Source organism: Aegilops tauschii, chromosome 6 (genome assembly GCF_002575655.3).
Source record: "Aegilops tauschii subsp. strangulata cultivar AL8/78 chromosome 6, Aet v6.0, whole genome shotgun sequence".
NCBI classification, from domain to species: domain Eukaryota; kingdom Viridiplantae; phylum Streptophyta; class Magnoliopsida; order Poales; family Poaceae; genus Aegilops; species Aegilops tauschii.
Window position 1 is genome coordinate 481,171,752 of NC_053040.3, and position 72,089 is coordinate 481,243,840.

The window sequence follows — 72,089 nt, forward strand, 5'->3', positions numbered from 1 at the left end:
CGTTCCATAACCTTTGGTCGTAGATTCGAATCACAGACTCGACACTATTTTTGCTAGAAAAAATCATTTAATTTATGTTGTTTCGTAGAATGTTTTAAAAAATCCAGGGTATTTTTCATTAAAAAAAACAAGCCACATTCCCTTGTCCCCGCCGTCCAGCCGCTGACCGCGCGTCCCATGCCATGTTGGCGTGCCAGTAGGGTAACGCAGCAGAAAATCAAAAAAAGAAAAATCTGACCTACGCACCAGCGTAGGACCAGATTGTATATGGGCGTGTTTGGTTGCTCGCATGAGGCCCAACCAGGCCCGTGCAGGAAGGGAACGGGCTGTTTGGTTGCCGGGTTTTCCTGTTGGGCCTGCATAACACGAAACTTAAAGCACCTCTGGGCCTGGCTCACTGGAAACCTAGGAATCGGCAGTTTCTCGTGAGTCAGGCCGAGGCCAGGCCGGTGGGCCCTTGCATGACCCTTCAGGAGGGATGCGAGGTGATTAGGTGAGTTATTCTTCAACCTCCAGTAAGCTCCTATCTAATCTCCTCCCTCTGATCTACACAACGGTGCTTCGGTTCGAGGTAAGCTCTACATAAAAAAGATGCACCTCGATGCTACGGTTCCATTCAGGCGATCAGTTCGTAGTTTCGTTGGCCGTAAGTTCTTAATCTCGTCTTCCCGTTTGGAGCTATTCTGGACGAATTTTGTCAAATTCGTCGCGCACGATCGATCATTTGAAATTTCCTTTGACCAGCAGCCTAATCTCGTAGTTTCTCACAACATTCGTGTTGTAAGTTTTTGGTTTCGACGATCGTAGCTTCATCTCTCTTTGAGCAGCAGTCTATTGCACTGACGCCGCCATGTCGAGCTCCTCTGTCCTCTGCTCAGAGCCCTCCTATTCGTCCCTCTCAACGCCGAAGCCCTTCCCCTTGATCTCCTTGCCCACGTCCTACTACACTAGAGTCGTTTCCGGCGTCGCTCATCTCGGCCTACTCTCTGTCGTCCTCCTATGGAATGACGCTGCAATGGCGCGCACACTGCTTCTTGTGTCCTCTGCCTCCGTGCACACTGCAGTTCGCCGCGCCGCCGACGGGGTCGATCATCTTGGCCTCCTCTCTCTCGCCCTACTACACTCGAGTCATTTCCGGTGTCGATCATCTCGGCCTTCTCTCTCTCGTCCACTGCACTGACGATACCATGGCGCGGGCACTGCATTCTCCTCCTCTGTCGACTGTCTTTGCACGAGCACCGCAACTAATTCACCGACGGTGTCGCTCGCCATGCCGCCGACGGTGTCGCTCGCCGTGCCGCCGACGGGGTCGCTCGTACCCGACTCCATGCTTGTCATGTCGGACACGGCGCCACGGCCACTATCCACCGTAGTCGCCATTGTCCGGCGCACACTGCACTTCTTCTGCCATTCCCTCTGCTAGCTCTTAACCCTGTCTGCTAAGTGAAGTGCTAGCTCTTAATCATACCTCATGCGTGCAACCAAACACCGAGTTCATGTGTCGCTTAAGCCAATGCAGGCAACCAAACAAAGTGCACTTGCGTATTACCTAATGCAGGGACCCTAGATGCAGGCAACCAAACAACTTGCAGATGACGCATTTGGGGTTGTTTTTACTCAACCAGGCTGGGTTGAGAAGTATATGCGATGCGACTACTGTTTAAAACTTGAACCAAACACGCCCTATAAGGTTTGATCTGATCATTACCAACTCGTAGCGCAATGAAAGTAGAATTGGCCTAGATCGTTAGTGCAGATCCCCACAGTTAGGATTTTAGTGTTAGGAATAAGCCACGGTTAGCGTGGTCAGCGTGCGTGTGTGCGCGCTGGTCGCGTCGAGCGGCCGTCAGTGGCCGCGTCAGGTCCGTGGTGCGTGCCTGCGTGTGTGGCGTGGGGTATGTGTGTGCGCACACTCGATGCGCGGGTATATGAGCAGTCTGTTGGTGAGCGTAGCAGGGGTGGCGTGACGATCGGATGCAGGCCGGCTGGGTAGGATGCGTGAGTGCGCGTCATGGGCGTGCGCCGGGCCTTGCGAATTGTGCGTGTGGGACAGCGGAGCGCGGCGTCGTGTGAGCTCCTACGCGTATAACACTCCCTCCTGTGTATTCGTTCCCTCAGAGTGTGCAGTTCATGTTGCGGGAAAAAAATGTCGTTCGGCAGCGGGCGTTTGGTCGCCGAAAAACTCTCTATGTCGCAGGCTAAGGCATAGCCTAGTGGTGGGGAGGGGTTGATGCCTTCCCACCCACCCAGGTTCAAGGCATGGTACTTGCAATTTGGGTTTGTTGCACCAATTATACTTAGGGGGTTCCCTTAAAGTCTTTCTATCAAATAAAACTCTCTATGTCCATCGTTACATTTAATATTATAATAGTAATGTATATTTTTCTTTTGAGCAAACAAGGTGAAAATATTCAATTTAGTAAGATTTTTCATATTCATAACCATGAAAGGATCCGATTCTACCAAAATAATAAGTTCAGGATCAACAAAGAATTCATAGTCCTTATCATAAACAAAAATAGGAGAAGTTGCAAACCTAGGATCATGTTTCATCATTTTATTCATAGATTTTTCTTTAAGTATAGCAATAAAACCTCCCATGCCTTTATTAGTATCATAAGCCATAAACTCTCTAGTAAAGTCCTCATCAAAAGTATAACCTTCGGGAACATCTTCTAATATTTTACTTCTAACAGGAGTACTTGGTGTAGCAGTTGATTCATAATTTTCAGATTCTTTAGCTTTAGCAATATGAGCATCTAGCAATTCACCAAGCGGCACAGTTTTCAAGCAGAGTAGAAGCATTACCGTCAGTATCATCACGGCAGAAGCAATGGCTATTATTTGTGACATATCAGATTGTCACAAGTTGACTCAAAACAATAAGTGAATCAAGCGTAGAGCTAGTTGAAAGTTCCTTACCACCCCTCTTCTTAGAGGGCATGATCTTGGTCTTAGAGTCTCTGAGATTATTCATAGTGACTATAAATTGCAGCAGATAATTACTCCAAGTGAACTTAATAAATAGAGCAATGCTCTCCGGCAACGGTGCCAGAAAATAGTCTTGATGACCCACAAGTATAGGGGATCACAATAGTCTTCGAGAGTAGTATTTCATTTATTGATTCAACACAAGGGGAGACAAACAATATTTACAAGTCTTAGTAATTGAGTTGTCAATTCAACCACACTTGAGAATCACTTCCTTGCAGCAATTTATTAGTAGCACGGTAATATGAATGCAGTAGTAACTTGAGCAAAGGCAGTAGTATTGGAGTATAGGCATGGATTAGCGATGCATATTTAGATGAGATTCAATATGTAAATGCCACAACCTAGAGCGATACACAATAACTTTAAGTCATTAATCATATGTAATCATGTATACCATATGTAGTCATACATACTTGCGGTAAGAACTTGCATCACATGTTTTGTCCTACCCTCCCATGGAAGCAGGGTTCGAATGGAAACTAAGAGTAATTAAGGCGCTTCATTTAATAGAGAACCAAAACAAAGCATTAACACATGCTAAATACATGAACTCCTCAAGTTAAAGCCCCCCCCCCCTCGGTCGATATCTCAATTCATGCTCACCTTGGGGGTCTAAGGTTTGAAATGATAACAGGTGCATACAACTTGTAGGTAAGGGCATCTCCAACGGCAACCCGCAAAAATCCTCCCGCATCCATCCGCCGACAGGGGGGCCAGTCCGCGGACATAGATGCGGGAGGTCGACATCCAACGCTAGCCGCATACATTTCAAACTTTTTTTTTCAACAAACCACATGAAATTCATGCAAACGCGGCCGGATTTCATACAAACATGACGGATTTCATACAAACCGGTTGAGAACGATTACATTTTGGACATATTTCAACTAAAAAACTAAAACTATGTGCATGTACGGTCGCACGGAGCTCCACTCCCATGACACGGATAGACTACACTAGTCTATGGCCAGCCACGGCTTGTCTCCCCCATGTCCGACAACCCGGAATAACCAGACTGCCGGGAGCCCCGAAGGCATGTTCTTCCCCTGTATCTTCCCTATGTCCGGCTGCGTCGCTCATCGGAGTGGCAAAGAGGGTGCTTCAGCCGGAGTGGGAGGGTGCTTCCGTGGAGATTAGGCGGGTGCCCAGGATGGTCTGAGATAAAGAAGAATCGTCCAGGTATCCGGCGGTGGCCTTCCTGGGACCCAAGCGGCGGGGCCTCTCGTGTTCTATTTCTCCTCGATGATGGCGGCGGGTGCGGATGTGCTGGCCCCATCTCGTCCATGTCTGCGCAGCCAACTTCTTTCTCTGCGTGCATGGTGCAGCTACGCGCGCGTCGACGATGGATGGCGTGGTCGCAGGCACTGGATGCGGCGATTACATAAGAAATATCATCCATCTTCATCTACCTCCAGTATGCTTACAAGGAGATCACTTACTCATGATTATGAGCATCATAAAATTATTGATGGAGAAGGATTGGTGATGACGACAACGATGAATCCCCCTCTGTGAAGCCACAAACGAACTCTAGATTAGGTCCCTCAACAAAGAACAGGAGGTGGCGACGGCTCCGTATCAAAAATTAACAATACCCAGCTACTTACGACTGCTCATAGCAATTTGAAACCCTGCAATCTAGAATTAATTCTACCTTTCCATGCAAGCGCAACCGAATGTTGCAGTGGTATCCCAGCCCACCATAATTAAGTTCTAGACTTGACATTGGTGCTCGCATTTTTCTGAAATTATTTCAGGTCTTCCAGTGATGTGTGCTCAGTGAGAGGAGACGTTCCCGTCGACTATTGAGGTGTCTATGACGACTTCGCCAATTTCAAGATGATGTGGTGTCTATGACGACTTCGCCAATCTCGAAATGATGTGCTAGCTCAGTCTCTCGAAGGTGCTCATAGAAGTTAGATGTGCGTAGATGCGTTTATAAGAATGAGTGTATGTGTATATGTATAAGTCTGCCTCAGCATTATGTTAAAAAGAATTGTTGTGTACGATGACGACACCAAAGGGCGATTCGTGACTTTAATTTGGTGTGTCCTGTCGGTGGAATTTGGATTTGCCTTCTAACGTGCATCGTCTCCAACCTTTCACCGTTTCACCAGAGGGTGACATGAATGGCATATAGGCCGGTGCGGTATCTGTCTGGTCCCATATGCATGACATGAATCACGACTCAAGGAGATGATTATTCTTCAGTTGATATTGATAGTGGTCCTATCAATATCTTCTCATCCTTTTGTATCTGTATAAAAATCTTTTTTATATAACCGTGCGCTTCATTAAAAGCATGTACAATGGTGGCATGTGGATACAGATGCTCTATGAGAAAAAATAGTTTGAAGCAACTACATTGATTTTTTCTGTCCAACGCAATTTACTACTAGTGGGCCTTGTCAACAAATAGAAAATAAAAACTTTAATACATATGCATCTCTACTCTTCACTTCAATCTTTTCAGTTTTTCACATCGAACCACATTTTTTCTCTCAAAGCACCTGCTTCTTGTAGACGATCTCGCTTCCCTATCCGAACCTAATTTCCCTAACATGCAATCCTACATGGCACACGGGGCATCACCATGAGGCTATGCATTGGCCATGCCCTAACATAAAATGTTCATGAATAACTCTAAACTTACAAAAACTACCAGACACATCGCGAAACAACAACCATCGTGAGCATTATGCAAAAACCCTCCCCCCCAAACGGATCTTTGCACACACCATAACAAACGACCATCTCCAATTATCAGTGCAGCCGAGACGGTCGCCTAAAGAAGGGAAGAACGCCAAAAGCTTTGTGAACCGTAGACCAGCCAGCCGCTAATGGCAAGTGGCAAGGCACATATCATTGTGGCATATCTGTCTGTGATTTGTCCCCGCCGTGTGTTCCTACCTTAAGATTCAGTACTCCCCGTCGTCTTCGGCGAGGGTAACCATCAGATCTGCCGCCCATGGTCCACAAACCATGCCCCAGGGCTGCCATCTTGACCCACACACGCGGATGCCACCGCCCAAGACATGCGCCCGTCCATCATATCCTGAGTATAGGATTATTATAGCAACTCCAACGCGCTGACCCAAATGAACGGCGCCTTTGTCCGTCTTTTGTCCATTTGGGTTGGCCGCCTGTTGGGTGTCCGCCTTCTTTAAGATTTGGGTCGGCAGTACGCCCAACGGCCGCGACCCATTTCATGTCCGCACACAAATTTTAAAAAAGGAACGTGGCCATAGATCATGCCAGCGGCCATGTCGTCGCCTGAAGTTCGTGCCGGCACCATGTCAGCGCCGGCATACAATGTCAGCTTCAGAAAAAACACCACACAGTTCAGCTGGCGCACTTGCCAGCAGCCGGCACACATGCCAACACATAAAAAGGGGCGGGAGTTCGACCACGCCATCGCGGTCGTGGTCATGCCAGCACGCTTTCCAGCATATAAAAAGGATGGCGCTCGCCGCCATAGGTCACTAGGCGTCGAACTTGCATCTTCTCGAACCACGGCCTCTTCCTTGTCGACATGGTGTTGAGATCCACCTTCATGATCTTCACCCTCGTCATAATGCTAGCGAGAGCCACTTTTTTCGCCTTGGTCTTGGCATTGGCGGCCTCGATCTTTAGCATCTTGGCTTGTTTCACCGCCTCCATCTCAAGCATCCCCGTTTGCTTCTCCACCTCCATCTCAAGCCTACTCCTTTGGATCTCCATGAAGGCGTTCATTTGTTCTTCCTTGTCTTGTCGGCACTTCTCCCTTGAGTCCTTCTTGGTCATCATGTCCTCCACGGTTGCGATCAAGGTGTTCGATGCCGCATCCCGCTTGTCCTCCTTCTTGGAGTTGGTCTTCCCCCACGGTCGTGACTTTTCGCCGACTCCTGTTGCGCGGCGGCGATGGCGGCCGCCGCGATGTCTTCCTCCCTAGCGTCCGCCGCGTGCCTCCGGCCCTTTCTCTTCGCCGACTCCCTTGCCCGCCCCTCGGGCGTCAGCTTCTTCTTCGGCTTGGGCGCAGCGGCGGTCTTGCGGGGGGCGCGAGGCTTGCCTTTGCCGGAGGGGGCGGTCGTGATGCCGGACGAGGCGAGGGAGACAAGGCCGGCGGCAGCATCGAGGTTGTCGTCCATGGCGAGCGGCGGGAGCGCGGGGGGCGGGAGGGTTTGGGGGAAAGTGGAGGGAAATGGTGAAGGCTACCACCGACTGGCGGGCCAGGGGAGTAGTTGGCGCGCGTAGCACGTGTCCGCGCCGACGCAAATGAGGCTTGAAAATGGGCCGGGAATGGGTCGGCAGGCGGACGAAAAGTGGGCGCGCGTCCGTTTGGGTCGGCGCGTTGGGCCGACTTTTCAGTGCGCCGCGACCCAAACGAACGCGCGCGGACAAAATGGGCGTCGCGTTGGAGTTGCTCTTAATGCCCAAATCGGATTGTTCTTACTACTGATTTATAAATAGCTGAACAATAGCAAAATTGTATGTTAATTGCAGTGCGAGGCTGCCTCCACTTTGTTTCTTTTACTTGTATATATAAAATATAAATCCAGGTCTACCCGAACGCGGGCTCCAATATGAAGCAAGCGTTCATGAAAGTGACGACACCAAAAGGGCAATTCATGAGTCTTTGGGTTCCCTGGCAATTGGTGCTACTTGGATATCCTTCTACGTACGTGTGTGTCTCCAATTTTCTAGCTAAGCTATGAATGGAGGACGTTTGCGTATAGGCAGATGCGGCGCTGGTCCCATGGCGAGCGTGAATCACGACTCACTCAACGAAATGCTTATAAGTGAGAAAACGCACAAAAATCCTCCGGTGTTCTACTAGATTCGATGAATGGCTTTTTGCGTAGAGGCAGACGCGGTGCTGGTCCCGTGGCGGGTGTGAATCACGGCTCAACGAGATTGGCTGAAGCTATGCATGCCCACACAAAATACTCGACTGAGAAAGACAATGCACCACAATTTTATTTTTATTTATTTTGTTGACGAAAAGCAACGGCAAATGCACCACAATTGCGAGATTGAATCATGTCGTCCATATGTTAGGCTTACTTTTGGCAATCGTCTTTCCTGAATGGTATTTTAAATTTATTTTTGGCAGACAAACATTCCCTTCTCATGTTAATTAAGCTCAAGGTACATAATACGGGCATGCTTAACATCCCCTAAGAACAGAAGCAACCCTGACTAAAAGTAAACCTACAATACTTGTGTTTTTATAATCCCCACCCTCGCGTCGCCCTCCTCTGGCAACACGAGGGAAAACCCTAGTCGCACCGCCAGGACCTCCTCCTACCCCCTTCCCCGCCGCGCCGCCACCAGAAGGTTGACTTATTGGCCTTCCATGCAACAAACATCTCAGGTACACAATATGCTAATGGAGACTTCGCGATGTTGCTGAATCCATATTGAGGGTGTTTGCCGGCCTCTCAACTATAGGAATCCCCAAAGGGGTGTATACATAGTTGGCGGTCATACTAGCTTATCGTTTGGTTCTCCTCCTGGTTATAACAAATCTCAAGGGGTTAAATATACCGTCACTTATTTACAAAAGCCGAAGGAAAGTAATAACTGTTAGAAAATAAATATCAGACAAGGAACCGTCAACTATAAATGCCATTGAGTTTCTGTGAGCTAGCTGACGACCAAGACATGGCTGGCGGTTCATCGTCAGCTAATTGCCGTGGTCATAGGTATCATTCTACAGTATTATCGGTTATTACTGTAATGGCCGACCAAGCATAGCCAACGGGAGATTGTCGACGATGTACCATCTGTCATAAGTAAATCTAATGGTGAACTTAAATATCCGACGGTAATTTGACCCTTGGTTATAATGTGAAATCTAGTAGTGCTGGCTCCAGCAAGGTGCTAGCTCGGCCTCCCCATGGCCGACCCTCATTGCTGCCTATCCTCACGCGTGTCTCCACCTTTGGCCTCATGCAAAGCAGAAATTTACTGACGCTAGAAAAAATTTCAGGTACCAGAGATTTAGCAAAACCGACTCAAATTAGCTTATCTTTTTCAAATAAGAGTCGAAACATAATCAGTAAATATTGGTTGAGAAACACGAGAACATTATTGGAAAGAGAAGAGATGGAGCAAACATTGCCCACCGCCCACTGCAGCTGAGGAGGAAATCAACCCGGGCATAGAGACCACGGACAGGAACATGCGACTTCTCCACCTTTTCCAGCCGTGAGACAAATCCCACCTTGCAGTTGTGACACAAATAATCGAGGACAAATAGTTCATACTTCTAAGGTTGCACAGCTGCCGGATATAATTTCCACCGCGATATATCATGCTTTTTTTTTCTCGAATATGCACAAGCATGTGTATCATCACATTAAAGAAGGAGCAGCAAAGTAGCCAGATACAAGGCATTTTGACCATTACAATGCTAATCATAAGAATTAGACGCCACACACACCACACACACAGTGGCGAGTTCACCAGGCAGGCTTCGATAGGCTTGAGCCTACCCTCTAAATTCGCGGAATTTTTTTTTACTACTAGGCTTCAAAATATTTCTTAGGCCCAGCCCAGAAAAAACGGTCCAGCAGGCAGCCCATCTAAGAATCGGTGACTAACCCAGCCTCCCGCACGAAGCACATCAGGCGCACGAGCAGCGGCCACCCAATAACCTAGCCGCCGGCCGCCAAACGCCACCTCCTAGTCCGGCGCCGCCTCCCCGCCTCCTCGCCGTTGCTGCGTCCTCGCCGAGCGCCGCCTCCCCGCCGGACGCCGTCATCAGCCGAGCGCCCGAGCCTGCACGAGGGACGGGGCCACGGGGGGAGCCGGGCTGCGCCTGCCGGGGAGCTCGTCGCCCACGACGCCTAGGGCTCTCTGCAGGTCGCCGGATCCGCCGACTCCCCACTGGACGCCGGACGCCTCTCTGCAGGGCTCTCTGTATGTCGCCGGACGCCGGACACCAGTCCAGAGCAGTTCGAAATAGGTTGTCTGTTGTCTCTGTCTGACTCTGTTTGATTCTTCTTAGTTTAGTTGATAGCAGTTGCTAGTTTAGTTAATTCTAGTCAGTACGTAGTTTGGTTCTAGTCAGTACTGGTTCTAGTAACAATTAATTCATGAACTAATTTATGTCCTTGTTTATTTTTTTATAGAAATGAAGAGAAAGAGGACTCTGCATAGTTGGTTTGCAAGTAGTTCAAATACACTTCCTATTATTCCTGAATCCAATGTTGCCCCAATTAATGTTATTGTTCAGCCTACCCTCATAGAGAACATAATCCCCGATGATCCAACAAATGAGAGCACTAATCCCTCGGTTGATGAGAGAACTAATCCCTCGGTTGATGAGAGCACCAATCCCACTTCAAATGAGAGAACCAATCCCCCAACCGATGAGAGCACAAACCAACCAGCACCACCAACACAATGTGCAGATTTTTGGATGATAATGGAGAGCTTCAGGAGAGATTTCTTGCTATTAAGCACATCACAGATTGCACATCTGCCGGAATTAAAGAAGCATTGTTTCATGTCTTAAAGTACCATGGCTTGTCTATTAATAGGCTACGTGGACAGGGTTATGATGGGGCTTCAAACATGAGAGGAGAATTCAATGGTTTGCAAAAGCTAATTCGTGATGAGAGTCCATATGCTTTCTATGTTCACTGTTTTGCCCATCAGTTGCAACTTCGTCGGTCGAGCGAATATTTTCAGCAATAAGGTCATCAAAACCGATTTGCGCAATAAGATATCAGATGATTGGCTCAATGATTTAATGGTATGCTACTGTGAGAAAAGGATATTCAAAAGTATTCCAGATGATCAAATTATGATACGATTTCAGAAAAAGAAAAATCGCAAAGGACATTTGCCTCCTGAGTATGATGTTATTTCTTAGAGGTATATCTCTGTTTTAGTACTAGTGTCGATAGTTAGTTGAGGGTACTTTACCATATCACTAACATTTGTGCCAATTTGGACAGATGGCTTGCAGTTTGTCACTTGCATTTTGGTGTGGAGGAGTTCTACAACTACAATATTGTTAGTAAGAAGCAACACCAGTATCTTGTCTTTGCCTTATTTTGGTTGATTCTCTAGTACTTGATGTATTGGTGTGCAGATTGTATGAAACTTTGCTGTTGGTCAATCATGCTACTAGTATTTGTCTTGAGAATCATGTCCATTTGAGCACTGTTTGGCACATATTGTCTCTATAAATTGGTAAAACCATTTTTCTTTCAAAATTCCAGAAAAAAATCAGTAAATACTACATGCTTCCAGTAGTAGGCTGGGAAATTTTGAGCTTATTTGGCCAAGAGGATTAGGAGATAATGGCCATTTTAGTCAGCTGATTCAAAATTTGGTTCAAAATTTGATATTTTCTAAAAAATCCAGAAAAATTCTAGTATATAGTACGTGTTTCCAGTATTAATCTGGGAAAGTTTCAGTTTATTTGTACAAAAGGACTAGGAGATAAGCAGCTTTTTCTTCAAAAGAGCATTCGATTTTTCTCGGCTTAAACTTTGAGCCCACCCTCCGTTTTTTCTCTAGATTCGCCACTGCACACACACACACCCTACCTACTATGATACATGCTACCTAGTCCAACCTCATGCCAATGGTGATGAGGCAAGCTACAACACAACCAAGCCGCGTCACAACCAACGTCGAGACCTCTACAACAAGGCCAAAACTCAAAGCCAACACAAAGCAACGTACCGCCACCCATTTGCGTCAAGGAGTCGGCAAGTGAACGGTAGGGCATGAGCGGACCTAGGGAGAGTGTCATCGAGAGAGCGTCCCGATGGCGTACATGCGCCCAGGAGGCCCATGCCCAGAGTAACGGCCGACCATGACTCAAGCCGCACCATCGGGACTCCTCGAGCAACAAGACGGTGCCTTCAAGAACGGAATGACGCTATGACGCCGCCACCGCCTTGTAGTCCAGAGGCCGGACCAAAGGTTTCCACTGAGCTCGAGGAAGGGAGTCAGATCAGGGCCAAAACAACGCTTCCAGAGAGGGAACGACGCCCACGGGCGTCACATTTGTCAGCCTCTTCGCGACATGGATCGTGGAACCCAGCGCCCACCGGAGTCGCTCGAGCAGGTCAACCACCGCAACAGGAAGAGTAGCAGTTCGCATCACAGTAGCCTCCATCACCAAGCCGGTCAGGCCCACCCAGATCGGATCGAGCCCACACCACCTCCACCTCGCCGGAGGACGACAACAACATACCAGGCAGGCCGGGGCAGAGCCGAAGCTATCCACGCTGGACCTGGTGGCACCACGCGCTACTGTCCACGCCGACCCACCTCTACCTTTGCCACAACCTCCTCCAACCACCCTGCTACATTGCCAACAGGACTCGGGACAGGCCGCTCGGAACAAGGCAAGGCGCCACCAACGCGCAACCGGAGCAGGGCAAGCCACGCGCCGCACCACAGCCAGGGGCGACGCGCCTGGACCTGACAGCAGCCCAAATCAAGCCGACTCCACGCGGCAGCCACCCAGCGCCGGCCCAGCCGTCGAGAAGGGCGCCTCCCCGTGAGCCGCACGAGCCACGCAGCGTCGGACCGTCGCACCGCCGGAACCACCAGCCGCCACAAGATCCGCCCTAAGCCACCGGGAGAACCAAAAGAAAAGGGAACACCCGGCCGCCACCCTCCCAGGGCATGCACGGCTTCGCCGCTGCCCCCTCCGGTAGCAGTGGGACGGGGGAGGGGTGATTGATTGATTTTAGTGTCGTGTTGATACAAGGACGTGTAGAAACATTGTGGTAGGAGAGATGAGAGAGAACATGCTTGAGGGTAAAAGGATAATCCTGTGGAGAAGAAACAGCGACAAGATAATAGCCACGAGAAAACAAACAGGTCAATAAACCTTTTATTTTTCGAGCAGGCTTGAGTGAAGGGAGTTTTCCAAGTGAGTTAATCTCGGCCGTTATAAACCTTGGTCCCATAAGATAGACGGCTCATATTTTCTAATTAACTCTTATTTTGTAATTGACGTAGGAATTTTTTAAAAGTCTCTAATTAGTATAGGTACTCGTCGTCAACCTGTGCAGTTTGCACTACCTAGTGCATTTAATGCCTATTTGGCATGTATATTAAAATATACAAATACGGGAAGATATCACATGATACCATGTTTAAAAACTTAAATTTTGATGTTTAAAAAAATTCTGAAAAAAAAACATGATACCAACGGTGACCACTCGACGGCACAACTGATATATCTCACCTTTTTTGGGATAACAACATTCCACTTTACTCAACTTGAATGTTACTGGGTATCATTACAAGATCGTGTGGAACGCCAAACCAAATATGCTGGCCTATTGCTAGAGATAAAGTTGTTCTAGCTAAACTATGAGCTTCAAAATCGAAAATCCACATCTGAGCCTGGGCTCAGATGCTCCCGCTTAGAAAAAAAATTCGAAACAAATACTAGAAAATTTCAAAAAAAATCAATTTTTTTATGTGGTAGATAATTAGATGCGTGAGGTCCGCTCCAAATTTCAACTCATTTGGATATCTGAACAACTCTCGGCAAAAACGACAATCGGGTCAAAACAGTTCGTGAACAATAACTTTTTTACAGACCCCGATTTTGTCTTTTTACAGAGAGCTGCTCAAATGTCCAAACGAGTTGAAATTTGCACCGAACCTCACGCACCAAATTATCTACCACACAAAAAAATGGGAATTTGATGAAGTTTTCTACTATTTGTTTTGATTTTGTTTCGTCGAAGCGGGTGCAGCTGAGCCCGGGAGCCAAATTGGCCTTCTCCTTGAAAATTGCTCTTTCTACTTTCGAAACAAAATTTACTGGAAATAAACTCACTCCTCCATGCATTAATCTCTCGGACTATGGCACCATTGCCTCCTCCTGTTGCATCCCCAATGTCTCACATGTTGTGAGTCGGATAGATCACTCGCTTACGTCTATATGATGACTGGGCTGGCCCAACATCAGGCCTTTTTATCTTTTGCTTTTTTCTATGTTTTATATCGGGCATTCTAGTTTCCTTTTGATTTTTCATTTCCTCCTTTTTCTTGTTCATTTTTATTTCATTTTTTGTTGTTCTATTTTCTTTTTTCCTTTCCTGATTATTTTTTCATTTCTTCTTTCTTCCTCCGATCTTTCTTTATTCATGAAATTTTCTAATATGCCCAGTTTTAGTGTACGAAATAAAATATGTCCTGAATATTTTTTTCTAAAATTGTATGAACAAAATGTTAATTATTCATGAACTTTTAATACGTGTTGTGAGAAATTTTAAAAAATAGTATGGACTTTTTTTAACTGCCCGGAAAAAATATCTTTTATAAACATTATTTTTAAATATCATGAAACATTTTCTCTCAAATGGTACGAGCATTTTTTTAATTTCATCGACATTTTCGTAATTTAAGAAAAATGCTACAACATTTTCATACAAATGTACGAATAGGTAAGACAAATAAATAAATAACTAGATCAAGGTGGAAAAAATAAAAAATAAAACGTTTATATGTGCGCTGTGGGTGTTGGTTGGTCCAGAGACGAGCGCTAGAGGAGAGGGAACTTAGGGCTCCCTTTTTTTTCTTTTTTACTTTTGTTTTTCGTGTTTTTTCCAATATTTCGGGATATCAAAATGTTCACAATTTCAAAAAACTGTTCACGGTTTAAAAGAATGTTCACAATTTTCTCAAAAATGTTAAATAAAAAAATTGTTAATGAATTAAAAAATCATGATTTTAAAAAATGTTTGTGATTTCAAAAATGGTTCACGATTAAATAGAAATGTTCATCAATTTAAAAAATATTCACGGTTTTGAAATATTCTTTATGAATTTAAAAAATGTTCATTTTTCAAAAAAGTTCACGATTTCAAAATAATGTACGTGATTCGAAATATTTACTACTTAAGAGAATGTTCACGAATTTGTAAAAAATGTATGTGAATTTAAAAAATGTTTGTATTTTCAATAAATGTTCATATATTTGCGAAATGTTCATAATCTCAAACAATGTTTTGGACTTCAAAAGATGTTCAGGAATCTAAAAGATGTTCGCAAATTGAACAAGGACAGAAAAAATGTAAAAACAAAAGGAAGAAGAAAAATAAACATAAAAAATAAAGAAATTGAAAAAGGAAAAAGGAAAAGAAGGGGAGAAAACGGAATTGGGGCGACCTATACGAACAACCAGCGTGTGAGGAGGGTACGCGCCAGGTCGCTCGTGGGCGACCTGTGTGCCAAATAGGAGTCGCCTGGCTGAAGAGGGAGAGCGAGATGAGCCGGCCCAGATTGGCGGATACCACAGCCTCATTTTTCTTTCTCTTTTTTTACTTTTTTTATGGGGTTTTGCTTTCTTTTTGTTTATAATTTAAAATATTTTGAATAAATATTACAAAAAAACATTTAAAAAATCTTTACCTAGCATTTCAAAAATGTTAAATACATATAGATAAAATGTTTATCATGTATACGAAATATTTGATAATGTATTTAACAAATATTAATGAAAGCATTTAAAAAACGTTCGACAAGTATTTGGAAAACGTAAATCAAATATTTAAAAAATGTTAAATGTATATATAAAAAAACTTGATTATGTAGGAAAAAATGTTGAAATGTATGATCATAGATATAAAAATGTTAATTAGGCATTTGAAAAATGATGAACAAGTACTTGAAACAAAAGCATTTGAAAAATGTTAAATGTATATAAAAAATGTTACCCTGTATTAAAGAAATGAAGAAAATAAATGATCTTTTATATAAAAAAATTAATCAAGCATTTGAAAAAATGTTGAACACATATTTGAAAAATGTTAATCAAGAACTGGGAAATATTAAATGTGTATAGAAAAAATATTGACCATGTATTAAAAAAATTAATCTTTTATTTTAAAAATGTAATCAAGCATTTAAAAAAATATTAGATATTGACAATGTATTAAAAAATGTTAGGGTTGTATTTGAAACATGTTAATGAAGGATTTGAAAAATGTTTAGAGTATAGAAGAAATTATGATGATGTAGTCAAAAAAATTAAACATGTATTTGAAAAATGTGTTAGATATATACCTAAAAGGTGTATAGAAAAACAGTGAAAACTGCAGAGAAAACAAAAAATATTGAACGAATAAAGAAACAAATGAATCTGAAGAAAAATGAAGACAAAAATATGGAAAAACAAAGACACCCAATAAAAACAAATAAAAACAAAACAAAGAAAATGAAAACTGAAGAACCAATGCAAAAATGAATGGAAACAATGAAAATCAATAAAGAAACAAAGAAACCCAATGAATAATGAGAAAGAGATAAAAAATGAAGAAAAGAAAAAAAAGTGAACACGGAGAAAGAAACAAAGAAAGCCAATGAAAAAAGGAAATAGGAAATGAAATAACAGTAAAAACATACAAAGAAACAGGAAACAAATCCGTGAAAAAAGTAAAGAAAGAACAACAAAAAGGGGGTCGACAATTAGTGAAAATCCAAGCTCCTTTCCATCAAAATATTCGGGGCATCAACGTTTCCACAAACACTGCAGTGTCCCAGTGGCTAGCAGGCATGCTGTGTATGGAGGCGACCTGGGTTTGATCCCTGGTTCTCCCTCTATTTTTATCTTTGTTTAGACAACCCTCTATTTTTTTACGTATTTCTCTGTTCCGAGCGAGAGCTAGTAGGCTGGCCCGTTACAGCGCGCGCTTCAGGCGAGAGATTGCTCAATCTCACGTAAAGCGTGATATAGCTCTAGCGAGCATCCAATGCGCCTCACAACATGTTGCAAACGCGCTCATTGGCGAGGCCGTTGGTGGGAGCCGATGAAGAATTTCCATGGCCCAGAGTCATCATTTCGTGAATGAGCCGAGATGAACTCGGACCTTTGCCATGTGAGTCATTAACAAACGTACTACGAGCAGTAGTGGTGTTCATAGTTTTTATATAGATAAAATTAATCAAAATAATGTATACAACCACAGGTGTCTCCAACAATGAAGGTAGAGGGGCCTGGTTTTAGGAACCTTCCATCTCTTGTTTTTCTTTTTATTTTGTTGTTTTCTTATCGGCTTTTTAGTTTTCTTTTGGCTTTTCATTTCATTATTTTCTTGTGTATTTTTACTTTCATTTCTTCTTCCCTTTCTTTGTTTCAATCTATTTTCCGTGTTTGCTTGTTTTTGCACTTTTTCTTTCTTCTTCTTTTCTTTTTTCATTCATGAATTTTTTTAAAATCGTCTGACTTTAGTGCATGGGCATTTTTTATATGTCATTAATATTTTTGTAAAATTGCTTGAACAAAATTTTCTATCTTTATCAACATTTTTAAGTGTCGTGAACAACTTTAAAAATGGTACATCCCTTTTTTATATGGTATGACAGTTTTTGAAAAAATGCGCGAATAGTTTTCGATGTTTTCATGTTATTATTTTGAAATGTTGTGATCTGTTGTGATCTGTTCTTTACCAAGAATATGAAATTATTTGCGTAGTCTAACAAAAATACAATAACTTTTATGAATGGAGAAAACCTAAAAGACAAAAATTAGAAGTGAAACAAAAATTAGAGACGGGCGATAGGCGAGTGGGAAATTGGGCCCAGCCTATCTAACATACGCTGTAAAGCGAGCGTCCCCCAGGAAGTGCCCCGGTCGAGAGTCGCCGTGGATGTAGCCGGCCGGCGCCGTCCCCAACGTAACCTTGTAGGGGCAGGACATCGAAACGAGACAGAAACTACAACTTTGCAAAAACGCATGTACACAACCCTCTCCTCCACTCCACTGGCTGCTGCTCCCGGAATTACGCAGTTCATTCAGCTCCCTGTTTTTCCACGCGTTCCCGTCAAATCTCCCGTGTTTTGCACTTTTGCTGGACTGCCGGCGTGCTGAACCAATCATGAGAACCATGACCACATCCTCCAGCTCCGTAATTTAAGCTTCGAAGTAACTGTAATTTGGAAAGGCACCTGACGTGATATGGTACCCGTGCTCTCGGTCTTGTAGCCGGATTAGCTTGAAAGAGCACACCGGATCCGTGGCGCAATGGTAGCGCGTCTGACTCCAGATCAGAAGGTTGCGTGTTCGATTCACGTCGGGTTCAATACCCCCGATCCTAATCCGGTCTCTTTTTTTGGCGTAGTTTCTCATGCTTAATTTGCTAGATTTCAGATCATATAGACGCAGAAGCAGTGTCGATATTACCCCAGGACTGAATAGTACATATTGTTCTCAAATCGTCGGGCGGTAGCGAGGGCAATTCGTGACGTTTGGTCTCTCCACCATATGTTTATGCGCATCGTCTCCGATGGCCTAGTAGCTTCGGTGTAAGCATGGACGTTTGTGTATGTACATAACATATGCGTGCGTGATAGGCACTGGTCCCATGGCTGGCGTGAATCACACTCACAAGTGAAAATTGCGAGAGCTCACAAACGACATGGGCATCTTCCTACCAGCATAGGCACACATACTGGATCAGAATGGGGCACGGTGCACACCCGCGTCCAGGCCGGGAAGGCACTGGATATCCAGGTCTCACGTATTCACACTGGCACGTCATACATAGCCACACACTGATCTATCTGGCAGATTACCTGGCAGCCAGTACGTGCCGCGAGGCCGATCTTGCTGGCTATAAAATGCTGCCCGGCGCTTCGAGAGAGAGTGCAAGGCAAGACTGGGAAGATCATAGAGAGAGCCAGCCATGTACACTACCAAGAGGTGCATTGCCACGGCCATCGTGGTGGTGCTCTGGCTCCAGGCCACCGCGGACGCCCGCCGCCTCTCCCCCGGCGGCGTGATCCGGCTTTCGAGCGATGGCAGAGGTTCGTGACTGACGCACGTGCCCGTGAACTACTGTTTGTTGCCACATAGTCCCTCTGGCCCATAATGCCATTATGGGCCAGAGGGACTATGTGGCAACAAACAGTAGTTCACGGGCACGTGCGTCAGTCACGAACCTCTGCCATCGCTCGAAAGCCGGATCACGCCGCCGGGGGAGAGGCGGCGGGCGTCCGCGGTGGCCTGGAGCCAGAGCACCACCACTAATGTCGAAAAATGTCTTGCATTATGGGCCAGAGGGACTACATGCTATTTCTACTCCGTTTATTGCTTATCACGGATGGACTCACTGTAAGCATGGAAGATCTCAGGTGATTCTGTTGATCAAGTCGGGTCGTCAAAGGTGATCAGCATAGAGGATCCATTCTATACTTGCCCGGATGGCAAGGTGCTGAAATGCAAAGTCATTGCGTTCCAATGGTATTGCGATTGCGTGCGTGAAAAAGGTGTTGGCCCCACTGATCAAGCCATGTCTGCGACGACGAGCTCGCCGAGGAAGGCCGGTGAGCAGATGCTGTCGCGAAAGAACTCCGGCGACAAAGGTGCTTCAGTTAATGAAACATATGCCACTATTGTTATTGTTAGAAAAAATATTCTTAATTGGAACATTTAACTAACCATTGTGCCACGTGGATAAACTAACTCACGGATGGCCTCAGGTGGTCCTACCGATCAAGTCCAAGTGACAAAGGTGCTCAACGATCTAGGGGAGCCGTGGTGGCCGTGTCCGGACGGCACAGTACAGAAATGTGAACTCGTTGCATTCAAAATATACTGCAAGTGCGTGCCTAAAGACGGTGCAGGTCTCGCCGATCGATCCATGTCGGCGCGGGCGCACTCGGCGAGGAAGAAGGACGGCGCACGGTAACTAGCTAGCGCGTACGCCCACGCTAGCAATATATTCCCTGCGTCTTAAATTACTTGTCTTACATTCGTTCAGATATGTTGAGACGAAGGTAATATACGTAAAGCAATATTAATAAGGTCTGGTTGCATGGACACCTTTCCCGTTTTGTTATACTACTAGTCGTAAGCATGTGCGTTTATATACGCCCCACGTGATATGGCAAATCAGGGCTAGCACGCACGCTCCGTAGATCATCTCATCAGGCTGTATTTTTTGAAGTGTCGCTAGCTCCTGTATGCATGCTTTTACAGATATATATATATATATATATATATATATATATATATATATATATATATATATATATACTGTATAATAATGGAATAATGGCTACTACGTACGCACGGCCACCCTGTTTTAGCCAGTCACTCCGTTGATTTCATTCCATGTCGACGCCTGCCGATGGAACAACCTCCGTTGGCTTCGTTTCGTCGGCTGCGTTAGCAGTCGCTTCATGACAAAGCTAGTGATCTACTGTACATTCCTCTCTATCTATTCTAGATTAGCGTGGTCCTGATGTCCGGCCCAGTGCTGTATGTGAACGTTCTCCATCCATCTTGATACACACATGCTTTCGATGGTGGCGCTTGTGCGTCGATCCTTCTTGAAGGTGTTGCTATTGAAGAGTCTCGTTGTCCGTGTCGTGCCATGACATAATTGGTCCAGATATTGTCATTGTTATAATTTGTCGATCACAGATATGATCACTTTAGATTTCTTTTTCTTTTTTTCTTCGGCTACATCGCTTTGTTCTTATATGACTTTGCTAGTTGTTGGCGCGTTTTTTATGTGAGTGCGTTATTGACAATTGTATGCATCCTAACTGTGAAGGGGCCGAGTATGTGCTCTCTGTGTTTGTATCATCTTGATGCTTCATTTTGAGCCAATAAAATCCACCCTCTATCAAAAAAATCTTTTTTCCATAAAAGGCATTTTTTTATTAACTAAGTAGCATCCAGGGATATAATCATAATGAGTGACCGAAGCTATATTCCTCTCTATCTATCTAGATTAGCATGGTCTTGATGCCCGGCCCAGTGCTGTCTTCGTATGTTCTCCATCCATCTTGATACACACATGTAAGCCCTTCCACATGCTACAAAAAATTACGGAACATGGTGTGTTTGCTAAAGAAGACTGCAGAACGGAAAATAGCATGCCAACGTCCCCAACGTTCTCTCCACAACATATGAGCCGTTCCATGTGAAATTTCTACTGCGATATTTATGCTTCCAACTTATGAAACAGATGTTGCGTATCTTGCATAAACTCGAACGCAAACACAAAACCATAAGCCACCCACCGCACCGCACACACCCTACAGGCTACAGCTACAGAACGACAGCAAGAGTGAAGTCAACTGAACTGGAAACTATATTTTTTTTCACCTCACCAATGAGAGGAAGATCACTTCATCAACATTTAACAGTCCAGTACATCGGCAAGGCACGCACGATACAACAACACGAATGATATCGCCCAGATTTCTGGCAATAATCCCCCTACCAAGATCACACAAACCTGACACATGACAAACTTACTGCGATTTCCAAAAATTAGACGGCACCTGCCAGCCACGCCGCCGGCCCATCGCCCTTTCTTCTAGGGAAGCAGGGCAGCTCAAGGCAGATTACAAACATCATCAGACTACCAGAGAGAGAGAGTCACTGGCTGGGACTCTGTCGGAAAACTGTACACTGACCAGAGGCAAGAATCGACGGGGGGCGAATCAGCGAATGGCATTCCCCCTAGCCTCTGTCTCATCAAGTCTAAAAAACCGAAGCTAACAGTTGGTCTAACGCTAGTTTATATCAAATCAATGGCGAGGCCGCCGCCCATGCTCGCTGAAGCTGCCTCTTGACCAGTGAGACGGGGAGAGCTTCCTGATTTGCAGAGGGGCTGATCTACTCTGGGGTGCTGGTTTTTGTACACGGCCGCCCGTCGACACTACTGAGTAAGGGTCACCTTCGCGCTCCTGCCTCGCTTCTATTCGGCCGGAGCTGTACTCCATGTTTATGAATGGCGAGGGGTTCCGGTAGTCCAGGCACCCGGAGGCCCCGCTGTTCCACCAGCTACCGCTACCACTGTCAAAGATGAAGCCCGCCGGGAGGTCGTCGTCCGGGTCACATGATGACTCCCTGTGGCTGTAGGAATCACCGACGGCCTCCTCTGCGTCATTGTAAATCAGTTTCAGTGCCTGGACTACTTCACCCATGAATGGCCTCTGTGACGGATCGCTGTGAACGCACACCGAAGCGATGGACGCCACTTTGGCTACGTTGTCGAAATTGTAGTTGCCGTTCAGTGAAGGGTCGATCAGCCTCTCCAAGCCCTCTCTATTGCCTAGAAGAGGACGAGCCCAAGTCACAAGGTTCTCAGGATCCATGTTGTCCGACATGCCTACGGGCTTCCTTCCTGATAAAAGCTCCAGCAAGACAACCCCATAACTGTAGACATCGCTCTTGACAAGAAGATGCCCTGTCATGGCATACTCTGGAGCAACATACCTGCATGATCAACAGAGAAATTTTAGCTTTTGAAAGCCAAGGATAATTAGAATGGAATTAAGACAAGCTACTCTTGAGCAAATTTATGTACCGAAATTCATATAGCTTTAGAGAAGTGTAATTCGTGAACGACCCTACCAAGCATTATTGTTGTTTGACATGAAGACATTCTTACAATATCAACAAATGTGTATGGAAGGCAGTATTAATCACAAAGAGACACAAAATCATTCGATCACAGCATCACAAAATACCCAATGTGCTGTATATATATCATTTATTTTCATTAATAATGTGTATTGACGATATTATAGGGGCTGGACATAAGCGAAGTTTCTTACCCGAAAGTCCCCATTACCCTTGTGGAAATGGGATTGATTCCATTGGTTGCTTCCCTTGCTAAACCAAAATCAGTAACCTTGGGAGTGAAATCATCCTCCAGCAATATATTGCTACCTTTGAAGTCGCGGTGTATGACATGTGGGTTTGAATCTTCATGTAGGTACGCCAGGCCTCTAGCAGCACCCAAAGCAATTTTCATCCTGACATCCCAGTTCAGCATGCCCTTATCCTTGTCAGCACCTGGACATACAAAGGATCAAATTAACACAGAGTCATGCTGAGTGCACACTCCTAATCCTAGGCTTACATGTGACAGTGATAATTATGAGGTCAATTTTTTTTCTAAGACGGCGCACTGCTTTCTTTGAGACACGCCACTGGAGAAAGTTCAGATGTTAGATTAGTAACGGTAGTTGATCCTGTTTCATCCATGCAATTTTCTTTACTCGTATATAATTAATGAGATAATATTCTGATCTTTCAAAAAAAAGATAATATTCTTAAGAGTGCAGCGTTTTGGACCTTTTGGCATCGGGTTCCATGGAGCCCAGAATTTGGAAATAAACGAAAATGGTATTTTGAAGTTCCAAAAAAAGTTGAAACTGTTTCTACGAGTACATATGGATATGGATGTTCTCTGTGTATATGTAAATTTCCATAGATAATACTCCCTCCGTAAAGAAACATAGTACAGATATACTACACATCTATATACGATATACACATAAGAAACTTAGTACAGATATATACTACACATCTATATGTACAATACCCAAAAAGACAAAAATAAGCCCATTTATTTGTCTTTTTATATGTATCATATACAAATATGTATATTGATGAAACTTAGTACAGCTATACTACACATCTATATATACACGTAGTCGAGCTATAAAGTTAATATTTTTGAACTTCTCTTTACAGTTCTCCCTAGAGCCCGTCCTCCAAAGCGACTTTCTGAATTTGAAGTCTTATAACAAGAATAGCAGCTGGTCCTGCCAATCTAAGCTTAGGTAAAAGAAATTGTTGGACCAGACTCGTCTAGTCATTCTACTACCTCCTTTCCGGTTTATTAGGCCTGCGTGTATCTCTAGGTTGAGAAGTAGACCAACATAATACACGTTATATATCACAAAAAATATATCATTAGAAACTTCAAATTGTATACTTTCTAATGGTATAATTCTTGGACTATACAACTCATCTTATGTTGGTCAAATTATCGATCTAGGGATACGCGCAAGCCTAATAAAACGGAAAGGAGGTAGTATTATGAGAAAAATGGACACTTGGTTAAATATTTCCATTTTGGCTGCTATGCATTAATATATACGAATTTCTTGTCATGGTTTCACTAGTTAAGACTTACCAAACATAGCATGTATTACTAATACTAGAACATACCATGAAGATGGGATTCCACACTTCCGTTGCGTATAAGCTCGTAAACAAGACACCTTTTTCCACGTTCAGTGCAAATGCCAATCAATTTGACGAGATTACGATGGTGCAATCGACTGAGCATTTCCACCTCCGCGATGAACTCACGGTCACCACTCCTGTCCTCTCTTGTGAGCATTTTAACAGCGATCTCGTTTCCATCATCCATGGTCCCGTGATAAACACGTCCAAACCCACCTTGACCCAAAACTCTTCTTGAACTAAAACCATCAGTAGCCTTTTCAAGCTGTGCAAGCGAAAATGTCTTCACCGATGCGGCACAAGTGGCCACTGTTGAGAGCATTGACGCTGAGGCAGAGCTCACCAAGCTAGTTGACTGAGATCTGCCACCTGTGTACCACACATTAGGTTGTTAGCAACTTAGCACAACTGCCATTACTAGCAAATTTTGTTGTGAAACAGGGGATTATAGGTTTTAAAAGTTCATATGACATGCATGCAAAGTGACGTTCTTTTTTCACTATAGGTGGTAACTAATAAATATTAAAAACGGTTATTTCCATGCAGAACATAGGCACATAGCATATGAGAACTCTAGACTAAAATATATTTTTACCAATTTTAGGATTCAGGCAAATTTATAAACAGAAGTGGCCAATTGTTCTACCTCGCCGATAAGTGTAACTCTGATTACCAATATCTATGTGGCAATAGAATCATTCAAGTGGAAATATTACCCACCAGTAAATATTATAAATATCCCTATTGCCCACATGAAGATGATCTTAACGTGGTTAAAGGGAGAAGTTCCCTCCCTTAAATGTAACCTGTCATGTAGAAATGAGGAACCCTGTGGAGCTTGCGCCTCAAACGCGGGTGGGGTGAGCTCACGGGTGTGTGTGCTCTAACCATGGTTTTCGAGTCGACGAGTCATTCTAGGGTAGCGACTCTTGAATAGTCGACCCTGCAGTTGCGACTAGTCGGGACTCATCGACCAGTCGACACGCTGTTGAGTTGATTTTTTTACGACTCATCGACTAGTCGTGACTAGTTGTTTGACTCAAAAACAGGGGCTCTAATCAACCGCCCACTACTTTGTTCTCAAGATGATCGTAACAGATTCTTGTATAAAGCCAGCAAATGTCCGTGTGTTGCTATAGTGGGGAAGTTATACTATATATTCAAGAATATTTTAATTTCCCCCGCGAAAAAAAGAATATCTTTAATTTTACCATTTGTGTCATATCAAGATATTCATATAGGCTCCTAACCATTTGTGCCAAATCCAACATGTAATGTAACCCGAAGGTGAACAAACCGTCACCACCAATTGGCGGCATAATTATGGGAGTATAGATATTTTACATAGTATCATGTTTTTTATGCTTTTAACTAGTGTATTGTTGTAAGAAAAATGATCAAGGTTGTATCTTGAAGACAATCTAAAATAAATGACTCAGGAACAATGCTTTCTTCACTCTTTGGTAACAGGTGTAAGTAGGTACATTTCATCTAGCATGGAAATACTTGAAACATCGTTTGTGCACAGCCAGCAAGAAAACTCTATTAAAGGTTTCTAACATTGCCCATCAGGTCTTAAAACATATGTAGTACAATGGTAAAAGTAGTAACAGCAATACTTAACGACAACAAAAGCTGTCGATTTTACCATGTCTTCTTTTAACTGACGGGGTGATCACAGGGTTCCCAGCTTCATGAAAGCGCTTAAATCTCTTCAATTTTACTATTAAAATAATAAGCGCAATGCATCCCATGATTAGTACCAGAGAGGACCCTGCAACTACCACGATGATCCAGCTATCTAATTTCTTCTTCTGATGGTGCACATCTGCGGTTATAGGATATTCTCCATTTCCTGGAGGACCTGACGTAAGAGATGACATAGCTGGTGGTGCAGGTCCCAGCCCTGCAGTGATATGACATTGCGCATCTAAATCATAAATTCAAGTAAATAACCTAAGAAGCAAATACTCCACATAAAGGTTTCTTACCTGGATAGGTAATATTTATAACCTCGTAAGCTCCAAAAACAGATGAATTAATCTGAACCTTTTTATTCCAGAACCTATCCGATATTAGGGATGCAGTATAGCGATCAAAATGTTCTCTTAGTGGCACCAAATAAAAGGTGACTCTTGTCTTCTGGTCATCTTGGACACTTGGAATAGCAGCCATAATCTTCACTTGACTCTGTTTAAGAAATGTGCCAGCTGCAACTTCAACTTCCAATTCTGCTGTGTGCATGAATAGTAAATATGGAGCTACAGCAATGTCAACAATAACACTAAGGGGCAGCACACAGCCACAGGGGGAACCGATCGGTGTTGAACTCAATGGCTCAGTACAAACAGTGCTAGAGCAACCTGCTGAAGGTACCAAAAAAAAAACTATTCAACACAAAAAGTTACAACAAAACAAACAAGCTTATACTTAGATCAACAATTAGTCTGCATGTCAAAAGCAGCAGTACTAAAAAGAATAGTCCAGAGGGATGGATAATATCTGGGATTAGGTGAAGTAACTCGAGGATGCAGTATGAAACTGTAAACATAAATGGCAAACCTTCAGGTGGGAGAGATAGGGATGGCGGAGGGGCATGGTGTCGGCGTCTGTGGTGTTTGTGTGAATGCACAGCGATGCCTGTAAGAATAGCAGATATTAAATAATTATTAGTTTATGGGAAATTTAAGCATGAACTTTTAGCACTGACATTGTCACGGTTACATACCAGGAGATCTTGGAGACAGTTCCGCAGGAGAAAATGCCGGGGAAATTCGAGGTCCAAACACTCTTGCTTCAGGGGGATTTGATGGATGTGGCGATGGACTAGGCTGTATGTTTGCTGGAGAACGAATGGTAATAAGTTTACATTTGACAGAAACGAATTGCAAAAATCTCATAAGAGAAAAACTTCTACCAACCATATGGCTAGCATCATGTTCAGATTAACATATACACTTTCAAATGGTTACTTCAAGAAGCTCAGGCGCACTGTACAATCGTACATTTGCATTTGCGACCTATATAGGCAATGCCCGTTGGCAGTTTCTATTTCTAAAATAAGAGCATATGAACTGGAAAGGTAATAAGACATTTTCTAGAAGTTTTGTTCTGCATCTGGAAATGTTTGAATTCTGCGTATGTTCTCAATTTATCCAAATTTTACATCACAGTGACACTTTTTATTCCTCATACATGGAAACAAAACATGAAATGCCTTTTCAGCGCATGCTGCTGCTGTGTCATGCACATTTTGGAGTTTCGAGTGAAAGTTAGCATTTCACTCAAATTCTAGCAGTTGGTTAGGAGGCACTGGCGTGGGTGAGGTGTGTGCGTATGGTGGTGTCACTGGTGTGTGTTCACGCGTGCGTCATCCTTGTAATCGCCAAAAAAAAGGCTTCATGGTCAAGCTAAGAGCATGAGAGACACCAAGTGCAATAACTATTCCAGAAAGTAACGGTGTTAGTAATTAACTCCGAGAATGACACTGAATTGGTACCCAAACGTGTTTACATTTTGGCGGGTATCAGAACGTATTCGAGTATTCAGGCGTATCTAACCCCTGATACGCTGGTTTCCTGCCGTATCCGTGCAACTTATAGCTGCCAATCAAGAGGGGCCATCATACTACACTCAGCTTTTGTCGATAGCTTCACCGGGATGGAAGAATACAACTATAAAAGCTAGTACCGCAGATTTCGTTAAGAGAAGACCGGCAAGCGTTACTTGCGAGCAAAGCAAGTGTTGGCTGAATATTAAGACACCAAACTACAGATCGGATTCGAACTATTTATAGGCGCGTGTTTCTACCTTAAGGTTTTGTGCCGTGGTATCTTGGCTGGTTGTATCACGCAGATGGACACGCCCCTGTGCTGCTTTACGCGCGCCACGAACGCAAATTAAACCCCAAAATGTATGTACAAGCTCCAGTGTGGTGCTCCAGCAGCAGTGGGAGCACAAACTGTCGACAAGTCCCATGCCTCCTTACCATAAGGAACAAGCAGTGGAAGCCAATGTCATCTGTTACTTTCAGGCATGAGAAAACAATGTCAAGCTAACGGACCGTACACAGAGCTCCAGACGCATGTACCCAGCTCGCCAACACCTTGCTGGATCCTTCCCCCGGTAGTCAAAACCATCGATCATGGCAGAATCTAGAAATAATACTGTCGGGCATACCCCCTGTCAGACAGCAGAATTCCCCTAATAATAATACACGGCGCTCACGCATGGACCGACAGAACCCCACCCGAACCCCAATTCCCAGCTTCCCCCAATCGCCCAGAGCACGCGACAGCAACGTCGCATCTTGCTGCTGCTGCTATGTCCATTGTCCACTCCACAGGCTAGTGTCGAGGAGCTGAAATTCGAACCGAAAATGCCGCCCCCACGGCCACGGGCGCAAGCATCCCCACGCCCTCCGTCCCTCCAAACCCCACCCCACCGCAACCCACTCGGAGCGCGCAACACAAGCGCGGCCGCGGAGCAGAGCGAGCCACCAACCCCGCCCCGCCCCGCCCCGCCCGCCCGAACTCCCCAAACCAAACCCAACCCAGCGGGAGCGCGGTCCGAAACCAAGCAAGCGGAGCAAGGAAGGAAGGAAGCGAGTGGACAAGCATACCGTGGAGCGCGGAGGCGGCGGCGGGGAGGAGCAGGAGCAGCCGCAGCAGGAGGAAGAGGAGCCCTCCGCGGCGGCCCATCGCGTCCCGGGTGCCCGGCGCGCGCGCGCTACGCCATTGCCGTCGCCCGCGAGGCGGATCTGGGCGGCTCCCGGATCGGGCGGCGCGGCGTCGGCGGGAGGGTTCGTCTCGGCGAGGCCCGCGGCGAGCGAGGGAGCGAGAGGCGATGCGAGGGGCGCTGGAGCGGGGGAGGAGGTGGGGGAGGAAGGGAGGGGGAAGGCAATAAATTTTGGCCGCTGGGGTGGGCTGGCTCGGCTGGTTTCTTTGCTTAACCTCGGAAGGAAAGGAAAGGAAAGGAAGGTGTTAATTCCCTCCCTACTGGAGTTAATGCGCTCCGCTGCCGCCTGCTCATCCTAATCGCGAGCGGGGTTAGTGGGGGATGAGAAGATGGATTACGAATCCATCCATCCATCCATCCGGCGAGGAGTGCCGCGCGCTCGCTTTACCGCTGGCGGGGAGGAGACGGGAGGGAGGAAGGGAGCCGTGGTGGGCCCGCCGTGTCAGCGGCTCTGGGCGCTCGCTTTGACTGTCTCTGGCTGAGCGACGCGGCTGCGTTGGAGCCTTGCTCCTCTCGGGAAGCTCGAGTCGGCCGGTGTCAACGCTGGTCAGACGGCGGGTAGGCACACTTGGACTGAGACTGACACGGCAGCCTTTTTATCCGGGCCGTGCGACTTTGTGTGCGCGAATCTTGCTTGTTTTTACATGTTTTTGGGCAAAATGTTTGGGTGGTCCGGCCGGCCTCGGAACACAGAGCCAAATTTTATCCACACTTGCGTGTGCGAATCTCGTTTGCTTTTACGTGTTTTTCCGGCAATGTTGAGTGGTCCGACGACCTTGGTACACGACCCAATTTTTGTCTAGACGATGTTTCTGTACATAGCAAAAATAAAAAAAGAGTATGGCAAATGGGTGGATCATCGATGGCAGCGAAAATCGGCACCGACGTGTTCGCCGCTTACCTTACCTTGATGAGCGAGGGGGTGTGGGGGGGGGGGGGGGGGGGGGGGGGGGCGAGGTTGCAGTTATGGTTAACGACTCCGAGCAATCTACTCGTAGAGTATGATTGAATGATGATATGGGTTGCATTATCATCATGCTTGATTAATCTTGTATTTACAAAGAGTATAACATAAATCATTATGGTAGTATTACCTTTTGATTCCTGCGGTCTGAGGTTATTAGAATGTTATTTACCTGAATGGGGCCGTAAATCGGATTCTCCTAATGTCTCGGCGCATTTGATTAGATGCATGTGATGAAACGTAATGGAACGGTTCTACTTTTGGGCCAATACCGGTGTTCGGTGAGGTGGTTGGTTCCGCTAAAGGGAATATTCCCCCGATATGCGGAACCAGATGGGTAACGCCAATTCGGCCGAACGACTCGAACTCTCGCTTGCGCGTCTGTGCACACGACAGCACGTGACGTCTGTATTTGGCATTCGATCACCGCCGTAGAGGAAAAAACCAAGCCTTTCTCCCCTCAGCCTCCAACGCATCCATCCGCCCTCAAAAGTTTGTAATGCCAACGTGTTCACCGCTTAGCTTGAGGAGGAAGGGCAAGTAGTTCGGGCAGGGCCATGGTTGCAATTATAGGTTGACGACTTGGAGCATGCCTAGTTAGTATAGAGTAAGTCAAAAAATTGATGTGGTTTTGCAAGGGCTGACGTGTCTTGGTTGCACGTGTGACAACATAACATTAACCTAAACCATTAAGTTTGCTTCTTTAAAATGGCCAGACTAATGTGCTTAGGTATTACAACATTTTCAAAACGGTATTTTCTAAGATGCTAGGAAATCCACCTCATTATGAAATGTCATGTCCGGATCTGAATTTGAATGCTTTTATTATTTTGTTTTGGGCCTCTCGCACTGGTACTTCAATCGAAGCAACTACTTTCATTTCATACCTATATCAAGATATTCCGTACATAATTTCTGATGATATGCACGGAGCTACTTTTGTGTGTGGTGCAATATGAATAACAACTTGCTCCATTATTGTATGATACCGTCATAATTGTATTAGATGGGCAATTTTGCAACTTGTTTTTAGGGGCTTTCTATTTTTTTATTGTTTTATATGATTTTTACAGGGGGGGGAGGGTTATTCTTTCAGTCTCCCCATGCATCATGGTTGTTGCCAAAGATAAATTTTATCCATACGACACTCAAGACGTTAAGACTGGAAGGTTTGTGAAAGAAAAAGCCACATGCCTCATGGATTTCACTTTGTTTTTTTTTGGGGGGGGGGCATGGGGGGTATAAATTAGGTTTAAAGCATCTATAGATGGACCAAATTATACAAATGAAGACGGGCAATGGTGAAAATTGGCACCAACATATTCACCCTTACCCTGAGGAGATAAGGTTGCAGTTACGGATCAACGACTTGGAACAAATTTGGCCAATAGAAGGATTCTCAAACTTGCAAATGTGTTTCAGCGAGAACCTTGCATCCGGTGCACCTACTCCCATCTTGCAACCTTCCTTGTATGATATTATGGGTTGTATTACTATCATGCTTAATTAATATTTTCCTTAGATGGGTATCGTTGTACTATTTTTGATTCCCGACATCTATATTTAATGGTATTCATGTTATTACATTGTTTCGTCACGTGATCTCAATTGTATTTAGACAATATATAAGGTCACAATTTTTACATTAAAGTTCCTTATTGCACATTGAGACTTGGTTTTTAGATATTGCGACATCTTTGAGGCAATACTTTCCAAGATACCCACAAATCCACCCCGATACAAAAAATCTACTGTGTGCGGGCCTGAATTGGAATGTGTTTCTTATTTCACAAAAGGGCCATTATCTTCTGTAGTTTCATCTAAGTATTGGTTTTCCTTTTATGTCTACATCAAGATATTCCGTACAGACTTTCCAATAATTTATACTCAATCACATTGCCGCGTGGTACTATATTCAAGTTTGTGCCATAATTCCATGATACTATCAAAAATGATATTTTGATGGGCAATCTTGGTTAGCCCTGTATATGTCATATGGCATGTCCCACTAAAGCTGACCAAACGGAAGACATTACGCCAATCCTTGGCCTAAAAAAACCACCGGTCAAGGCCAAAACCTCCTCTCTTGTCTAGACAAAAGGCGAGTATGAAGCACTAGCATTTAGGACGCCCTGCAAGTAGTTTCTATCAAAACACCTAAAACATTGACTGTGAATATGGTCTGAGGTATTTAATTAGATCAAAAACTTGAGAACAAATACATAGATTTATCTCTAAAATATGTCCGTTATCTTAGAGGAAGAAAACCGATATTGTCGCTGTTGTTGTTGTTGTTGTTGTTGTTGTTGTTATTATTATTATCTGGGGGAGGGGGAAATTATGCAGTGTTATCAATTTCATTTTGAATTCGAAGATAAGTATTGGGGGAGTAAACCGATACTGCACTGTGAAAACTAGCGGTGGGTGTTGTATTTCACATACCGCTAATTCATTATTATTTTCGCGGGGACATTAATTCATTTTTTTCGGTTCCAGTATATCTGAGATACATATATGGTAGAGTACATTATTTTACTTTTGCGAATTGGGATGCATATTTAACTGACCGCTACGGCGAGGTGCAAGGAGCACGCAGCAGACGCCTACAGCTAGGTGCTCCAACGAACCACCCGGCCGGGCCCCGGGGTACGTGCCCCGACGCTACTGCGGCGGCGCAGCCTGCGTACAGTAGCAGGTATGGGTGCCCCGTAAAAAAACACAGTGTAGTACTCCTAGACCGTTGGTTCATTCGGGTATTACAGGTAAATCCGTTCTGCGAGAGAGAGAAAAACGTCTTCCGTTCACACGAACGCATCGTCGGCTGGGTGGAGTGGAAAGCTCGGCTGCTGTTGTGCCTGCGGCGGCCGATGGTCAAGGCCTCAAGGGCTGAGCCGGTGGTCCTGTCCGATACCGACCGACGTTGCGACGACTTTGGCGCCAGGGAAACTGCGGCCAGCGGGGCCTCCTGCTGACTCGTGACTTCGCTCGCTCCTCTGTGACTGACTTTTTTTTTTTGATCCGGCTTGGGGTGGGTGGGCGTCGTCTCGGTCGTCTCTCAGGTGGGCCGGGAAAATTGTGAGCCTGCTCCACTGGCGCACTTCTCCAAAGAACCCATCCTGAATTTTTTGAAATTCATGCGGAAGTTGTTCAGTTCCTAAGAGTGACCGAATCCGTCCGTCACCTACTCTCGCGGCACGAGTAAGCTCAGGTGCTTTGCCCTGGCAGCGGTCCAACCCTTTGCCTCATTTTTTACATTTGCAATGATGATGCCCAGCATTGTTGACGTGTTGCGGAAGGCCCTAGCATTTCGTTTGTTCCATAACTTCGAGACGGCTGGCATAGGATGTGCAGCAATTGCTCTACTCCTATGCCCCCTCCGAAGAACCGTGGCTTCCCACAGAGAGTGGACCGAGGGGAACCCCTCCCATTAGGCGGTGTCGATATCCGACGCATCAATGCAAGAGTTGATATGGCATTCGATATTTTGACAAAGAGCCTAAATTTTTATAAAACGTGTGCTGTCCAAGCCATCTCTCTCTTGCAAAGTTGGCAAAATGGCACAAATAAGCCACCCTTTTTTCCAACCGGTTTATCGTCACAATTCTATTACTGATGAACAACCAAGCGGAGAACTTGTACTTGGGAGGCACACAGTTGCTCCAAAACTTCGTCTTCATGACAGTGGAGATCGACTAATGGAACTAGGTCTTCCCCTTGCGGTAAGCCTCCAAACAACGTCACCAGCGATGCCATCCTGGAGTTGCACTCACCAGAGACTTGTGAGAACCCGCCCATAGGAAGGCACGCTTCGCTCTCTCCGACAACCGTTCTGCCGCCAAGCCCGGTCTCCAAACGCGCCAAGGCCGCGGCTTCCCGTCTTGCGAGCCCTGCGCCCAGCCAGGCCATGTTGGAGCTCTGCGCGCCCGCTTCGCTTGTGCTGCCTCTGCGGTCGCCCTCTAGGCCGCCAGGGTTTCAGTCATCCCCCACGCCGCCTGTCGTGGATTTGTCACGGCAGATGTCCTAGTGTAAGGACTTAGTCGTGAGGCCAACGCATCTATGTGGTAGCTTGAGAGGGGTTGAGCGGAATCGAGAGACGCAACACAAGATAGGGGTTTAGACAGCTTCGGGCCCCGGGAAACATCATCTGAAATAGCCCTACATGCTATTTGAGGCTAGGTCTCATTATGATCACGAGGGAGTCGCCGGTAAACCGGCTCTTGTGTCTAGCCCTAGAGATTGTTTCTTCTTGCCTCTTGCCTGTCCCTCTTTGGGGAGCCCTGCCCCTCCTTATATATGATGAAGGGGCGGGTTACATGTGGAGTCCTATTAGGATTAGGACTAGTCTATCTCTAATACAAACCGGATACAAGTCCAGGTCTTAACTCCTTGTAAGACAAATATTCCTCACGCCTTTCCTTGTAAACCGGCCCACCATAGTATGAATCGGCCTTCCTGAACCGCCCGTTGGGCCACCGGGTCTTATCGCTCCTCTGACCCGCCTGCCGGATTACCAATGAATCGTAAACCGCCATGTCCAAACGGGTCGCCAGTGGATCGTCAATTCTCAGCCGGGTCTCAAGTAAACCGCCAAGTCCGGCCGGGTTATACTTCCGGCCGGTTTACGCCGCGGGGTATATCCCCGACATTAGCCCCCAGTTTAATTTGAATTTATTCATGTTAAACTGATCCTGTAAAACAAACACAAGAACAAATTTGACAGATTATGCTCCGGGTTAAGAATTCTTGTAAACCGGCATCTCATCATCCTTAAGTCCTTGTCATTTCCTCCTTCTAGAAAATCCGAGTCAATAGACCAGCTTCATAATCAATTTGCTTGCAGAAGATATTTCGTAAATAAAGAATCCATTTGAATCCGCCTTCAATGCGCTGACTTGACAAAAATATTGGTCTTCAAATATTCAACTGATATCCACCGGTTTGAAAATGTAGAACTTGCCGGTTTATCATTGTCAAAATTGCCGGTTTATAAATATTAATGGCAGCGGGTCATAATTGTTGTCAACACCGGGTCATGTAATTGATCTTCCTGATTTGCTCAAAACTGATAAACTGAAGACGTTCCTCCCTTATATGCATAATACCTGTAGCCCCCAAGTCTTAAGAGGAGAACATAGTGATAACTTAAGACTTGCTCCAATAAGTGTTTTCAACCTTGAATTCAAATCCGGTTTGTTCATCTCAATCATATAAACTGAATACTCCATATATGTAGCCCCCAAGTGCCGGGTCATTATGCAATAATGAGCAGGGACTTTGTAAATATAATCATGTAGATTTTAGCAGTGATGTGTAGCCCCCAAGGGCCGGCTTAGTAAGATAATACTGAACCGGGACTTGATATATACTTCAACGAAAATAACATCTTATAATGTAGCTTCCATTGTAGGGCTTGAACCCACGTCCACAAGGTTAAGAGCTTCGTGCTTTACCAACTGAGCAATGAACCCTTTAATATAATGGATTAAAGCTTGTATACCTTGAATGTTTGACAGGAGCAATTGGTAGCCCCCAAGGGCCGGCTCATTATGATGTGATGAGTCGGGTCTTCAATAAGGCCAATACAAAATGACTTTGCATTAGCCCCCAAGTGTCATGGTGCATGCTTGCAGCGACATGAGACTTGCATGTAATCTCAATTTGAATAATGTAACCCCCAAGTGCCGGGTCGTAAACCTGCAGCGACTCGGGACTATTCCTTCCATTGTGGAATAAATCATATCCATCGATAAAATAATATCCATTGCGCTAAAGCGACTTTGAAAACCTCAATCATAATATTGGTTATTGATAAAAATCCAGCCATGTTGGTTATTTGAATAATATAACCCAATGATTTATAAGCGCATGATTCCGATGGCGCAATCCAAATATATACTGGCGACTTATAGTCGAAAGCCAGGCCGGGTTAACAAACACCGGATAATTTCTTATCATATACTGGCGACTTATCGTCTTAAAGCCAGGCCGGTTTAATAAACACCGGATAATTTATCATCATACTGGTGACTTTTAGTCAAAACCAGACTGGGCTGATAGTCTCCGGATTATAACTTGATCATGTATTGACAACTTGTAGTTGACTGCCTAACCGGGTTGATAAACGCCGGTTTGAAAACGTCACAAATCTTATGAAAACAAAGAAAACTCAGCAAAAAGCAAATAAAAACCGTTGTAGTCGAGGCTTTTCACGGGCTGCCAGGCCCCAAATTCGATCAAGAGGTGTAGCTATGGTTCGGGTTCGACCAAGCCCCCAAGTGATGCTGTGGCATTACGCCGATCAAAAGGCATTGCTATGGTTCGGGTTCGACCAAGCCCCCAAGTTATTTTGTGGCTTTACGCTGATCAAGAGGCATAGTCATGGTTCGGGTTCGACCATGCTCCCAAGTGATGCTGTGGCATTACGCCGATCAAGAGGCGTGGCTATGGTTCGGATACGACCAAGCCCCCAAGTGATTCTGTGGCTTTACGCCGATCAAGAGGTGTAGCTATGGTTCGGATACGACCAAGCCCCCAAGTGATCAATAATATGATAAGCCAATAAGGCAGGATACCCATGTTTGAACCGCGCATCATGGCAGCAGGTCCTCTTCGGCAACCTTTAACTTTTTGCAAGAGATAAATTCTTCTTGAACCGGGATTTTAAACCGGATATTGAGAGCTTCAAAGCTTTGTGTGAGACATCTTTCTCTTGAACCGGATTTTAAACCGGAATCTTCATTTTCAACCGGAAATTTTCTGACGGCATTTAAACTCGAACTTGCGAGAGATTAATTCTTTTTGAACCGGAAATTCTTAAACTGGTTTTGAGAGCTTCAGAGCTTTGTGGGAGAACAGATTTCCCTTGAACCGGATTGTAAACCGGATATTTGAGAGCTTCAGCGAGACTGACTTCCCTTTAGCCGGATTTTAAACCGGAATCCTTTCTGATGACCCGGAACTTCTTCATTGAGCCCGGTTTTTGTAACTGTCATATATTTTCTAAGCCGGAAATTTTCTGACGGCCTTTAAATTTTCATCCATATGGTAGTAGCCTCCGGGACCGGGTTATCTTTCCCTCCAACGTCCTGGGGTTCTTGACTTCACTGAAAACCGGCAACATTTGCTGAGTCATATTACTGTAGCCCCCGAGTCTCAAGGTGACTCGAGGAGTTGACTTGAGATTCTCCATATTTGACCGTGATATAACCCGGCATAAATTGTATATCATTGGTGTTGATAGCACGATGTGAATCCACAGAAGGTTGAGGTGACTGCGGCGGGTTATAAATGATCCCGTATGAGCCGTGTTAGCAACTCGGCCAATGGTTCCTTCCAACTGGTGATTTGAAGTTAACCAAACTGTAGTGGCGACGACTTGTGCGCCTGCCCATTGAGCCACCCAGTGCAGACGGCGGTTGATAGTATGTGATAATTTGCCTCCATTTTGTTGAAAGAAAACCGGGCTACCCAAGCTGTGACTTGCTCATACTCGATAAACAGCTCATGCAGACAGGTGCGGCCTGGTATGTTGATGTAGACCAGGCCGCGAGAGACGGACAGCAAAGACGACCGCAGCATCAGAGGCAGCTCGGATAGATGAGTCGGCCGTATGTCACGGCATTGTAAGCCAGTGCGGACGGGAAAATCGGCACCAGTGTTGTAAACCGGCACGGACGGGCGAGTTAATGTAGACCGGGTCCGCAGAGGCGGTGTCTTTGTGCACGTCCATTGAACAGCAATCAAACGCGATCCCGGCAAGTCGATGTAGACCGGGCCGCAAGGGCGGCGACTTGTGCGCGTCCATTCAACGGGTAATATGTCACGGATTATCGCCGGGCGGAACATTATCAGCCCGTGCTCCATACCCGTGGTATAAACCATATTTGTAGTGAATAATTATCATGTATACAAAAATATACCGATCAAAGTAATTGTTCCTTTTTAAAGAAAGCAATATATAATATAAAAATATAATGGATGGATTTCACCTGATACGTCAGGCCAGTAGTTATCCTCCTCATTGTAAGCGGGTGTGGACATGTGAATCGGCCGCGAAAGCGGACGGGCGTGTCATCCGTGGCGTTGTAAACCGGTGCGGTCGCGAGAGACGGCCACGGAGTTGGAAGCTGGTGTGGGAGTCCGTTGAATAACAGCGACCACCTGTGCCGAATGATGTTGCCACGCCTCCATCTCCGCGGTATAATGTCATTTTGTAATGAATAATTCTCCTCGTATTTTTCGTCGGATGAACGTGGACATATAGCCTTATCATCACGCGGAATAGTAGTAGCCGACTCACAATAATGCCATGGTAACAACAGTAACACGTCCCCTTTTGTTTTTCTCTTTCCTTCAGCCGGTACCCTCTGTCTTTTCTTCAGCCAACAGGGGAGCGTATAGGAGCAGAAAACCAGGGCTTGCAGCGGACCGCAACGGCGTCTTAGCGCAAGAAGGCGGAGCCACTTTGACCGAAGCGAAGTGCGCACGGGGGCGGCTCAAAGTAGGGTAGCAGTGGCTCAGCGCAATCCATCAGAGGCGAGCACGGCAGACACACTCGGCCGCGGCGGCTGAAGCCAGGCGAAGACAGACGGAGCGATGATGAGTCGAAGGCGGAATCCACTTCCGAGTCGTTGGCTGTTTCCTTTTTCTTATCTTTTTTGATCCAAACACCAAGCATGATCATTGCCGCGGGGTATATCCCCGACACCGCCCCTGACTAGCACTGGCGCCCTGCAGCGCACGCCTTCTCCTGCTCGAGGCCATGCTGCAACCGGCTCTGGTGATGCCATGGAGCCTATCTTTGTGCAGCGCCAGGGGGGCATTCTTGCTATGCCCGACTCCCCCCTCCCAGGCCTCCTACGGCTCGTCGGAAGACTATTGCTGGAGTGAGGATTTCCAACAAGGGGGGCCTCTCTCTGCAGAAAGTGAAGCGTGGGGGTCCCTGTGTGGCGGTTCCGGCAGCCAAGGCGGCGGAAAAGCTGGTCAGCCGGTCCCTGGGAATTACCAGGGACGGAGAGGACGTCACAGAGGCCACGCTTGCTGATTTCACAGCCAAGTTCAAAGAGCAGCTGGCCCCGGAAGTGATCATTGCCATGAGAGATTTCTTCCACCTTCTTGACGATGCTGCTGTCAATGGCGTGGAGGATGCGCTGATCGAGCACGGCGGCGAAGGAACACTGGAGATGGTCCAAGAGGAAGGTGTGGCCCAACAGAGGATGGGAACACAGTAGGAAGCGACTTGTTTGCCTAGTTCGTCGTCTTAGTGCAATTTTAGTTGTCATGTTAGCTATCCGCTTCCCTGTTGTGTGTGTTAGCCTGCTGGCTGTAGGAGGTTTTACTTTGGGTCTGTTTAGTGGCGCCTGGCTTGGCTTTGTGTTGTACCACTTCCAGTATATGGGTGTGTCCCAGTGGGGCTTGTATCTCCCTTCATTTTAGTCGTGTTGTTGCTGCTAGCTGTTTGGCATCGTCAACTCTGGACTCGCCAAAGTGTTTACCCTTGTGCTCAATGACATCACAACCAATAAATACCCTAAGCTGGAACGTGCGTGGGCTGAACTGCCCGACCAGGAGAGCTACAGTCAGTTCTACGATTGCTGACTCCTCTTACCAAATTGTGTGTTTGCAAGAGACAAAGCTTGAGAACGTTGATAAATATGTGGCAGCCTTCCTTGGTGGTAACCGGCTGAGAAGTTTTGCGCAGCGCCCGGCTACAGGTACGAGGGGTGGCATCCTCTTGCTATGGGACGACAATGCTGTTGAGGTGTCCGACATTTCTACTTCGGCCTTTTGCCTCTCCGCCAAGGTTCACATCCGGTCGACCAATGTGTGCTTCAAGTTAACATCTGTCTATGGACCCACTAATCACGCCAGCAAAGATTCCTTCTTCGCCGAGCTTGTCTCCCACAAACCTTTACCGGGTGATGCTTGGTTGGCCCTTGGGGATTTTAATCAAATATACCGCGCAAGAGATAAAAACAAGAGAAGGGTAAATCGGAGTAGGATCAATCGTTTCCGTGCTGCACTGCAATCTTGCGAGCTCAAAGAGATTCATCTCCAAAACAGGCGCTTCACTTGGAGCAACGAGAGGGAAAACCCCACCCTTTGCAAGCTCGACTCCTTTTTTTGCAATGCGGAGTGGGACATGGCTTTCAACACACACGTGTTACATGCTTTATCATCTTCCCTCTCGGATCATTGCCCCCTTCTGCTCGCCGACGATAGGGGGCCTAGACAGCCACGTTCTTTCAAATTCAAAAATTTCTGGGTATCTTTGCCCGGTTTCGGCGACGTGGTTCAGAAGGCGTGGGATGAGCGTGTCAACCATACAGAGCCTTTCCAAATACTTCATCACAGGCTAAAGAAAACCGCGATACAGCTTACTGAGTGGAGCAAGAAATTTTTCTCCAAGGCCAAGATCCAACTTCATGCGGCTCACCTTGTGATCCTCCATTTGGATATTGCACAGGAGAGTAGGACCCTTTCCCCGGCGGAACGGGACCTACGTGCTAGACTCAAGCGAAGAGTGGTTAGCTTGACGGTCCTTGAGCGGGCTTGAAAACACCAGTGTGCTAGGTTGAAAAATCTGAGGGAGGGTGATGCCAACACCAAATTCTTCCACTGTCGCATCAATGCCCGTAGGCGAAAAAACCACATTCACCGGTTAAAGCATGCACAGGGTTGGGTGACCGAGCACAAGGAAAAGGAGAAGATCATCCACAACCACTTTTCCGAGGTCATGGGTCGGGCAGGCACGAGCAACAACGACTTCAACTGGGAGGAGCTGGGCATCGAGAGCCATGCTTTGCAAGACCTCGACTCTGCCATCACCGAGGAGGAGGTTTGGGAGGCTATAAAGGAGATGCCAAATGATAAGGCGCCGGGTCCGGATGGATTCACGGGGATGTTCTTCAAGAAGTGTTGGGGAATCATCAAGCATTCGATCATGAGGGTCATCCAATGCTTCGATTCATTGCACACCTCCAACCTTCAGTGGCTAAATTCTGCCAATGTGGTTCTACTGCCGAAAAAGGATGGCGCGGAAGACATCTCTGATTATAGACCCATTAGTCTCATCCACGCCGTCGCTAAAATCATTGCCAAGATTCTCTCACTTCGACTTGCCCCCCACATGGATGACCTTGTTTCCAACGCCCAGAGTGCATTCATCAAAAGGCGAACTATCCACGACAACTTCATGTATGTTCAGAATTTCGCCCGACGTCTACACAAATGCAAAACGCCCGCTCTCCTCTTCAAGCTTGATATAAAGAAGGCATTCGACTCAGTCAAGTGGGGATACTGCCTCGATCTTCTCCAACGGTTGGGATTCCCCCCAAAATTTCGGGCTTGGATTGCCGCGCTGTTATCATCTTCATCATCTCGGATTATGTTAAATGGGTTGCCCGGCCCACCGGTCAAGCATGGTCGCGGATTCCGTCAGGGAGACCCCATTTCCCCCCACCTCTTCATCCTTGTGATTGACCCCTTGCATAAGATCCTTGACTTGGCGACGAGGAAAGGGCTCCTACACAAGATCCGTGGTCGTGTGTCCATGGTGTGTACCTCCCTCTATGCGGATGATGCGGCGGTCTTTGTGGCTCCCATCAAACGGGACATCGACAATCTCGCCTCTATCCTGAGAGGCTTTGGGGACGTGACGGGCCTTTGCTCCAACTTCCAAAAAAAGCTTGGTTGTGCCTATTCGTTGCAACCACCTTGACCTTGAGCAAATCCTTCAGAGCATGCCAGCAACACGGGCCACTTTTCCGATCAAATACCTAGGCCCCCCACTTTCAGTTTGGCAACTTAAGAAGATGGATTTCCAATACCTTGAGGATAAGGCGGCCGGAAAATTGGTTTCCTGGGAGGGCCAAAACATCACTACCATCGGTCGTACGACTCTTGTTAGGTCGGTCATCTCCTCCCAAGCGGTGTTCTCCATCACGCCCCTCGTCGTGCCTCAGGGCTGCCTCGATAGCCTTAACAAAATCGAGAGGGCTTTCCTTTGGTCCGGTGCGGACAAGACAACGGGAGCCAAATGCAAGGTCAACTGGAAGGTGGTTTGTAGACCAAAAGAATACGATGGCCTGGGGTGCTCAACACCGACAAATTCGCACGTGCTTTGCGGCTTCGATGGTTGTGGTATGAATGGAACGAGCCCCGCAAATTATGGGTTGGCCTGGGAAACCCCTGCACCGTCGAGGACTTCGAGGTTTTCTATGCTTCTACGACTATCACGGTGGGAGATGGTGCCAAAACGCCTTTTTGGGACTCCCCGTGGCTCCTTGGTCGCAAACCTAAGGATATTGCACCGCTCATCTTTGAGGCCTCGAAAATAAAGAGTTGGAAGGTCCGTGAGGCCCTCAAGGGGAACGCTTGGATACTCAAGATCAACCAAGTCGCGGTTGTAACCGCAGCCCACATTCGGGAATTTTTCACTCTTTGGATGCTTCTGAATGATGTCCACCTTCATGAGCAAACCGAAGATACCATCATCTGGAAGCACGCAAACGACGTGATATACACGGCGGCCACTGCGTACAAGGCTCAATTCCTAGGCTTGACTCTTTCCCCCTTGGACCGTATGGTTTGGAAGGCATGGGCACCTCCAAAGGTTAAATTCTTTGCGTGCTGGCAATACAAGATAGGATTTGGACCGCCGATCGTTTACAGCGACGAGGTTGGCCAAATTGTGGCCTCTGCAAACTTTGCAATAGGGAGCAAGAAACGGGTGCCCACATTTTCTTCAAGTGCTGCTTTACAATTCGGATATGGAAGTCTCTCATTGAGAGGCTTGGTCTCGCGCACATAGATACATCCGAGTGGCACACGGATGATTCCGTCTACGAATGGTGGGACAAGAGAACCGACAATCGCAACCCCAACCGGCAAGCTTTGGCCTCTCTCACCATGCTTGTCTCCTGGACCATTTGGAATGAAAGAAATGCACGGGTGTTTCGTCATAAGATGCGCCAACGACCATTCTTCTCACTGCCATTGTCGACGAGGCCAAGCTTTGGGTGACCGCGGGCGCAAAGAAATTAGGAGATATTTTTATGGGCGAGTAATTGCCATGCTGTATTTGTGGGTGTTGTAAAACTCTAAACTCTATTCTCTTCTTAATTAATTGATGAGGCAAATCTTATGCATCCGTTTCAAAAAAAAAAACTTCTCACCTACACTCGGCATCCGGAAGGACAAAAGGGTGTGTCATCTGAAAGATCCATTTGCATGGTGTGCGGCTTGCTGCTTCGTATAGGCCTCTAAGAAAGTTACTTGAAATGGCATTTTTATTTTGACAATGAAATTGTGAAAAATCCAACTGACATGATTTGTTACGCATGTACAATCTCACTCACATGTACTTGGAGTACTATTGGTAGACATGCTTCACCCTTTCCTGTTGCATTCCGGCAAAGTCAAAAGAAACATAACACATAGGACATTGCGAGCGACATAAGGCAAAATTTTCTCTCTCTTTTTGACGGGAAGGAAAATGAGCAACACCTTTGTAACTATACCTGGGCATATCTCAGGCCGGGCCGGGCCAAAAAAACCTGGTCTTGAAAACCCAGGCCTGAGCCCGGCCCGACCCGACCATCGGGCCTACTAAATCAGGGCCGAGCCCGGCCCACCCCACCCGACCCGACCATCGGGCTTACTAAATCGGGCCTGAGCCCGGCCCAACCCGACCATCGAGTCTACTAAATCGGGCCCGAGCCCGGAAAAGCCCGACACGGTCCGACCCGATCACGGCTAAAAACTCGTTTTTTGCAAGCCCGAGCCTAGTCCGATCTGTCAGTCAGGCTCGATTTTCAGGCCCGAGCCTGGCCCGATGGCAAGTTCAGGCTCAGCCCGGCCCGGGATTTTCAAGCCGGGTCGGGTCGGGCTGCCCATGGCAAGGTATATTTGTAACCGGCCGAGCTCAACACTATAAATCCCTTTCCGAATGGCCTAGACAATTTTCCAGGACAACGATTTGCTACGACTACAGCGAGTCCGAAGTAGGTCTCGCCTCAAGGGCGCCTCAGGTAGGTACTATTGGACCGGCCTAGTAGCGTTTTCTCTTTTTTATATTTATTTCAATTCCATTTCCATTTTAGAAATATTCTAATATATTTTCAAAACTTCATTTACTTAAAAAATAAACAATCAACAAATTCTTTGAGAAATGGGAACATGGTGTAAAAGTTTTATTGCCATAATGTTAAAAGAATGTTTACGCATTAAGAAAAAAATGTTCAGGCAATTTTATAAAACTTTATACAGTGTAAAAATGTTAGTGTAGTTTAATAAAATATATTCATCAAATTCAGAATAATAAACGTGACAATTATAAAAATACTCACATGTTTCAGAAATATGTTCATGATATTTAAAAAAGATTATCCATTGTAAAAAATGTTCCCATAATTTTACAAATGTTTCATACCAGTCAGAAAAATATTTAATATGTTTTTGAAAATATTTAATATGTATTAAAAAATCCAAGAAATTTTAAAAACTGTTTCTTGTGTATTTAAAAAAGGGCCGAACATGTAACTGTTAAAATGTTCAGGCGTGCATAAATAATATTCCACAGGTATAAAAATGCATAAATTGTATAAAAAGAACTAGACGTGTATTTCCAAAAAAGAGAAAAGGCAAGACTTAAAAAAACAAAAAAACATAGACAACCAAAAAAATGAAACAAATTGCATGAAAAGTTATAGAACAGGTCTAAAGAGCGTTCCCGTAAATTTATTAATGGGCCTGCAAACTAAGGCGACCTCCCAGCAAGCATCATCAGAGGCGAGTCGGAGGGAATATCCTATTTGACGCTCTTTGTGTCAAACTACCGGCGCTTCGCACAGGAGTGACCGAGCAGCGAAGGGACGGGCCGGCACAGTTTTTGCGCGTACAACCGCAACTAGCCACCCGGTTTTGGGAACCTTCCAGAAGGTTCCATGACGGTTTTTGTTTCTTTTCCTGGTTCTTCTATTTTTTTGTTTTTTCTGTTTCTTTTGCTTTTATTTTGTTTTTTTGTTTTTTTGTTTTCTATTTCTTTTTTATTTTTGTTTTTCAAGGTCATTTTATCTTTTTTAAACTAAGTTCATGTTCGAAGATTGTTTTTAAATTTAGAGAAATGTTCTTGCCTGAAAAATGTTCAAAATTTCAAGATTGGTCGCATTTCATAAAATGTACATAAATTCAAAAAATGTTTGCGATTTTCATAAAATGTTCGTGATTTTTAAAAAATGTTCATGCTTAAGAAAGTATACAGTAATTTCAAAAACAATGAGGGCGTGTTTGGTTGCCTGCATATGGCCCAGCGTGGCCCGTGCAAAAAAGATTGAGCCCGTTTGGTAGCCTGCGTTCACTGTGCGGCCCGCATCGCACGAAACTTAAAGCACTTCCAGGCCAGGCCCAGGGGAAACGCCCGAATCGGCAGTAGCTCGCCAGCCTGGCTCGGGCGAGGCAAGGGAGGGCGACGCGCTTCTCCCCTCGTGCGAGCAAGGAGATGGCGCGAGCTCGCCCGTGTCGCCGAAAAATCGACGGGAGGATTTCGGCTCACCTCCCGCCGAGTCCACCCCTATTTAGCCCCTCCCTCACCGCCCCAACTCCCGCCACCATTCTCCCTCCGTTCGAGCTTTCCCGCCGACGCGCATCGGCACCGACAAGTAGGTAAGCGGCGCATCTTCATCGGCCGGCGGTCCACGGCGTCAGCGCTCCTTCACTGGTCGGCGTTGATCTTCCACGACCGTCCCACCTCGTTCTCGAGCTGCAGCCATGGCCTCTGTGAGTTCAATCCCCTTTCTCTCTGTTCCTTCTAGCTAGATCTGAGCTGCAGCTAGAGTTTGATCTAGATGCATGGTTGATTAGTGGTCTGATCTGTGAGCTGATATGGTTGATTGCTATGCTGTGGTTGCAATTTGTGGTAGGGCTAGATGTTCAAGCATGTGGTAGGCTAGATTAGTAGTAGAGTTTGAAGTTGAACCTTGTGCTTGTGTTCATTCGTGCTCAGATCTGTGATTTGTAGCTATTGATGGTCCATTTGTAGCATGCTGTTTGTTGTAGATGTATGTTCCTGCTCATAGATTGTCCGGTATGCTTAGTATGATAGCGATGAAGCATGTGCTTGTTATGATAGTGATGAACCATGTACATGTATGCTCCTACTTTCATGGGTTGTCCGGTATGTTGTGTGCTATGCTTACTGTCAATGCGTGCTACGATTGTAGGACATGACTGAGGGAGTCCTGTATTAAGGGTCCTCGGGCGTCCGGCCTGTTTGATATGGGCCGGACTGATGGGCCATGAAGATACAAGATAGAAGGCTTCCTCCCATGTCCGGATGGGACTCTCCTTTGCGTGGATGGTAAGCTTGGCGTTCGGATATGAAGATTCCTTCCTCTGTAAACCGACTCTGTACAACTCTAGGCCCCTCCGGTGTCTATATAAACCGGAGGGTTTAGTCCGTAGGAGAGGATCATAATCATACAGGCTAGACTTCTAGGGTTTAGCCATTACGATCTCGTGGTAGATCAACTCTTGTAACCCTCATATTCATCAAGATCAATCAAGCAGGAAGTAGGGTATTACCTCCATCGAGAGGGCCCGAACCTGGGTAAACATCACGTCCCCAGTCTCCTGTTACCATCGACCTTAGACGCACAGTTCGGGACCCCCTACCCGAGATCCGCCGGTTTTGACACCGACATTGGTGCTTTCATTAAGAGTTCCGCTGTGTCGTCGCCAAGAGGTTCGATGGCTCCGTCAATCATCCACAACGATGTTGCCCTGAGGGAGATCTTTCTCCCCGGCCAGATCTTCGTATTCGGCGGCTTCGCACTGCGGGCCAACTCGCTAGGCCATCTAGAGCAGATCGACAGCTACGCCCCAGGTCACCAGATTAGTTCTTGAAATCTGGACTATGTCGCTGATATCCGAGGAGAATTGATCTTCCAAGGGTTCACGACCCCAACGTCCGCTCTGGCTTAGATCCAGAGCGCATCACCAGGTCCAAAGATGGGATTCTCGAGCCCGCCGGACTATCTGTGGTCACTAAGCCCAGTACGGGAGAGTCGGAGGAGGTAGTGTCGCTGGCAACTATCATGTGGCCGGACTCTTCTCCGGACACTGGCTCCGAACCCCCGGAGTCAGCATCGTGTGAGCTCGGCCGGGGAGTCACCCTCCCGTCGTACTCCCCGAACTCTCTTCTCCCTGACCAAACCTCGCCTTTAAGCGAGGCTCTGGACTTGATGCGATCCCTCGTCATTACAGAGGAGCACCGTCTGAACTACGCCCAACCCGGACTAGGGGCTGAGAGCCGGGAATTTTACGTCCCACCCACCACCCACTTAACTGACATGCTCGATTACGGCTCTGAAGACATCGACGGTATGAACGACGATGCCGGAGAGGAGCAGGCCCAGAACCCGCCGTTTACCGGACGCTGGACGGCCACCTCTTCCTATGACGTGTACATGGTGGACACACCCAAAGAGGGTAACGGCGATAATGAGACCAATCCAGTCAAGGATATATCTCCTAAGACACGACCAAAACGCCGGTGTCCGCGGTGCCGCTCTAAATCACGCCGTGAAAAAGATAGCAATACCGGCACCGGAGAAAATAATACTCCGGATGACGCCGAAGACCAAGAAGACCCCGTCGAGCCAACCTCCGAACAGGACGATCGGGAAGATGGGCAAGTTAGCCCTGACGAACAGGCCGTAAACGAAGACTCGAAGGACAGTAATTATCTTCCACTCTCCGAGGAGGAGGCGAGCCTCGGCGACGAAGACTTTATCGTGCCTGAGGAACCCCTCGAGCAGGAGCGCTTTAAGCGCCGGCTAATAGCCACTGCAAGGAGCCTAAAAAAGAATCAACAGCAGCTGCAAGCTGATCAAAATCTACTCAACGACTGGTGGACTGATGTCCCGGCAGCCGAGGAATACGGCCTCGAGCGCCCAACCAAAAGTTACCCGAAGCGTAAATTACTACCTCAATTCAACAACGAGGCACTTGAGCCCATGCCAACAACGCGTGACGCGGCTGACCGACCACCATGCGGCCGGGACAAAACGGCAACTCAAGCCGAACACCAGCCCGTACTACCTCGCCGTAAAGGCCGAGACACAACAGCTTGGGGATATACATATGACCTGCGGCAGGACCTGGAAAATAGAGCAGGTCAAACCAGATCAATCTATGGATCGTGGGGACGTGCCTCGGCGCGCGACGACGGCTATTTAGCCGGACGTGACAAGCATAACCACGTCCGGGCCGAAAACCGCAGACGGACTCCATCTGAGCTACGTCGCGACGTGGCCCGATATAGAGGCGCCGCACACCCCCTCTGCTTCACTGATGAAGTAATGGAGCATGAATTCCCAGAAGGGTTTAAACCCGTGAATATCGAATCATATGATGGAACAACAGATCCCGCGGTATGGATTTGAGGATTTTCTTCTCCATATTCATACGGCCCGCGGTGATGATCTTCATGCCATCAAATACCTCCCGCTCAAACTCAAAGGGACCAGCTCAGCACTGGTTAAATAGCCTGCCTGAGAACTCTATTGGCAGCTGGGAAGACTTGGAAGACGCCTTCCGTGACAACTTCCAAGGCACATACGTCAGACCCCCGGACACCGACAACTTAAGTCACATAGTTCAACAACCCAGAGAGTCAGCCAGGAAATTCTGGACTAGGTTCCTAACTAAAAAGAACCTGGTCGTCGACTGTCTGGATGCCAAAGCCCTAGCGGCCTTTAAGCATAGCATCCGCGACGAATGGCTCGCCCGACACCTTGGCCAAGAAAACATGATTCGGACAGACTTAAGCATCGCTACGGGTGAGAAAGTCTCATCGTAGTCAATCCCTTGGACTTGTCGAAAACCTTTTGCAACAAGTCAAGCTTTATAGACAGTAACATTACTGTCAGCGTCAGTCTTCTTCTTGAAGATCCATTTATTCTCAATGGCTTGCCGATCATCGGGCAAGTCAACCAAAGTCCACACTTTGTTCTCATACATGGATCCCATCTCAGATTTCATGGCCTCAAGCCATTTTGCGGAATCTGGGATCACCATCGCTTCTTCATAGTTCGTAGGTTCGTCATGGTCTAGTAACATAACCTCCAGAACAGGATTACCATACCACTCTGGTGCGGATCTTACTCTGGTTGACCTACGAGGTTCAGTAACAACTTGATCTGAAGTTTCATGATCATCATCATTAACTTCCTCACTAATTGGTGTAGGTGTCACGGGAACTGGTTTCTGTGATGAACTACTTTCCAATAAGGGAGCAGGTACAGTTACCTCATCAAGTTCTAATTTCCTCCCACTCACTTCTTTCGAGAGAAACTCCTTCTCTAGAAAGGATCCAAATTTAGTAACAAAAGTCTTGCCTTCAGATCTGTGATAGAAGGTGTACCCAACAGTTTCCTTTGGGTATCCTATGAAGACACATTTTTCCGATTTGGGTTTGAGCTTATCAGGTTGAAGCTTTTTCACATAAGCATCGCAGCCCCAAACTTTAAGAAACGACAACTTTGGTTTCTTGCCAAACCACAGTTCATAAGGCGTCGTCTCAACGGATTTCGATGGTGCCCTATTTAACGTGAATGCAGCCGTCTCTAAAGCATAACCCCAAAATGATAGCGGTAAATCAGTAAGAGACATCATAGATCGCACCATATCTAGTAAAGTACGATTACAACGTTCGGACACACCATTACGCTGTGGTGTTCCGGGTGGCGTGAGTTGCGAAACTATTCCGCATTGTTTTAAATGAAGACCAAACTCGTAACTCAAATATTCTCCTCCACGATCAGATCGTAGAAACTTTATTTTCTTGTTACGATGATTTTCAACTTCACTCTGAAATTCTTTGAACTTTTCAAATGTTTCAGACTTATGTTTCATTAAGTAGATATACCCATATCTTCTTAAATCATCTGTGAAGGTGAGAAAATAACGACACCCACCGCGAGCCTCAACATTCATCGGACCACATACATATGTATGTATAATTTCCAACAAATCTGTTGCTCGCTCAATAGTTCCGGAGAACGGCGTTTTAGTCATCTTGCCCATGAGGCACGGTTCGCAAGTACCAAGTGATTCATAATCAAGTGGTTCCAAAAGTCCATCAGTATGGAGTTTCTTCATGCGCTTTACACCAATATGACCTAAACGGCAGTGCCACAAATAAGTTGCACTATCATTATGAACTCTGCATCTTTTGGCTTCAATATTATGAATATGTGTATCACTACTATCGAGATTTAATAAAAATAGACCACTCTTCAAGGGTGCATGACCATAAAAGATATTACTCATATAAATAGAACAACCATTATTCTCTGATTTAAATGAATAACCGTCTCGCATCAAACAAGATCCAGATATAATGTTCATGCTTAACGCTGGCACCAAATAACAATTATTCAGGTCTAAAACTAATCCCGAAGGTAGATGTAGAGGTAGCGTGCCGACCGCGATCACATCGACTTTGGAACCATTTCCCACGCGCATCGTCACGTCGTCCTTAGCCAATCTTCGCTTAATCCGTAGTCCCTGTTTCGAGTTGCAAATATTAGCAACAGAACCAGTATCAAATACCCAGGTGCTACTGCGAGCATTAGTAAGGTACACATCAATAACATGTATATCACATATACCTTTGTTCACCTTGCCATCCTTCTTATCCGCCAAATACTTGGGGAAGTTCCGCTTCTAGTGACTAGTCTGTTTGCAGTAGAAGCACTCAGTCTCAGGCTTAGGTCCAGACTTGGGTTTCTTCTCCTGAGCAGCAACTTGTTTGTTGTTCTTCTTGAAGTTCCCCTTCTTCTTCCCATTGTCCTTTTTCTTGAAACTGGTGGTCTTGTTGACCATCAACCCTTGATGCTCCTTCTTGATTTCTACTTCCGCAGCCTTTAGCATTGCGAAGAGCTCGGGAATCGTCTTATCCATCCCTTGCATGTTATAGTTCATCACGAAGCTCTTGTAGCTTGGTGGCAGTGATTGAAGAATTCTGTCAATGATGCTATCATCCGGAAGATTAACTCCCAGTTAAATCAAGTGATTGTTATACCCAGACATTCTGAGTATATGCTCACTGACAGAACTATTCTCCTCCATCTTACAGCTGTAGAACTTATTGGAGACTTCATATCTCTCAATCCGGGCATTTGCTTGAAATATTAACTTCAACTCCTGGAACATCTCATATGCTCCATGACGTTCAAAACGTCGTTGAAGTCCCGGTTCTAAGCCGTAAAGCATGGCACACTAAACTATCGAGTAGTCATCAGCTTTGCTCTGCCAGACGTTCATAACATCTGGTGTTGCTCCTGCAGCAGGTCTGGCACCTAGCGGTGCTTCCAGGACGTAATTCTTCTGTGCAGCAATGAGGATAATCCTCAAGTTACGGACCCAGTCCGTGTAATTGCTACCATCATCTTTCAACTTTGCTTTCTCAAGGAACGCATTAAAATTCAACAGAACAACAGCACGGGCCATCTATCTACAATCAACATAGGCAAGCAAAATACTATCAGGTACTAAGTTCATGATAAATTGAAGTTCAATTAATCATATTACTTAAGAACTCCCACTTAGATAGACATCCCTCTAATCCTCTAAGTGATCACGTGATCCAAATCAACTAAACCATGTTCGATCATCACGTGAGATGGAGTAGTTTCAATCACTAGTGCAGAACCGGGCTTTAGCGCCGGTTCGTAAGGGCCTTTAGTGTCGGTTCTGCAACTGGCACTAAAGAGTGGAGACTAAAGCCCCCCCTTTAGTACCGGTTCATCACGAACCGGCGCTAAAGTGCCACCACGTGGCACGAGCCAGACCCGGGTGCGTGCAGGACATTAGTACCGGTTGGTAACACTAACCGGTACTAAATGTTTGGGGGTGTTCTGGTATTATTTTTATTTTTCCTTTAATTTTGTGTTTTCAATTTAATTTAGTGATTTTTTTAGTTGTTAAATCATTAGGTGAAAGTACCGCAGATTAGTTTCGACTGGATGCATGTGGATCCTAGCTAAGTGATCAAGTATATGCCATATCCATATTATACTTGATCACCTATAATTAAGTGATCAAGTATAATATGGATATGGCATATACTTGATCACTTAGCTAGGATCCATCCAGCTGAAACTAATCTGCGGTTTCTTTTATAAATGATATAATAACTCATCATCATCATCATATTAATATAAAAACTCTTGCATCATATCATCAACAGTAGTAAATTAGCTAGCTAAAAATCATCATAGTCGTCATTACCACTGTTTAATCATCATAGTCATTACCGCTATCTTATCAGCACCAACACTAGCTTAAAGAAAAAACATTCACTTGTACCAGAAGCAAAGATATCATCGAGTTCAACATGGTCATCATATTATACGCGTTCATAACACCACAAAAGCAAATCACCCTTTGAGATTAAGTTCAGGACGAAGAGCACGGACATGAGAGGACAAAAGTACTAAGAGCATGAACTAGCTAAATCACTCCTGCTGCTCTCTCTCAGGTAAAATAGCATAGAACATGTATAGCTCTCCGGATTCATCATACTGGAGCATGCAGATGAACCTGTCTCCTAATCATGGGCTGCGCTTCTCATTGCTGCCCCCTAGTACTTCTCTGCTGGGATCGTTAATAATTTTGCTCCAATCTTTCACTATTAAGCATTCATCGCTGTTAGAAATCCTGAATGCACTCATGTGCAATGTAGGATATCTTGGCCGTAAGCTAACCATTGACATGTGACCTTTAGTCTCGATCCACTGAGGCACAACTGTCATCGGGAGTCCCTGTTGAAGAACATCGTATAGTAATTAATATACTTAGCAATGAAAGTTTAGCAAAAAAAGTATGCAAAAGATGCACTGAGGACAAATAGTAAAAATCTTACCATCTTTCGTAAATAGATGTGACCGTAGTTCAATACGATCACTATTGGTCGCACGTTTTGAGTACTAACATTTCTAAGTGCAGGAAGAAAATTTGTCTTAACAGTATGAAGATCCTCAAGCCATGAAACATAATGACTTATCTCCTCGCAGTTTAGTTCAGCTCCGGGACAGTAGTAGGTCCTGTCTACCAAGCGCCGGACATGTTTGCTTGAATGGAAATAAGCTGTCAATAGAAATTAGTTGTCAACTATTTTTGAATAAACAATATCAAAGACATAAATATGGTTGAGAAACTCACATAATGGTAGAACTGGAGGCGTCTGCACATCGACCCAGATGTCTCTATTACCTTCAATATCATCTTCCGGACGAATATCAAAGGTGATAACCATATCAGGCTCAAATGCATAAGCCTTGCATTGTGCTTGCCAAGTTTTGCATTCAAAATAGGTGTACGTGTCTGCATTGTATAATTTGACGTTGAAAGTATAACCATGCTGGGTCTTCAGGTAAACTCTCTTTACCTCCATAGTTTCCATAGCACTGAAACCTATCTTATTCAAGACAAAAATTCTTGCATGGCAGGGGATGCGCTAGTAGAATAGTGAAAATTTAAAATTATAAGTTGAAGCAAATGAAGCATATATAAGTCATGCTTAATTACGAAAAAAGACTTGTCGTTGTGACTTACTGTATCCACTTCGAAGGTCTCATCCAGCTTGATGCTGAAGCGCCTATCATCAACAAGGAAATTTCTGTCGCACAGGCCGCGCTGGTCTTCACAGTATTCGCACTTAATGAAATCTTTTTCGTCGTCAGACGACATTTCCTATGTTCATATAGGTGAAACATTAAACACTTACTAGTTCTATTAATTCAACTAATTCAACTACTTCTATTAGTTCAACTAGTTCTATTAATTCAACTAATTCAACTAAGCATTTAATAAAAATAAACTTGTTCTATTAATTTTCTTACTAAAATAAAGTAGCTAGTTCTATATAGTAATATTTTAATTAGATCATCAAATCTCAGATATCTAAATTTTCTTACTAAAAATAAACTAGTTCTATTAATTCAACTAAGAATTTACTAAAAATAAACTAGTTCTATTAATTTTCTTACTAAAATATATGAAGTAGCTATATATATAGTAATATTTTAATTAGATCATCAAATCTCATATACCTAAATTTTCTTACTAAAAATAAACTAGTTCTACTAATTCAACTAGTTCAACTAAGCATTTACTAAAAATAAACTAGTTATATTAATTCAAATAGTTCAAATAATCTCATATACCTAAATTTTCTTACTAAAAATAAACTTGTTCTATTAATTTTCATACTAAAAATAAACTAGTTATATTAATTCAACTAGTTCAAATCTCATATATATACCTAATTAATATCTAGCTAATTCATCTAAAATTGACATTAATATTTAACATCTTTTCCATATAATTCATCTAACATTAACATTCTAACATTCTTATCTACGTAATTTATCTAACATTAATCTAAACAACAGAAAACAGAAAATAAGTAAAAACAATATGTGTGTGTGTGTGTATGTGTGTGTATGTGTGTACGAGCGGGGGGCGGCGGCGCGAGACGGCGATGCGACGGGGACGGCGCGACGACGAGCGGTGGGCCGGGGGCGACGGCGCGATCGAGACGGCGACGTAGTACGGGGCGGGGGCGGCGAGGGCGGCGGGGCCTGTGAGGGCGGCGCGCGATGGGCGACGGCGCGGCGGCGGCGATGTCGCGCGAAGTAGTTGTAGAAGAAGTGATGGTCGATGAAACTGAATTTTTCGTAAGTGCCATATATATAGGAGGGGCCTTTAGTACCGGTTGGAGCCACCAACCGGTACTAAAGGCCAATTTTTGCCAGGCCAAGGGGCGGGAAACTGCCCCTTTAGTACCGGTTCATGGCTCCAACCGGTACTAAAGGCCCCCCCCTTTAGTACCGGTTGGAGCCACGACCCGGTACTAAAAGGGTGCGCTGGCGCAGTAGCGGTGCGGGGAAGTTTAGTTCCACCTCGCTAGCCGAGGGGCTCCCGCACCAGTTTAAAAGCCCTGGCGCGGCTGCTGTCTCGAACTCCTCTCTATAGCAGGCTTCTGGGCCTAACTTCGGCGCGCTGCCCTGTGAGCCTGCTGGCCCTTCTGGGCCTGTATTTGCAAACCCTAGGTCTGGCAGGCCCACTGGACAGCGCCCCAACAATTTTTTATATAATTTTCTTCTATTTATTTCTGAGTAGTTTTTTTGCTGTATTTAGTTTCTTTGTGAATATAAAAAAATTGTAGTGATTTTCAATTTCACTGTCATTTAGCTCTCTAAACAAATCGGTAAATGACTGAAAAACAGCAAATGATGTCAGAACGTGTTGGAAATTGATGACGTCGCTTTGAATGATGCATACTGAACGCAAAAATAGGCTGAAGTTCAAATAAGTTTAAAAAACATTGAAGTGCCCGTGTAACAGATGAGTTCTCGTCCGAAATTCTGATACTCTGAAAGAAATTGTCCAGTTTGTACACGAGGTGCGTCCAGTTTTCGCCGTGACCCTCTCTACTCTTTTGCACATGCTATGCGGGTGAAATGATGATACCATGCCAAGTTCCAACATTTTCGGAGTTCATTTTGTAGTGATTTTCAATTTCACCGTCATTTAGCTCTCTAAACAAATCGGTAAATGACTGAAAAACAGCAAATGATGTCAGAACGTGTTGGAAACTGATGACGTCGCTTTGAATGATGCATACTGAACGCAAAAATAGGCTGGAGTTCAAATAAGTTTAAAAAACATTGAATTGCCCGTGTAACAGATGAGTTCTCGTCCGAAACCCTGATACTCCGAAAGAGATTGTCCAGTTTGTACACGAGGTGCGTCCAGTTTTCGCCGTGACCCTCTCTACTCTTTTGCACATGCTATGCGGGTGAAATGATGATACCATGCCAAGTTCCAACATTTTCAGAGTTCATTTTGTAGTGATTTTCAATTTCACTGTCATTTAGCTCTCTAAACAAATCGGTAAATGACTGAAAAACAGCAAATGATGTCAGAACGTGTTGGAAATTGATGATGTCGCTTTGAATGATGCATACTGAACGCAAAAATAGGCTGGAGTTCAAATAAGTTTAAAAAACATTGAAGTGCCCGTGTAACAGATGAGTTCTCGTCCGAAACCCTGATACTCCGAAAGAGATTGTCTAGTTTGTACAAGAGGTGCGTCCAGTTTTCGCCGTGACCCTCTCTACTCTTTTGCACATGCTATGCGGGTGAAATGATGATACCATGCCAAGTTCCAACATTTTCAGAGTTCATTTTGTAGTGATTTTCAATTTCACTGTCATTTAGCTCTCTAAACAAATCGGTAAATGACTGAAAAACAGCAAATGATATCAGAACGTGTTGGAAATTGATGACGTCGCTTTGAATGATGCATACTGAACGCAAAAATAGGCTGGAGTTCAAATAAGTTTAAAAACATTGAAGTGCCCGTGTAACAGATGAGTTCTTGTCCGAAACCCTGATACTCCGAAAGAGATTGTCCAGTTTGTACAAGAGGTGCGTCCAGTTTGTACACGAGATGATTATCATAAAAAATACATTGATTATCAATGATCTTTTTGTGTACAATCTGAATTGTCAATATGAGTCCTCAACGGTTTAGAAACCGGTGAAGACTCATATTGCGACCACAAATTCTACACATAGAGTTCAATGAAGACCAAGTGCTTGTGATAGTTTGAGAAGTAACATATTTAAGGTGGTAAAAATCTTGCTAGGGGAGCGAGGTGGGACTAAAAACAGCCCGCCACAACCTCTTTACTACCGGTTCGTGCCACGAACCGGTACTAAAGGTGCTGGCCGGGCCCCATTCTCTTTAGTACCGGTTCGTGGCATGAACCGGTACTAAAGGTTCGTCCGAAACCGGCCCTGATACTTCGTAAGAGATTGTCTCGTTTTTACACGAAGTGCACCCAGTTTTTGTCGTATTGTCCAGTTTGTACACGAAGTGCATCCAGTTTTTGCCGTAACACAAGAAGTTCGGAGTTGTAATAAGTTATTAAAAATAAAAAGAGGCGCAATGCTCGTTAATTAGCTTCAAGCCTTTCGGAATAGTGTAGACTGCACTGCACAAAGCTCCATGCAGTCTACCCTATTCCTCAAGGCTTGAAGCTAAGCAACGTGAAGGTGAGCATTGCGCCTCTTCTTCATCGTCTCTGCACTCACGGCTTATAAACCGCTCCTAGTGCCTCTCTCTTCGCGAGGTGGGACTAAAAAACAGCTTAGTAAGAAACTCTAGTACCGGTTCATGCCACGAACCGGTACTAAAGGTGCTCGTGGGGGCCACAGCCGCATTAGTACCGGTTCGTGGCACGAACCGGTGCTAATGGTTCGCCACGAACCGGTACTAAAGAGCTCCTCCCGCCTAGCCGTTGGAACCGGCACTAATGGACACATTAGTGCCGGCTCAAAATCAAACCGGCACTAATGTGCTTCACATTTGACCCTTTTTCTACTAGTGAATGGTGAACATCACTATGTTGATCATATCTACTATATGATTCACGCTCGACCTTTCGGTCTCAATGTTCCGAGGCCATATCTGCATATGCTAGGCTCGTCAAGTTTAACCTGAGTATTCCGCGTGTGCAACTGTTTTGCACCCGTTGTATTTGAACGTAGAGCCTATCACACCCGATCATCACGTGGTGTCTCAGCACGAAGAACTTTCGCAACGGTGCATACTCAGGGAGAACACTTGTACCTTGATAATTTAGTGAGAGATCATCTTATAATGCTACCGTCAATCAAAGCAAGATAAGATGCATAAAAGATAAACATCACATGCAATCAATATAAGTGATATGATATGGCCATCATCATCTTGTGCTTGTGATCTCCATCTCCGAAGCACCGTCATGATCAAAATCGTCACCGGCGCGACACCTTGATCTCCATTGTAGCATCGTTGTCGTCTCGCCAAATTATGCTTCTACGACTATCGCTACCGCTTAGTGATAAAGTAAAGCAATTACAGGGCGATTGCATTGCATACAATAAAGCGACAACCATATGGCTCCTGCCAGTTGCCGATAACTTGGTTACAAAACGTGATCATCTCATACAATAAAATATAGCATCATGCCTTAACCATATCACATCACAACATAGCCTGCAAAAACAAGTTAGCCGTCCTCTACTTTGTTGTGGCAAGTTTTACGTGGCTGCTACGGGCTGAGCAAGAACCATTCTTACCTACGCATCAAAACCACAACGATAGTTCGTCAACTTAGTGTTGTTTTAACTTTCTCAAGGACCGGGCGTAGCCACACTCGGTTCAACTAAAGTTGGAGAAACTGACACCCGCCAGCCACCTGTGTGCAAAGCACGTCGGTAGAACCAGTCTCGCGTAAGCGTACGCGTAATGTCGGTCCGGGCCGCTTCATCCAACAATACCGCCGAACCAAAGTATGACATGCTGGTAAGCAGTATGACTTGTATCGCCCACAACCCACTTGTGTTCTACTTGTGCATATAACATCTACGCATAAAACCTGGTTCGGATGCCACTGTTGGGGAACGTAGTAATTTCAAAAAAATTCCTACGCACACACAGGATCATGGTGATGCATAGCAACGAGAGGGGAGAGTGTTGTCCACGTACCCTCGTAGACCGAAAGCGGAAGCGTTAGCACAACGCGGTTGATGTAGTCGTACGTCTTCACGATCCGACCGATCAAGTACCGAACGTACGGCACCTCCGAGTTCAACACACGTTCAGCTCGATGACGTCCCTCGAACTCCGATCCAGCCGAGCTTTGAGGGAGATTTCCGTCAGCACGACGGCATGGTGATGATGATGATGTTCTACCGACGCAGGGCTTCGCCTAAGCACCGCTACGATATTATCGAGGTGGACTATGGTGGAGGGGGGCACCGCACACGGCTAAGAGATCCAAGGGATCAATTGTTGTGTCTAGAGGTGCCTCCTGCCCCCGTATATAAAGGAGCAAGGGGGGAGAGGCGGCCGGCCAGGAGGAGGCACGCCAGGGAGGAGTCCTACTCCCACCGGGAGTAGGACTCCCTCCTTTCCTAGTTGGAGTAGGAGAAGGGGGAAGGAGGAGGGAGAGAGGAAGGAAAGGGGGCGCCGCCCCCCTCCTTGTTCGATTCGGACTAGAGGGGGAGGGGGCGCGCGGCCTGCCCTGAACGCCCCTCCTCTTCTCCACTAAGGCCCATCTTGCCCCATTAAACCCCCGGGGGGTTCCGGTAACCCCCGGTACTCCGGTAAAATCCCGATTTCACCCGGAACACTACCGATATCCAAATATAGGGTTCCAATATATCAATCTTTATGTCTTGACCATTTCGAGACTCCTCGTCATATCCGTGATCACATCCGGGACTCCGAACTACCTTCGATACATCAAAACACATAAACTCATAATATAACCGTCATTGAACTTTAAGCGTGCGGACCCTACGGGTTCGAGAACTATGTAGACATGACCGAGACATGTCTCCGGTCAATAACCAATAGCGGAACCTGGATGCCCATATTGGCTCCCACTTATTCTACGAAGATCTTTATCGGTCAAACCGCATAACAACATACGTTGTTCCCTTTGTCATCGGTATGTTACTTGCCCGAGATTCGATCGTCGGTATCTCAATACCTAGTTCAATCTCGTTACCGGCAAGTCTCTTTACTCGTTTCGTAATACATCATCCCGCAACTAACTCATTAGTTGCAATGCTTGCAAGGCTTATAGTGATGTGCATTACCGAGTGGGCCCAGAGATACCTCTCCGACAATCGGAGTGACAAATCCTAATCTCAAAATACGCCAACCCAACAAGTACCTTCGGAGACACCTGTAGAGCACCTTTATAATCACCCAGTTACGTTGTGACGTTTGGTAGCACACAAAGTGTTCCTCCGGTAAACGGGAGTTGCATAATCTCATAGTCATAGGAACATGTATAAGTCATGAAGAAAGCAATAGCAGAATACTAAACGATCGAGTGCTAAGCTAACGGAATGGATCAAGTCAATCACACCATTCTCCTAATGATGTGATCCCGTTAATCAAATGACAACTCATGTCAATGGCTAGGAAACATAACCATCTTTGATCAACGAGCTAGTCAAGTAGAGGCATACTAGTGACACTCTGTTTGTCTATGTATTCACACAAGTACTATGTTTCCGGTTAATACAATTCTAGCATGGTTAATAAACATTTATCATGATATAAGGAAATAAATAATAACTTTATTATTGCCTCTAGGGCATATTTCCTTCACTACCGACGCAGGGCTTCGCCTAAGCATCGCTACGATATTATCGAGGTGGAATATGGTGGAGGGGGGCACCGCACATGGCTAAGAGATCAATGATCAATTGTTGTCTCTATGGGGTGCCCCCTGGCCACGTATATAAAGGAGTGGAGGAGGGGGAGAGGGCCGGCCCCTATGGCGCGCCCTGGAGGAGTCCTACTCCCACCGGGAGTAGGATTCCCCCCTTCCAAGTAGTAGGAGTAAGAGACAAGGAAAGGGAAGAGAGAAGAGAAGGAAGGAGGGGGCGCAGCCCCTCCCCCTAGTCCAATTCGGACTAGGCCTTGGGGGGGGGGGCGCGGCCTGCCCTACTCTCTTTCCCCTAAAGCCCAATAAGGCCCATATACTCCCCGGCGAATTCCCGTAACTCTCCGATACTCCGATAAATACCCGAACCGCTCAGAACCTTTCCGATGTCCGAATATAGCCTTCCAATATATCGATCTTTATGTCTCGAACATTTTGAGACTCCTCATCATGTCCCCGATCTCATCCGGGACTCCGAACTATCTTCGGTACATCAAAACACATAAACTCATAATACCGATCGTCACCGAACGTTAAGCGTGCGGACCCTACGGGTTCGAGAACTATGTAGACATGACCGAGACTCGTTTCCGGTCAATAACCAATAGCGGAACATGGATGCTCACATTGGCTCCCCAATATTCTACGAAGATCTTTATCGGTCAAACCGCATAACAACATACGTTGTTCTCTTTGTCATCGGTATGTTACTTGCCCGAGATTCGATCGTCCGTATCTCAATACCTAGTTCAATCTCGTTACCGGCAAGTCTTTTTACTCGTTCCGTAATGCATCATCCCGTAACTAACTCATTAGTTACATTGCTTGCAAGGCTTATAGTGATGTGCATTACCGAGAGGGCCCAGAGATACCTCTTCAACAATCAGAGTGACAAATCCTAATCTTGATCTATGCCAACTCAACAAACACCATCGGAGACACCTGTAGAGCACCTTTATAATCACCTAGTTACGTTGTGACGTTTGGTAGCACACAAAGTGTTCCTCCGGTATTCGGGAGTTGCATAATCTCATAGTCATAGGAACATGTATAAGTCATGAAGAAAGCAATAGCAACATACTAAACGATCAAGTGCTAAGCTAACAGAATGGGTCAAGTCAATCACATCATTCTCTAATGATGTGATCCCGTTAATCAAATGACAACTCATGTCTATGGCTAGGAAACTTAACCATCTTTGATTCAACGAGCTAGTCAAGTAGAGGCATACTAGTGACACTCTGTTTTGTCTGTGTATTCACACATGTATCAAGTTTTCGGTTAATACAATTCTAGCATGAATATAAACATTTATCATGAAATAAGGAAATAAATAATAACTTTATTATTGCCTCTAGGGCATATTTCCTTCACCAAGGCGGCAAGCAGCATAGACATGTGGTGAAATATCTAGGAGGTTCAAAATCTTTTGCGATTTTGTCCGCATTATGCGACGGATCGGCCTCCATCCGATCAGGTGTCTACAACACCCTAGTCCGGATTAAATATTAACTAGGGGCTGCGCCTACATTTCTATTGTCAAACTCTTATGGCTAAGTGAGGGTGATAAAGCCACATAGTCCGATTGCCTGGTTCGTTGCGCTAAACACCTCCTTCAAGGACCAAACTCTTGGATCAAGAGTGTTTAGATTCCATCCCGAACACCCCCGTACTACCTACGTGGTGGCTGAAGCCGACGACTGGCCAACTCTCAGATTTAACAAAACGGCCGCACAGGAGGTAAAATCTTATTACAAACAACTAGCATTATATTACATAACGGTTTTGTTTCATAATACAGGACGAGATAATATGAATGTATTCATTCAAAGATAATGTCTTTCACACATTGGCCCTCTACAATGCGGGATCCCTCCAGGACATCATCAAAATACCGCTCGGGCGTGCGGTGCTCCTTGCCCGCGGGCGGTCCCTCGGTCGCGAGCTTGACGGCGTTCATCTTCGCCCACTGCACCTTGACACGGGCGAAGGCCATCCGTGCACCTTCGATGCAGACCGACCGCTTGATGGCGTCAAGCCGAGGGCAGGCATTGAGCAGCCGCTTCATGAGCCCGAAGTAGCTGCTGGGTATGGCTTCGGCAGGCCAAAGACGGATTATAAAATCCTTCATGGCCAGTTCGGCCGCCCTATGCAGTTCGACCAGCTGTTTCAGATGATCACTAAAGGGCACCGGATGCTCTGGAGCAAGGTATTGCGACCAGAACAGCTTCTCCGTTGAGCTCCCTTCTTCGGCTCGGAAGAACTCCGCAACATCAGCAACGCTGCGCGGCAGATCCGCAAACGCTCCTGGAGAACTCTAAATCCGAGTCAGTAAGAGGTACCTTTTCTTCACATACTTGCTCTGCATAATAAATGCCTTACCCGCCGTGATTTTCCTGGCCTCCTGGATCTCCTGGAGGGTGCCCTGGGCTTCAACCCGGGCTTCTTGTGCGCTTTGATGGGCTTTAGCAAGTTCGGACTCTTGGTCCGTAATCTTGCGCTCCAAGGACTCGCATTTCTTCACGGCGTCCTGGAGCTCCTGCTGGACCTCCCCGACCCTGGCCTCGTGTTTTTCGTGGGCGGCTTGTTCCTCTGCCGCTCTCTTCTGGGCCTCGGCCAGCGCGTTCTTGAGGGACTCCACCTCAGTTGCAGCTCCTACGAAATATCATGATAATATGATCAGCACAAGCAATTCATATCTTTGTAAGATCTGAATATGCCATTGCATACCTTGCTTGTCCTCTAGCTGCTTTTTCACACGGCCGAGCTCTTCCTCGGCCCACTCCAGCCCCTGCTTCAGTCCGGAGACTTCGACAGAATGGGAGGTCGCAGCCAGCAGCGACGCCTGCTTATCCATATAGACTTGCATGGTTAGTCTCCTGTGGAAATTATTTGACCATCTATCCGGCTTTTCTTTTCGAACAGCGGGCAGAGTCTCAGGGGCTACTGTCCATACTATGGCATTGTTTTTTGCATAATTATGTCACATACCTCAAAGCCTGTTAGAAGGCTGGCGCAGGCTTCGGTCAGTCCGCTCTTGGCAGACTGCACCCTCTCAATCACCGTACCCATAAGGATACGGTGTTCTTCCATAATGGAAGCACCTCGCAGTGCTTCCGGTAAAGTATCTGGTGCCTCTGGATGGACAGAGGTCACCGGCGGGATAGGCGCACCTCCTTCTTTCAAAGGAGGCTGCTTACCTGATTCCGGAGACATATGGGTCTCCGGAATAGTATTCGGCTGGGGGCCGAATTGGATGTGGCCCCCATCGCCAGTTGCCAGGGGGTCTGCTCCCCCATGTGTCCGGCGGCCGAGGTATTACCCCCGGGCGCCACCTGGATGGCCTCTTGTACCTCTCCCTGGCCTGGATAGGCCCTTCCGGACAGCACCTCGGCGTCGTCCGTGGCTCTGGGAGAGGAGGCCGCCGAAAGGGACCCGGTGTCCATTACCTTTGGATCCAGCGAATTCCCCGAAGATGAGGATCGCTGAGGGCTGTCGCGGGCCGGACTGCAGTGCATGGTTTAACATGTTAAATACCACGAAGTAAGGGAGCTGGGTATATACGTGCATAAGTGCCTTGGAGTACTTACGATTCGGCCAGGGGCTTATCCCTGGGACGCTGCTACCTCTTGAGCACTGCGTTGGTTTTCCCTTGAAGAGGAAAGGGTGATGCAGCAAAGTAGCGTAAGTATTTCCCTCAGTTTTTGAAAACCAAGGTATCAATCCAGTAGGAGGCCACGCACGAGTCCCTCGCACCTACACAAACAAATAAATCCTCGCAACCAATGCGATAAGGGGTTGTCAATCCCTACACGGTCACTTACAAGAGTGAGATCTGATAGATATGATAAGATAATATTTTTGGTATTTTTATGATAAAGATGCAAAGTAAAGAAAGTAAAATAAAAACGGCGCCAGAAGTAGCTTGTTGTCGGGAGATGAATATGATGGAAAATAGACCCGGGGGCCATAGGTTTCACTAGTGGCTTCTCTCAAGAGCATAAGTATTACAGTGGGTGAACAAATTACTGTTGAGCAATTGACAGAATTTAGCATAGTTATGAGAATATCTAGGCATGATCATGTATATAGGCATCACGTCCGAGACAAGTAGACCGACTCCTACCTGCATCTACTACTATTACTCCACACATCGACCGCTATCCAGCATGCATCTAGAGTATTAAGTTCATAAGAACAGAGTAACGCTTTAAGCAAGATGACATGATGTAGTGGGATAAATTCATGCAATATGATATAAACCCCATCTTGTTACCCTCGATGGCAACAATACAATACGTGCCTTGCTGCCCCTACTGTCACTGGGAAAGGACACCGCAAGATTGAACCCAAAGCTAAGCACTTCTCCCATTGCAAGAAAGATCAATCTAGTAGGCCAAACCAAACTGATAATTCGAAGAGACTTGCAAAGATAACCAATCATACATAAAAGAATTCAGAGAAGATTCAAATATTGTTCATAGATAAACTTGATCATAAACCCACAATTCATCCATCTCAACAAACACACCGCAAAAGAAGATTACATCGAATAGATCTCCACGAGAGAGGGGGAGAACATTGTATTGAGATCCAAAAAGAGAGAAGAAGCCATCTAGCTAATAACTATGGACCCGAAGGTCTGAGGTAAACTACTCACACATCATCGGAGAGGCTATGGTGTTGATGTAGAAGCCCTCCGTGATCGATACCCCCTCCGGCGGAGCTCCGAAACAGGCCCCAAGATGGGATCTCACGGGTACAGAAGGTTGCGGCGGTGGAATTAGGTTTTTGGCTCCGTATCTGGTAGTTTGGGGGTACGTAGGTATACATAGGAGGAAGAAGTACGTCGGTGGAGCAACGTGGGGCCCACGAGGGTGGAGGGCGCGCCTGGGGGGGGGGGTAGGCGCGCCCCCTACCTCGTGGCTTCCTGGTTGATGTCTTGACGTAGGGTCCAAGTCCTCTGGTTCACGTTCGTTCCGAAAATCACGTTCCCGAAGGTTTCATTCCGTTTGGACTCCGTTTGATATTATTTTTGTGCGAAACTCTGAAATAGGCAAAAAACAGCAATTCTGGGCTGGGCCTTCGGTTAATAGGTTAGTCCCAAAAATAATATAAAAGTGTATAATAAAGCCCAATAATGTCCAAAACAGAATATAATATAGCATGGAGCAATCAAAAATTATAGATACGTTGGAGACGTATCAAGCATCCCCAAGCTTAATTCCTACCCGTCCTCGAGTAGGTAAATGATAAAAACAAATTTTTTGATGTGGAATGCTACTTGGCATAATTTCAATGTAATTCTTCTCAATTGTGGTATGAATATTCAGATCCAAAATATTCAAGATAAAAGTTCAATATTGACATAAAAATAATACTTCAAGCATACTAACTAAGCAATTATGTCCTCTCAAAATAACATGGCCAAAGAAAGTTCATCCCTACAAAATCATATAGTTTAGTCATGCTCCATTTTTGTGACACAAGAATGCTCTCATCATGCACAACCCCGATGACAAGCCAAGCAATTGTTTCATACTTTAGTAATCTCAAAATTTTTCAAGCTTCACGCAATACATGAGCATGAGCCATGGATATAGCACTATGAGTGGAATAGAATATAATGATGGGGGTTATGTGGAGAAGACAAAAAAGGAGAAAGTCTCACATCAACAAGGCTAATCAATGAGCTATGGAGATGCCCATATATTGATGTCAATGCAAGGAGTAGGGATTGCCATGCAACGGATGCACTAGGGCTATAAATGTATGAAAGCTCAACAAAAGAAACTAAGTGGGTGTGCATCCAACTTGCTTGCTCACGAAGACCTAGGGCATTTGAGGAAGCCCATTGTTGGAATATACAAGCCAAGTTCTATAATGAAAAGTTCCCACTAGTATATGAAAGTGACAAAACAAGAGACTTTCTATCATGAAGATTATGGTGCTACTTTGAAGCACAAGTGTGGTAAAAAGGATAGTAATATTGTCCCTCCTCTCTTTTTTCTCTCATTTTTTTGGGCCTTCTTTTTTTTTACTCACTTGGGACAATGCTCTAGAAAATGATGATCATCACACTTCTATTTATTTACAACTCAATGATTACAACTCGATACTAGAACAAAGTATGACTCTATATGAATGCCTCCAGCAGTATACCGGGATATGCAATGAACCAAGAGTGACATGTATGAAAGAATTATGAATGGTGGCTATGCCACAAATACTATGTCAACTACATGATCATGCAAAGCAATATGACAATGATGAACGTGTCATGATAAACGGAACGGTGGGAAGTTGCATGGCAATATATCTCGGAATGGCTATGGAAATGCCATAATAGGTAGGTATGGTGGCTGTTTTGAGGAAGATATAAGGAGGTTTATGTGTGAAAGAGCGTATCATATCATGGGGTTTGGATGTACCGGCGAAGTTTGCACCAACTCTCAATGTGAGAAAGGGCAATGCACGGTACCGAAGAGGTTAGCAATGATGGAAAGGTGAGGGTGCGTATAATCCATGGACTCAACATTAGTCATAAAGAACTCACATACTTATTGAAAAAATCTAGAAGTCATCAAAAACCAAGCACTACGCGCATGCTCCTAGGGGGATAGATTGGTAGGAAAAGACCATCGCTCGTCCCCAACCGCCACTCATAAGGAGGACAATCAAAGAACACCTCATGTTTCAAATTTGTTACATAACGTTTACCATACATGCATGCTACGGGACTTGCAAACTTCAACACAAGTATTTCTCAAATTCACAACTACTCAACTAGCACAACTTTAATATCACTATCTCCATATCTCAAAACAATCATCAAGCATCAAACTTCTCTTAGTATTCAACACACTCATAAGAGAGTTTTTACTAGACTTGAATACCTAGCATATTAGGATTATTTAAGCAAATTACCATGCTATTTAAGACTCTCAAAATAATCTAAGTGAAGCATGAGAGAATAATAGTTTCTATAAAACAAAAGTTACCACCGTGCTCTAAAAGATAAAAGTGAAGTACTAGAGCAAAAACTATATAGCTCAAAAGATATAAGTGAAGCACATAGAGTATTCTAATAATTTCTGAATCATGTGTGTCTCTCTAAAAAGGTGTGTACAGCAAGGATGATTGTGGTAAACTAAAAAGAAAAGACTAAAATCATACAAGACGCTCCAAGCAAAACACATATCATGTGGTGAATTAAAATTTAGCTCCAAGTAAAGTTACCGATGGAAGTAGACGAAAGAGGGGATGCCTTCCGGGGCATCCCCAAGCTTTGGCTTTTAGGTGGCCTTAGATTATCTTGGGGGTTCCATGGGCATCCCCAAGCTTAGGCTCTCGCCACTCCTTGTTCCATAATCCATCAAATCTTTCACCCAAAACTTGAGAACTTCACAACACAAAACTTAACAGAAAATCTCGTGAGCTCCGTTAGCGAAAGAAAACAAAAACACAACTTCAAGGTACTGTAATGAACTCATTCTTTATTTATATTGGTGTTAAACCTACTGTATTCCAACTTCTCAATGGTTTATAAACTATTTTACTAGCCATAGATTCATCAAAATAAGCAAACAACACACGAAAAACAGAATCTGTCAAAAACAGAACAGTCTGTAGTAATCTGTAACTAACGCAAACTTCTGGAACTCCAAAAATTCAGCCAAAATAGGACGACCTAGACAATTTGTTTAATGATCAGAAGCAATTGGAATCAATATTTTGTCACGTTCTGGTGATTTTTAACAATTATTTTCGTGAACAGAAAGTTTCTGGAATTTTCAGCAAGATCAAATAACTATCATCCAAGAAGATCCTATAGGTTTAACTTGGCACAAACACTAACTAAAACATAAAAACAAGTCTAACCAGAGGCTAGATCAAATATTTATTCCTAAACATAAGCAAAAAGCGAAAAACTAAAAATAAAATTGGGTTGCCTCCCAACAAGCGTTATCGTTTAACGCCCCTAGCTAGGCATAAAAGCAAGGATAGATCTAGGTATTGCCATCTTTGGTAGGCAATCCATAAGTGGCTCTCATGATAGATTCATATGGTAATTTTATTTTCTTTCTAGGAAAATGTTCCATGCCTTTCCTTAATGGAAATTGGAATCTAATATTTCCTTCCTTCATATCAATAATTGAACTGATCGTTCTAAGGAAAGGTCTACCAAGAATAATAGGACATGAAGGATTGCAATCTATATCAAGAACAATAAAATCTACGGGCACATAGTTCCTATTTGCAACCATAAGAACATCATTAATTCTTCCCATAGGTTTCTTAATGGTGGAATCCACAAGGTGCAAGTTTAAAGAGCAATCATCAAAATCACGGAAACCTAACAAATCGCACAAAGTCTTTGGAATAGTGGAAACACTAGCACCCAAATCACACAAAGCATAGCATTCATGATCTTTAGTTTTAATTTTAATAGTAGGTTCCCACTCATCATAGAGTTTTCTAGGAATAGAAACTTCCAACTCAAGTTTTTCTTCATAAGATTGCATCAACGATATGTTTAGTAAAAGCTTTATTTTGACTATAAGCATGAGGAGAATTTAGCACGGATTGCAACAAGGAAATACAATCTATCAAAGAGCAATTATCATAATTAAATTACTTGAAATCCAAAATAGTGGGTTCATTAATATCTAGAGTCTTGATCTCTTCAATCTCACTTTTACCAATTTTTGCATCAAGATCTAAAAACTCTGAATTTTTGGAACGCCTTCTAGGTAAAGGTGGATCATATTCAGTCCCATCACTATCAAGATTCGTATTGCAAAACAAAGATTTAATTGGGGACACATCAATAACTTTTAGATCTTCATCTTTATTTTCATAGGAACTAGAAGAACACGCTTTTACAAAGCAATCTTTCTTAGCACGCATCCTAGCGGTTCTTTCTTTGCACTCATCAATGGAAATTCTCATGGCTTTGAGAGACTCATTGATATCATGCTTAGGTGGAATAGATCTAAGTTTCAAAGAATCAACATCAAGAGAAATTCTATCAACGTTCCTAGCCAATTCATCAACTTTAAGCAATTTTTCTTCAAGCAAAGCATTGAAATTCTTTTGCGAATTCATAAATTCCTTAACACTAGTCTCAAATTCAGAAGGCATCTTATTAAAATTTCCATAAGAATTGTTGTAGGAATTACCATAATTATTAGAGGAATTACTAGGATAAGGCCTAGGATTAAAGTTTCCTCTATACGCGTTGTTACCAAAATTATTCCTACCAACAAAATTCACATCCATAGATTCATTATTATTCTCAATCAAAGTAGACAAAGGCATATCATTAGGATCAGAAGAAACACTTTTAGTAGCAAATAATTTCATAAGTTCATCCTTCTTTCCACTCAAAACATTAATTTCTTATATCGCATGCACTTTTATATTAGTAGATCTTTCAGTGTGCCATTGAGAATAATTAACCATAATACTATCTAGGAGTTTAGTAGCTTCTCCTAAAGTGATTTCCACAAAAGTGCCTCCCGCGGCCGAATCTAAAAGATTTCTAGAAGCAAAATTCAATCCGGCATAAACTTTTTGTATAATCATCCACAAATTCAAACCATGAGTAGGGCAATTACGTATCATTAATTTCATCCTCTCCCAAGCTTGTGCAACATGCTCATGATCAAGTTGCTTAAAATTCATAATGTCGTTCCTAAGAGAGATGATCTTAGCGGGGGGAAAGTATTTAGAGATAAAAGCATCTTTGCACTTATTCCAAGAATCAATACTATTTTTAGGCAAAGACGAAACCAAGATTTAGCACGATCTCTAAGCGAAAAAGGAAATAGCTTCAATTTAACAATATCATTATCCACATATTTCTTCTTTTGCATATGACACAAATCAACGAAGCTATTTAGATGGGCAGCGGCATCTTCACTAGGAAGGCCGGCGAATTGATCTTTCATGACAAGATTCAACAAAGCAGTATTGATTTCACAAGATTCAGTATCGGTAAGAGGAGCAATCGGAGTTCTAAGGAAATCATTGTTGTTGGTATTGGTGAAGTCACACAATTTAGTATTATCTTGCGCCATCGTGACAAGCAAGCAATCCAACACACGAGCAAATGAAAAGCAAGCAAAAAAGAAGCGAACGGAAAAGAGAGGGCGAATAAAACGGCAAGGGTGAAGTGGGGGAGAGGAAAACGAGAGGCAAATGGCAAAAAATGTAATGCGGGAGATAAGGGTTTGTGATGGGTACTTGGTGTTGGGGAACGTAGTAATTTCAAAAATTTCCTACGCACACGCAAGATCATGGTGATGCATAGCAACGAGAGGGGAGAGTGTTGTCCACGTACCCTCGTAGACCGACAGCGGAAGCGTTATCACAACGCGGTTGATGTAGTCGTACGTCTTCACGATCCGACCGATCAAGTACCGAACGCACGGCACCTCCGAAGTTCTACACACGTTCAGCTCGATGACGTCCCTCGAACTCCGATCCAGCCGAGTGTTGAGGGAGAGTTTCGTCAGCACGACGGCGTGGTGACGATGATGATGTTCCACCGACGCAGGGCTTCGCCTAAGCTCCGCGACGGTATTATCGAGGTGTAATCTGGTGGAGGGGGCACCGCACACGGCTAAAATATCGTATATCAAGTGTGTTCATGGGGTGCCCCCTGCCCCCGTATATAAAGGAGCAAGGGAGGAGGAGGCCGGCCCTAGGAGGGGGCGCACCAAGTGTGGAGTCCTACTAGGACTCCCTAGTCCTAGTAGGATTCCACCTCCCATATGGAATAGGAAAAGAGGAAGGGAAAAAGAGAAGGAAGGAAGGGGGCGCCCCCCTTCCCTAGTCCAATTCGGACCAGACCAAGGGGAGGGGTGCGGCCACCCTTGAGGCCCTTTTCCTTCTTTCCCGGATGGCCCAATAAGGCCCAATACGTATTCCCGTAACTCTCCGGTACTCCGAAAAATACCCGAATCACTCGGAACCTTTCCGAAGTCCGAATATAGTCGTCCAATATATCGCTCTTTACGTCTCGACCATTTCGAGACTCCTCGTCATGTCCCCGGTCTCATCCGGGACTCCGAACTCCTTCGGTACATCATACATAAACTCATAATAAAACTGTCATCGTAACTTTAAGCGTGCGGACCCTTTGGGTTCGAGAACTATGTAGACATGACCGAGACACCTCTCCGGTCAATAACCAATAGCGGGACCTGGATGCCCATATTGGCTCCCACATATTCTAGGAAGATCTTTATCGTCAGACCGCATAACAACATACGTTGTTCCCTTTGTCATCGGTATGTTACTTGCCCGAGATTCGATCGTCCGTATCTCGATACCTAGTTCAATCTCGTTACCGGCAAGTCTCTTTACTCGTTCCGTAATACATCATCCCGCAACTAACTCATTAGTCACAATGCTTGCAAGGCTTATAGTGATGTGCATTACCGAGTGGGCCCAGAGATACCTCTCCGACAATCGGAGTGACAAATCCTAATCTCGAAAGACGCCAACCCAACAAGTACCTTTGGAGACACCTGTAGAGCACCTTTATAATCACCCAGTTACGTTGTGACGTTTGGTAGCACACAAAGTGTTCCTCCGGTAAACGGGAGTTGCATAATCTCATAGTCATAGGAACATGTATAAGTCATGAAGAAAGCAATAGCAACATACTAAACGATCGGGTGCTAAGCTAACGGAATGGGTCAAGTCAATCACGTCATTCTCCTAATGAGGTGATCCCGTTAATCAAATGACAACTCATGTCTATGGCTAGGAAACATAACCATCTTTGATGAACGAGCTAGTCAAGTAGAGGCATACTAGTGACACTCTGTTTGTCTATGTATTCACACATGTATTATGTTTCCGGTTAATACAATTCTAGCATGAATAATAAACATTTATCATGATATAAGGAAATAAATAATACTTTATTACTGCCTCTAGGGCATATTTCCTTCAGTCTCCCACTTGCACTAGAGTCAATAATCTAGTTCACATCGCCATGTGATTTAACATCAATAATTCACATCACCATGTGATTAACACCTATAGTTCACATCTCTATGTGACCAACACTCAAAGGGTTTACTAGAGTCAATAATCTAGTTCACAT

The 72,089-nt window shown here is 45.0% G+C and overlaps 2 protein-coding genes, 1 long non-coding RNA gene and 1 other non-coding gene across 5 annotated transcripts; 3 read left to right on the forward strand and 1 right to left on the reverse strand.

The window, feature by feature from the left end:
- The first annotated feature begins 9,426 nt into the window (after positions 1-9,426).
- Positions 9,427-11,131, forward strand: LOC109760605 (uncharacterized). Its single transcript, XR_002232359.4, has 3 exons — positions 9,427-9,943; positions 10,110-10,857; positions 10,941-11,131. It is a non-coding gene; the product is annotated as an uncharacterized lncRNA (long non-coding RNA).
- A 6,844-nt stretch (positions 11,132-17,975) lies between these two features.
- TRNAW-CCA (transfer RNA tryptophan (anticodon CCA)) lies at positions 17,976-18,047 on the forward strand. Its single transcript has one exon. It is a non-coding gene; the product is annotated as a tRNA-Trp (tRNA).
- A 563-nt stretch (positions 18,048-18,610) lies between these two features.
- LOC109760603 (uncharacterized) lies at positions 18,611-19,786 on the forward strand. Its single transcript, XM_020319411.4, has 3 exons — positions 18,611-18,771; positions 19,099-19,329; positions 19,447-19,786. The coding sequence occupies exons 1-3, from the start codon at positions 18,651-18,653 to the stop codon at positions 19,653-19,655; spliced, it is 561 nt and encodes a 186-aa protein (XP_020175000.3). The 5' UTR covers positions 18,611-18,650; the 3' UTR covers positions 19,656-19,786.
- Positions 19,787-21,045: 1,259 nt separating this feature from the next.
- LOC109760604 (receptor-like serine/threonine-protein kinase ALE2) lies at positions 21,046-29,138 on the reverse strand. 2 transcript variants are annotated; one of them, XM_020319412.3, is made up of 8 exons: positions 28,587-29,138; positions 26,694-26,807; positions 26,528-26,605; positions 25,957-26,331; positions 25,614-25,871; positions 23,948-24,334; positions 22,543-22,783; positions 21,046-22,201 (listed from the first exon to the last, which is right to left on the reverse strand). In XM_020319412.3, the coding sequence occupies exons 1-8, from the start codon at positions 28,663-28,665 to the stop codon at positions 21,511-21,513; spliced, it is 2,223 nt and encodes a 740-aa protein (XP_020175001.1). In that variant the 5' UTR covers positions 28,666-29,138; the 3' UTR covers positions 21,046-21,510. The 2 variants fall into 2 exon arrangements, with proteins under 2 accessions (XP_020175001.1, XP_020175002.1); XM_020319413.3 differs by having other exon boundaries at positions 25,957-26,328; positions 28,587-28,876.
- Between the last annotated feature and the right edge of the window lie 42,951 nt (positions 29,139-72,089).

Excerpts from the sequence above, each read along its gene's own strand:
- LOC109760604 (XM_020319412.3), bottom strand. The coding sequence starts at position 28,665 with ATGGGCCGCCGCGGAGGGCTCCTCTTCCTCCTGCTGCGGCTGCTCCTG. Across the intron at positions 26,606-26,693 it reads ACTGTCTCCAAGATCTCCTG|GCATCGCTGTGCATTCACAC; the intron begins GTATGTAACCGT and ends CTATTCTTACAG. Across the intron at positions 22,202-22,542 it reads AGGGTAATGGGGACTTTCGG|GTATGTTGCTCCAGAGTATG; the intron begins GTAAGAAACTTC and ends TTGATCATGCAG.
- LOC109760603 (XM_020319411.4), top strand. The coding sequence starts at position 18,651 with ATGTACACTACCAAGAGGTGCATTGCCACGGCCATCGTGGTGGTGCTC. Across the intron at positions 18,772-19,098 it reads GCTTTCGAGCGATGGCAGAG|GTGATTCTGTTGATCAAGTC; the intron begins GTTCGTGACTGA and ends GGAAGATCTCAG. Across the intron at positions 19,330-19,446 it reads AAAGAACTCCGGCGACAAAG|GTGGTCCTACCGATCAAGTC; the intron begins GTGCTTCAGTTA and ends GGATGGCCTCAG.